The sequence below is a fragment of the Gekko japonicus genome, unplaced genomic scaffold (assembly GCF_001447785.1).
Source record: "Gekko japonicus isolate JY-2015 unplaced genomic scaffold, Gekko_japonicus_V1.1 scaffold264, whole genome shotgun sequence".
NCBI classification, from domain to species: Eukaryota; Metazoa; Chordata; class Lepidosauria; order Squamata; family Gekkonidae; genus Gekko; species Gekko japonicus.
The window spans coordinates 88,509-152,357 of NW_015162484.1; the positions used below are offsets into that span (position 1 = coordinate 88,509).

General features: G+C 40.7%; 2 protein-coding genes across 2 annotated transcripts in view; one reads left to right on the plus strand and one right to left on the minus strand.

Moving 5' to 3' along the window:
- Nucleotides 1–2,313, plus strand: part of FABP2 (fatty acid binding protein 2, intestinal) — a 5,849-nt gene extending 3,536 nt beyond the window's left edge. The window contains exon 4 of the mRNA XM_015405922.1: nucleotides 2,174–2,313. Within this exon, the coding sequence (XP_015261408.1) occupies nucleotides 2,174–2,224 (51 nt within the window). The 3' untranslated portion in view covers nucleotides 2,225–2,313. The remainder of the gene's footprint in view (nucleotides 1–2,173) is intronic.
- A 21,404-nt stretch (nucleotides 2,314–23,717) lies between these two features.
- On the minus strand, nucleotides 23,718–53,031 carry USP53 (ubiquitin specific peptidase 53). The gene is made up of 15 exons (XM_015405918.1): nucleotides 52,851–53,031; nucleotides 48,004–48,096; nucleotides 46,804–46,938; nucleotides 46,101–46,214; nucleotides 45,929–46,011; nucleotides 41,922–42,027; nucleotides 39,898–40,044; nucleotides 39,070–39,219; nucleotides 38,581–38,746; nucleotides 37,652–37,801; nucleotides 35,842–35,988; nucleotides 32,417–33,143; nucleotides 31,028–31,104; nucleotides 26,456–26,552; nucleotides 23,718–24,807 (listed from the first exon to the last, which is right to left on the minus strand). The coding sequence occupies exons 1-15, from the start codon at nucleotides 52,992–52,994 to the stop codon at nucleotides 23,820–23,822; spliced, it is 3,324 nt and encodes a 1,107-aa protein (XP_015261404.1). The 5' UTR covers nucleotides 52,995–53,031; the 3' UTR covers nucleotides 23,718–23,819.
- Between the last annotated feature and the right edge of the window lie 10,818 nt (nucleotides 53,032–63,849).

Below are 63,849 nucleotides of genomic sequence, written 5' to 3' on the forward strand. Positions count from 1 at the left end.
TCTGAACTGGTGGTAACTAATCAGGAGAAAGATCTTGGAGTCATGGTAGATAACTTACTCAAAATGTCGACTCAGTGTGCGACTGCAATAAAAAAGGCAAATGCTATGCTATGGATTATTAGGAAGGGAATTTAAAACAAATCAGCCTGCATAAATCTATGGTGCAACCTCATTTGGAATTCTGTGTAAAGTTCTGGTCACTGCACCATAAAAATGGTATTATAGTATTGGAAAAAGTGCAAAAAAGGGCAACTAAAATGATTAAGGGGACGGAACACTTTCCCTATGATGAAAGGTTAAAGAGATTAGGGCTCTTTAGCTTGGAGAAACGACAACTGTGGGATGACATGACAGAGGTTTACAAAATTATGCATGGGATAGAGAAGGTAGAAAAACAAGTTGGCTTTAGCAAAGTGGTATGTAAATTCAGCCTACAGTACTGTAAAAGCACCATTAACATTTCAACTAGCCCTGCGGCTGAATAAGCTTCTTTACACCTCAACTAGGGTTTCTTAAACTGTATCACAGAAGATACTCTAAAGCTGCAATTCTACACATGCTAGCTTGGGAGTAAGCCCTCCTGACTGAAGTAAATATTCTTAGGATCACACTGTACACAGTTGTGGCATGGGAGCTATTTCTGCAGTGTCACAGTAATACCTTAAAGAACCACCACATAAATTGGGTGAACCATGGGACCTGGATCAGGTTGAAGATCTCACACTGCAACAAAATGAATGAAGCCTTAGTTACGTATATGTGGGGAACATTATATTTTGTACAAAACAGAATATAAGGAAGGGAAACCATACTAGGATATTTTAGTCCATGAATTCATGAGGCCAAGAGTGCCCTTTAGTTTTTGTATTTGTCCTGCTCCACACACACATTCAACATATCTGTTATGATAGACTTAAAAGTAGTCATATGGTCTGTTTATTCTCTCCCCTCCACATGCAAATACATGCAAACTAGACAGCTTTTTAATCTCTTGTATAACATAAACCTGCCTTATACTGAGTCAGGACATTTGTCTATTGAAGTCAGTATTATCTACTTGGTTTGGCAGCAGCTCTTCACAGTCTCATGCACAGATGTTTTACATCACCTACTATCTTGTCACTTTAACTGGAGATGTCAGGGTTTGAAGCAGAGACCTTCTGCAGTCAAAGCTTGTGATCTGCCTCTGAGGCACACTGTCCCACCAAAAATACTTTACTGAGGTCCTACACATCTCTTCAGAAATAAATCCCTTCAAATCAGTGTTCCTTGCCCCTTGGCATTTAGTCACGCCGGCCACATAACCTCGGACAAGTCTTTGGACAGCACTGGCTCTTCGGCTTGGAAACGGAGATGAGCACCGCCCCCTAGAGTCAGATTCGACTGGCTTTCGAGCAAGGGAAACATATAGTGAGCTTACGTCCAATAGGTGCATTTTGGATTGCAGTTCTCATGGACCACCACAGCTGTACTGTTGGATTAAGTAACTTTTTAAATTTGCAAACACAACCTATTTCTGGTCAAAATGCATCTGATGTTAAATTGGGTTCAGTGCCTATAAATATTTGTGCTGTAATAAAGTAGTTGGCCTAAGGTGCTAGAATACACTTTATGCATTTAACTCTAAATAAGATCACACTTCAAGTATTTTGGACAGCTCGGCTGAAAGTGTTCCCTCATGGCACCTATATTGGAAAGCAAGTACATTAGAATGCCACATACGAAATCAAAGGCAGCAACTTCAAGGATGCTTAAAACTTACTAGCTTTCAGTTCTCTTAAATAGCATTCTTAATACTATTTAATTGTAGTGTGGATAGCCAAGTATTTATGAAAACTGGGATGTAGCAAGTCCTGAAGATCAACTGAGATGTGTACACCATTGTGTGAAAAGACAGATACTCATGTGATCAGTTTGTTTCCTTAGAAAGATTCTTCCTTCTCTGACAAACACAGGAAGATAAGTAGTCCATGTTTGTGTGTGTTTTAATGGCTTGTAGTTTTACATGTGGTTTTTAATTGTAAACTGCCTCAAGCAGGACTCTGAACTGAACAGGTGATGTAGAAATATTCTAAAAAATAATCCCAGGGAAGAGAAACCTCCTTAACTGAAACATATTAGAGCTCAGTGACGTTCTGACATGCCTTTTTTTTTTTGGTGCTTCACTTTTTAGACTTACATCTATGAAGGTGTCTCAGCTAAGAGAATCTTCAAGAAAGCTTGAACAGGATTGAAATATGATGTGGACGAATTACTGTACATATGGCAACTGCAAACACATATTAACTGTACAACTAAGACCTATTTATCTTCTGTCCCATGTCTATTTAGATAATAGTGTTACTAAGAGCTATAAAGAATAGTAGCCTTCATAATGAAAATAAACAAACATGGTTTCTACACTGCTTTTCAGAAGGCTTATTTGTTTTTATTGCTATTGTGCCTTATGTATGCAGTAGATACTGAATTGTGAATTGAATGCCCCACCTTTTAAATAATTTTGCCACTTTCATACAATACTGTTTCACATCTGTTCTCTCACCTTGATTTGTGGAAAGTTCCAGAAGCAACATTACTCACACAAGCTTGTCCAAACAAATTAACAAGGTCATACAGATTTATATTTTAGGTAGCATTATCCCAACATCTTGACAAGGCATCAGCTACTATGTTATTCATTCCAGAGATATGAAAGTTTTCAAATTCAAAATCTTGTAAGCTCAAAACCCACCTTAAAATTCTTGCATTGGTCTTCTTCACCCTATACAAGAAGACCAATGGGTTGTGGTCTGTTTGAAGCTGAAAACAAGACCACACAAGTAAGACTTCAATTTTATGGGGATGGTCACAAACCGCTTGACAAGCCAAAGTTTGGGTCCAATTTTGCCCAGTGCGAGGCTCGCAAGCCATGACTTGGGGATCACGTGTTCTTTGGAAAAAACTACGAGCTTTTGGGTGTGGCTTGGAAACCAGAAAACTCTGAGAAAGTTTGTAGCAAAAATGCTAGGTAATGGTGGAAGTGGTGACATTTTCCAGCCTTGGAAACAAGGATTAGGGACCCTGAAATCTTGGCAGGCCAGTAACAGAGTTCCCTTATCATTGCTCGCAACAGGAGGGGGCAATTAGGGGTGTGTGCTCAGTATAGTATCCAAAAGGTGCCCCCAGGCACCCCCTCTAACATCCAGAGGTCCACTTCCCGACACCCCCCTTTGCTGCTGCCATGAACAAGCCCCCCCTTTCACCTTCAGCCCTCTGCAAAAGCACCTTCCCATTATCTGCCTGAACAGCTTAGTATAGTCAGGTGGATGAAGGACAGGGACATTAAATAGCTTCTCCTTTAGAATTTCAAAGGCCTGCTGACAGTCTCGACCATTTAACACGTACAGGCAACTTCTTTCTACACAGATCACTTAAAGGCGTAGCTATCTGGCTAAAATTTTGTATAAACCCACTATAGTAATAGCAGCCCCCTAAAAAAGACTATACCTGTCTTTTAGTCACAAGGACAGGCCATTCTTTAATGGCTACTATCTTCACCTGATGAGGCTTGATAGCTCCACTACCTATCTGATGTCCCAGATAAACAACCATAGGATTTGCAAACTGACGTTTCTATGCCATGATGGTTAAGCCAGCATTCCTTAACTTTTGCAGCACCGTAACTAGATGTCACAGGTATTCTTCCCAAGTATTGCTACAAATTATGACATCATCTTGGTAACTACTTGAGAATTCCAGGCCCCTTAGGACCTCATCCATTAGTCTCTGAAAAGTGGGGCTGGCAGAACTTATTCCAAAATGCAAGATCTTAAACCTACCTAAACTGTCCTAAGTGGTACATAAACAATGTCTTTTGTGATGCACTCTGCTAATATATGTTGTTCCTCCCAATCTGTCAATCAATTCATCTATGTGTGGTGAAGGATAAGCATCTTGGATCGCATACTTATTCAATTTTCTAAAATCCACACACAATCAGTACTAAGGGGGATTATCATCACAAACTCTTTTCTTTTGAACAAACACCAGGTTACTGCTCCACTCAGAAGAGTGAGCGGTTATCACTCCCATTTTCAACACCTTTTGCATTTCATCCTCCACTACCTTTCTCAATGGCTAACTGAATACAAAAGGGATCTCACTGGGGCTGCTGTCCCCATGTCAATATTTTTTATTTATATTTATTTATTCGATTTGTTATCCCGCTCTAACCCCTAAGGGTCTCTGGTCGGCTTACAGGGAGTGCTAATCACATTACCGAATCTAACCTAGGGCCACAGATATACAGGGGTAGTGACAACCCTACCAGGAACCCTTGTTGCGGTGGATCCCGGTTGTTGTCTTGTTCCTGTGGTGGTAGTCAGTGGCTTCCTTTCCTGGTGCTGGTCTTCGCAGTTTCCTTATTCCAGCTGTAGCGATTCATTTCCGGCCAGGACCAATTGCACTTCCGCGCATGCTCCGCTTGCAGCCTCTGTCCTGATGGGGCTCCGGCCTGCCGCGCTGCTCCGCCTCTGTGCCAGTTGGTCCGGCCCCTTCACTCGCTCGCTCCTTGCCTTGCAACGCTGCTGACGACGATTGCCCCTTCACCTCGCCGCTCGCTCGCCGCTGCATCACAGGGACGGGTGCCCCCCCGCTCTAGTAACAGGTACCCATTAGTCTAATCCCCCTTTAATGGGCTTTCGAGCCACTGGGTGGGCGGGAGCTGGGACATAGGGCCGGGTACTCCCCCCGGCTGCAGTGGGGCTCGAACAGCCGAAGCTGTTCGGCCAGATGTACGTGCAGGCATCTCTTACCGCCTGCGCCACCGCTCCCCCTTATGAGTTATCAATGGAGTTCTGCCTGTTGTTGAGGGATTAAGGTAGAACTAACTTGTTGTTGAGGGATTAAGGTAGAACTAACTTGGGCCTCACCAATTTGCCTCAGTCAACCCTTCAATTAAATGAGGCATAGAACATTCCTCTTCCACCTAATTAATGAGCAGGAAACATGCCAGGCTCCCTTTGAACAAATTTCTTTAAACAATCAGTGAGCACAACAGGATTTCCCCCATCTTCTACATCTTTGATGGCATTAATTGTCATTACCACACCTTTCCACAACAACATAGGCTCCCTGCCAAGCTATTTCCAGTTGTCCCTACATGTTCTGATTCTAACCACAACACTTGATCTCCTAGTTACAACTCCCAGGACTTGGCATTAGGATCATAATATACCTTCTACCTCTCCCTTGCTGTGATCAAAGCACAGCTCAAACCTGTTCCATTGTCTCCTGCAGCTTGGCAAAATATTCAGCCACAGTCTGTGGACAACACTGGGCCCACATGCCTTCCCAGCTGGCACACAGCAACACAAGCAGCCCTTTAATTTGGTATCCAAACAATTCATTAGGAGGCAACCCTCCCAAGGAGGGAGGCACTGCATCATGATATGCTGCTAACAAAAAGGGCAAACCTTCATCCCGGCTCTTATCATTTTGGAGAAAATAGGCTTAAATAATTCTTGTCAAGGAAACCCCCCCAATCTTTTCTACTTGATCACATGACGGAGGATGATAGGCTATACTCAAAGCCTGTGTAATTCCAGCAGTCTCATATAACTTTTGTGTTAGCCAGCTGGTAAAACTTTCCCCCCAATCAGAAAGGATTGTGTCTGGCCAGCCATAGATGGAACACACCTCCAACAAAGCCCTAGTCACATATGTTGCTGTTATTGACCTTAAAGCCATTGCCACTGAATAACACATGGCTCTATCTATCATCACCAATACAAACTTTCTACCAAGGGCTTGAAATGACACTTGAATATCATCTATTAACTTAGAAAAAGGCTTGGCTGTAAGTGGCATCAATCTCAGAGCAGCCCTGTCACCAGAAAATCGTCTGGGGGGGGGGCAAAGACTGGGAGCAGCAGGCTTAATTGTTGTTCTTGTTGTTCAGTTGCACAGTTGAGCCGGACTCTTCGTGACCCCATGGACCACATCACACCAGGCCCTCCTGTCTTCTGCCATCCTCCAGAGTTTGCTTAATTTCATGTTCGTTGTATCGATAACACTGTCTAACCATCTCATCCTTTGCCGTCCCCTTCTTCTTTTACCTTCAGTCTTTCCCGGCATCAGGGTCTTCTCCAGTAAGTGCTTAATTAGATAAGTACTTAACTAGATAACCACTAAATAGACTTGGGGGCTCCTTCTGCGTTTCCCCTTCGTGGCTGAGGTCCTTTCTGCTGCAGTCCTGCTTGCTTGCTCACTCCTCCTCTAGCCTTGGGAGGAGGATCAAGAGATGAGGGGGCAGGGCAAATTCAGGAGGGAGCACTGCCCCAAGGACCCTCCATGGCCACAGGTCCACCTCAGGGCACTTTACAATAACCTCCCACATAGCCAACCTTCCAATAGATTTCACAACTCAGCACATGTTTCTAGACATCCTCAAGAACATCACTCCAATAAAAGTTTACGGATTTTAGCTAAAGTCCTCTTAAAGCCTAAATGTCCAGACAAGCTGATAAACTCATGGAAAAGGAGTTCCCCTTTCCAAAAGCACTGAGCCAGACTGCTCTGTCTGAGCCTTACCTGCCTTAGCTCAACACTTAGAGTATCACGATTCCTTTGAGCCACTTTGAACTCACTGGTAATCAAAGCACTAACATTAGCCCTGACCTGGATAGCCCAGGCAAGCCCAATCTTGCCAGATCTTGGAAGCTAAGCAGAGTCGACTCTGGCAAGTACTTGGATGGGAGACTGCCTTAAAATACCAGGGGGGGGGAGGGGGCAGGCTTTATTCAGTTACCTCTCTGAATATCCTGCAGGCCCCCAGTTACCAGAGGTCAGTTACCAGAGGTCACCATGACTGCCAGGTGCACACAGTCACATGCACACACACACAATACAACCCCCAAAAGCATTAACATTGTCCAGAGATGCAAACATTGAGATTGTAAAACTGTCAGCCTGCAGTGAATTTTCCTCTTCCCTTGTTGCCTTCCCAAAATTTGTTTCAACAACTTTTTTTTTTTGACCCACCAAAGGGGAATTTTTAAATTGCATTTTCTAAAAACTACAAAGAAACATAGGAAGGTAACTACAAACTACAGGAGAAAGAAAAGAGAACCACTAAAAACCCAAGAGATGGAGGTCATATATTGTTTATACATAAATGTTAGCTTAACAATAAAAAGTTATTTTTCTTTAACATTGTGAGTAGTCAATCATCATCACTTAAGTAAACAGACCAACAAATCTGACCAAATAAAGAGCTGTCCAGGAGAATAAATGGATAACATATAAGCAAACTTCAGAAAACAAGGGCATCTCATTTTAAATAAAATTTGTTTCCTCCCCCCTTATTAGCACATTAACACTGAATCTCCCTCAGAAGGTGTATCAAAGTCTCATTTCCTCTTCCATTGCTGTTTCTTCTTTCTTCTTATAGTCTTTCCCTGTGGAACTGTCTTGCTATAACAGAAACTGACCATCTTAAAACAAAATCCCTTCTCCTTTTTCCAGGGCTTTTATCCGCTTAAATTCTTGCCTACAATCATAGGGATCAATCCATTTATAGCTTGAGAAGAGTCTCACCATCTTATTGCCCAGCAGACTTACTCAGGGTATGGCCATGAAACACACCCATTTGCTTTAAGCATCACTTTATTATCTCCCTACAGGCCCCATCACTTTAAAATGCTCTTTAGACTTTCCTCTTCAATCCTGGAAGTCCCCATGATCATAGGTTAGACGCTTCTCCGTTGTTAACACAGTCCCTTTAAAAGTAGCAGCCGTCATGTAGCACAGTTATTTTGAATACCTTGTTTGAATCAACAAGGGGCAAAAGCTCAGCAAGCAATTTGGAAGAGTCTATGGTTATTCCTGGTCACATGTTTTAACCCACTGCTCTTCCACTTCCTGGAGAAGGCTTAGATGTTGCTTGTTGCTTCTTCTACACTTTCCATCGCCATTTTGAAGCATGTTTACTTTTTACTTAGTTTGCCAAAGTCCTGAATACTTGCTTAAATGCTTAGTTGACTTCTGGAATCTCTCCATTGTAGTCTCTAGCCGCTTTTAACTCCATCCCCCCCACAAATATGTTTCTTGTACTCGCTTATTTGTTCAGGAGTAGAGTTCCCCCCTGTGCTTTTTATGTGAGGGGGCTTCACGCCAAGTCTCTGGTGTTTTCGCTTTAACAGACTCACTCATCAATGTCGATCACTCGGATCTCGCCAGGTAATGAAAAATCACTAAACCTCCAAGCCCTTGTCCCGATGTGCATAGCTTAGTCCCATTCAGGAACGCAGCAGAGAGACCGTCGGAGCATAGGGACACCTCAATCCACTGGCTGAGTGCCGGGGGAGATGCAACCCATGAAGCCCCATGATTAGGGATCGATCGCAAGGGTCCCAGGGGTGTGTGGACATTCACACCCCCTCTCTAACTGTTGGTATGCAGATCGCGCCCCTGGGGACACAGCCTCCATCAGCCCGCCGAAAACCGGAACGTTTCCACAACTCTTGATTGCCTACTCTATGAAACTTATGCTTTAAACTCTATTTCAGAGTCAGCTTGAGACACGGTTTCTAAGATCTAGTTTGAGCAGAATTAAGGTGTTGTGCAAACTGCACTGGCTGCCTATTGAGTACCAGATCTATCCAGTCTTTTAGTTTGTCTCTCCTGACAAACTTAACCTTACTTGAAAGAACGCAATCAAAATTTTTAAGAGCTATTTTTCAAGTTCCAACAAGCGTTTCAAATGCTGCAATCCGTTTAGAGGCTGGCCTGGTTATGGACAAGGCAAGATTGTGGATTGCTGCCTTTTATTATTGGTTAAAATTGATTTTTTTACCCATTGGCCTTTCCCATACTATGATGCAAGATAACTTTGTTCCTTTATGGTGGAAAAAGATAGAAGATAAACTGGTCTGTTATGGTTTTTCAAAACGGTTTATACTGTCTTTGGGACATGATCAGGCTAGATCAGTTCTAAAACAAAGAATATTAAACGTTGAACGACAGATGGACGTGAGTAGGATTAGGAGCCCTGTATTTGATGTAAGTACACTTAACAAGATAGTTGTGAGATCTTACATCAAATATTTAGATATCAGCAATCATAGAAGAATTTTTACCCTATTAAGATACAACGCCTTACCTGTCGTAATAGAAGGACACTTTTGTCAATTATGCTGGCAGGAGATAATCAAAAGCTGACTAGGATGGTTGCCAAATTTGGTTGGTTGGCATACCAAACTAGGAAAGAGATAAAGTTCACAGATACCTAACCTTTGATCATAATTTTTATTCTATTATATCTGTATTTTAAAGTTTTTAGATCCTTTTTTATAATTTTAGATGCCATTGTATTTTATAATTTTACTGCTCCCTTAACTGTATTTACTTGTCTTCTATTATACTGGTCTATGACTGTAATAAACTTGATTGAGTACCAGATCTGTTTCAAGGTACTGAAGTTTACCTTTAAAGCCTTTTATGGCCAAGGGCCTGCATATCTGCGAGACTGCCTCTCCCTCTATGAACCCTGAAGGGCTTTACAATCTTCCAACCGACATCTTTCGGTGGTCCCTGACTCCAGGGACGTCTGTCTCACCTCACCTGGTGGAATAAGCTCCCATATGAGATCAGGGCCCTGTGGGACCTTTTACAGTTCCACAGGGCATTGCAAGATGGAGGTCTTCCGCCAGGCTTTTAGTTAGAGCAGTGGGTGTCCCCCCTCTTTACTGGGCCTCCCCTCAGTGGGTCGGATCTGCATTACCATCTAAGAACCCAAACCTGAAATAGATTGCATCTATGAGGCTTTAACTATGATTTGTACTAGAGGAATGTTGTTGTATTTTATTAGGGGTTTAACTGTTCTTAATTCTTTGTATTTTGGTTATTATGTTTGATGGCACCTGCCCTGAGTCTGCTATGTGGGGAGGGCAGAGTATAAATCCAATAAAAAAAATAAACAGGCCTCCAGTGGGAAGGAAAGTTTTCAGGACCTCTCTCCTCACCATCTGAGAGAAGAAAACAGCTTCAGTTCAAAGTCAGATGGTCTGGGGGCTAACCTCCTCCAGAAGAAGTGATTTACATAGAGATATCACCGCTGCCACCATGTAAGGACTTGCCGCACCCTGTCCCAGGATCAGGACAGTTCAGTCCCACAGGGAGACCTCTCAATCCTGAACCATGGGCATGAGCGCTCCCTAAATGTTAAACAGACATGCCACTCTGAGGTCAATTAGTCTCACGGGTAGTGAGCAGCTGTTAGACATACATAACACAAGCTTTAAAAATATAATTGATATTTATTAAAACTAAATTAAAAAAATCAAACTTCAGTTAGGATACAGGCTCTTTACATAAAAATAAATAAACTCTAACTAATATTTTAAAGTTATCTTCTCTAGTCTAGTAATATGTAACTCTTATACATAGACAAATTACAGTTCCTTAATTACCATCACCACACATTCATCTTTCTGACATTCTAACAGGCAAAGATCAAAAGAAAGGTGGTGGTCCTGTTGGCTAATGACTTCTTAAAGTTAAAGGCCCCATCACCCAACCATAACCAATCAGAATGTTCCTTTAATTAACATTCGTTTCTATAAATATAAAAATCTCCTGCATAAATCCACCTTCTCACTTCTCCTTGAAATTGAGCTGACTCTTAACACTTACTGACCATGAAGAAGCGGGCTGGGAACAATGCTCCCACTAAACTGTGGAGTCTTGTGAGCACAAATTCTACTTTGTGAGCCAGAGGCTAAAAAACTGTGAGCTAGCTCACACTAACTCAGCTTAGAGGGAACACTGGCTGGGAATTGTTTTTCACAACTACAAATGCTTTTTAAAAATGGTGTTAGCAGCCACAGGATGGACCTGTGGCTTCTGTCACTTGTATTTGGTCCAGGACAAATATGCTAACCCCCATTAGTTCCTAAAGATAGAGAAAAAGAACATCGGCAGAGGTTTTGCCTTATTACAGGTGCGTTCAGACGGGCAGCTAATCCCGTCATTATGCCATCTTGAATTTTATCCTGATCTTTTTAATCCATCGTAGCATGAGCAGACATCCCCCTGGTGAATTGCCTTACCGTGTGCTGCCTCCGTTGTGGATTGTCTAGATGGCGTCCACTGAAGGAGGCATGCGTGGTGGGGGGTTTCCAAAAAAACTTTTTGCACATGCGCATAGGTGTCACAGCGTGTCTTTGTTGAAGGAGGTGCGGTGGGTTTTTTAAAAAATCTTTCTGCACATGTGCATAGACGTGACAGCACGTCCTTGTTGACCTGCGTATGTGTAGAGATTTTTTAAAATGGCACCCACTTGGGATGGTCTGACGTCAGACCACCCCATGGGAGGATTGCACGTTGGTGGAACGATCAGACGGGTGAAAGTCCGCAGTTGTCCCGCAGGTAACCGAAAACCCCAGATTTAAAGTGCTATCTTTTAAGTAAAGCTCCGAAGAGCGGCAAAACAGGATGCCCACGGAAGAGGGACATTTCCCAGATGTTTGTGTCTGGACATTAACTTTAGATCCGTGAGGCAATCGTGCCTCACGCGGATCTAAGGAGTCGTCAGATTGGACTCTACAGTTCACAGTCTATTCCATATGTTCCAAATACAAAGTGCAACACCTATACACATACCTCCCTTCTCCCTTTAGCTGGAGTTAACATGTTTTCTGAGTTCTGAACAGGTCAGTTAGCTGGAAACTCTGACAACTAGAAAATGTTGAGAACGTTTATAGCTATGAAATCTTCAGATGATAAGAAAATAACCTCACAACAATGCCAGTCTTCTTGAAGTGGATAAAATGTATGGGCTCATGCTCCCTGCTCTTGATAGGGTGACTTATTTTTTTCCTCTGGCAGTTTCCATCAAAAACCTGAGAACAGATTAGCACTAGATTTAAAATGCTATTTCCCCCCAGAGACTAAAGCAAAGGAAATTATCTCTCCTTGGGTTCAGCCTTTCCAACTATACCTTGAAGTACAGTTGTGATTTCACACTATGCAAGGCTGTTTTTGAAGACAACTTGGAATTTATGCCTTACACATACTGTGCATCCTAGTCTTGGGGATGAACTGAATATCCTCACTACAGGTAATCATAAATCGAAGAATCTGGCATTTTTTCCTGAAACCAACCATCTCCATTAATTTCTTGCATGTATTAACTTTTGTGTGTGTATCCTGCTTTCTTGTGGCTCAAAGGGGCTTGAAACAAGTCTGTTTAGCTCCAAGTATTTAAATTTACCAGTACTTAAAATAAGAGATTTTGCACTGTTACCTTTTATTGGATTAAAACAACAGGCCCTGTTAAGCAACTGCTACTCTCTTGGACAGCTGAACATAAGATTTCCTTTAATGTAAGAATTTCCTATTATACAACAAACGTTACGTCTGGGCCCCTGAGTTGGCACAGGATCCATACGTTCGCGATCATTATTGCAAGTCTCGTTCTAGCGAAAGTGTCTCTTGATTTAAAGCGTGGTGCGTGTACATGCACACTTGCGTGGACTGGAATATGGCTTCCTCCAGAATATATTTTGGAGCCACGGTGTAGATGGATGGGCAAGGAGTGGCTATTTTGGAGCTGCAAAAGCTGCGCATCTTCTTCCTCGCTGTTTCTTGAGAAATCTCCCTTCTCTTGATGAATATCTTCACTTTTATTCAAGTTGCGATCCTCTGCACCTATCCCCCCGCGTTAGAGAGAGGCTCACTCCTGACTAAGGATTGGGCTGTCAGCTTCTGGGGTCTGGGCAACTGTTAACGGCACAAAGAACACGGAAGACTTTTGAAAAAGCCACAGCCCTCCTTCGCTCAGAATCCGCGTGGGTAGACATACAAAAAAAAAGAGACTAAAGCAAAGCTGCCGTCGGCCGCAGGCTTTTCAGTCGCCGCAGAGATCCGTCCGCGTAGGCGTGCGAAAACCGGCATTCAAGATCAGACCTGAAGTGCCTGTAAGAACAGCGGTGTCGCGTGACTCTATACGGAGCAAGTGCAGAGCTACACACAGGGGTGGGCGGGGAAGGAGACTATCGCTCCCTTTGCAGTTTTGGCGCTTCCGGTTTCAAAATGAAACGATGTTTCCGGTCTAATTCCCCACCCACAGAGACGTCAAGCGACAGAGTGGCGTTCGCGCCGCTCCTCCACCGGAAGAGGCGATTATCGTGGGCATTTCATTGGAAGTCCGGTATCCCTCTGGGCCCACCCTCCGTGTGTCACCTGGGTCCTAGAACGCGCCGGGTGTGGGAAATCGCTTCCGTGTTGCCTGCCTCGTACTGTGAGCCAGACGATGGAGGCGGCGGAAGGCGCAGGGGTGCGAGAGCGCGGGGTTTTGGCGCGGGGCTCCGCCACGGGCGCATTGACGGCGCCGGCGGGGAACGGAGGCCGCGGGCCCGCCCTCTCCGGGCAGTCGTACTGGGTGGACGTTTGGTTCATGCTCCTCATTGACTTCGTGCTCTTCGTCTTCGTCTATCTCCTGCCCTGACGGCGGCGCCAGCCCCGATGGGTGAGTGTGGGCAGGGGGTTCCGGGCGCAAGTTTCGATTAGCTCTTCGCCGCTAAATGAGACCAGAATGGAGCGGTACCTTAGAGTCCAGAAGCACCTTAAAGACTAACAACATTTGTGGCAGGGTATGAGCTTTCGTGAGTCACGGCTCGCTTCTTCATGCCCTGCCACAAATTTTGTTAGTCTTTAAAGATGCTGCTGGACTCTTGCTTTTTTCTAATGCTGCAGGCAGACGAACAGGGCTACCCATCTTGCAAAATACTGTTCCACCGCAACCTCCCGTGAATTAGATGCATCTGGTGGAGTGAGCTCGGAGTCAGGAAAACTTAAAGGTAAAGGTTCCCTTGCTCGAAAGCCAGTCGAATCCGACTCTAGGGTTGCGGTGCTCATCTCCGTTTCAAAGCCGAAGAGCCAGCGCTGTCCGAAGACGTTTCCGTGTTCATGTGGCCGCATAAATTTTCATGGCTTTCAAGGTGCCTCTAGATTCTTATTTTATTGCTAGCGTAATAATAAAAACCCAATAATTAATAAATCGTTGATGCTTATTTAAAGCCTCTACATGTCTGGGCATAAACCTTTTAGACTGGTATTGGCACCCCATGTGGCTTACAGAGCTTTCAGAATAGCTTTTTAAAACAATTGTAATGAAGACTAAATAGAATAAAATAGACTGGAAAACTGAGGCTGTGACCATCCCAAACTGCTCATATTTGTTGAGGTTCTGCCGGAAGACTGAGGAGGAGCAGGAGCTGGTGGAAGCCCTTTCCTCAGGTATGTTGGATGCCCCGTTGGGTATTGAGAGTGCTTCAGGTGCCTCATTTTGTTCACTTGTGGTATGACATGCAGGTACATGCGAGAGAGTGATTTTTGTCAGCATTTAAAAGTTCTGATATGTGTGGCTTGTGTCTGCTAAGAGAGACTCCTTGTTTGACAGGCTGAAGGCACACTAGCTACTGTGCATGTGGTGGGGCGTGTACTGTCCTCTGCTTTTTGGCAACCAGGAGGAAGGGAAGCAAAGGTGTTTTACGGGTTATTTATGGTCCATCTTTCTCAAGGACTATATTTATTTATAGTCCATGTTTTTACAATTTATTCATCGTCCATGAGACTCAAGGCAGATTACACAGTGCAAATCAATGCAATCAATTGGATGCGACAAGTAATAACCAATACAATGAGACTAGGATTACATTTTAACACAAAGCATAGCATATGTCAAACAGCGAAGAAAACAGTATTACAAAACAGGAAAAATACACTAAGAGCAGGATATGGTATACATACCATATACAGTGGTGTATGGTCCTGTTCCTCTTACAAAAACACCTTTCTTAGCCATTCCATTATGATGTAGCTCTGTTACCTTTGTTCCACATAGTTTGTGGAATGAGGGAAGTGTGGGAGCTTTCCTAACCTCAGGCAACCCTTTCCACAAGAGGGGGGCCACAGCTGAGAATGCACACGTACAGTCAGTTTGCAGTTGTTTCTTTTCCCACCCTACCAATAACTGACCATCGCGATACCTTCTGCACTTAATTACTTCACACTCTGTTTAGGGACTGCTCTGGTTAGCCAGAATATCAACTCTTCTGAAGCTTGGAGGTGTGGATTTGTCAGGAATCTGGCTGTAGTTTATAGGTCACTTGAAGGAGGCGGCAGCCAGCTCTGATAGTTTCAAGTCTGCACGGTGACCATCCCACTGCTATCCCAACCAGTTGTTCGAAGCTCTTGTTCAGTGCCTGTGTCTATTCAGATGTGTGGCAGCTTTCAAAAGAGAGAAACTTGAAATAATATACACAGCTGATACAAGATGCTGATGTTTCCACCCATTGCTGAATTTTATATTTGTACTAGCAGTAAAGCCCGCTGTGAAAGCAATACAACAGGATCTAGAAAGAGGCTCTGGGGGAGTGCTCTGGCTTTGGGCAAACAGTGTCAATTTGCTGTGGTGACCTCAGCAGGGTATAATAACAGAGTCCACTGTTTTCTCCAGAGGAACTGATCTCTGCTACCTGAAGAGCAGTTGTAATTGTGAGTGATCTGTAGCCCTCACCTGGAGATTGGCAGCAATTGTTACCCAGGACAAAATGGCTGGTTTGGAGGGTGTTTGAGGTGTGGAATGCAGTGAAGTCCAATCAGCTTCCATATGCAAAAGACCTTGAAGGTTCCATATGCAACTGACATTCCAACTGCCTTGCGGGGAGGGGGGTGAGTTTGAGGTGTGGAATGCAGTGAAGTCCAATCAGCTTCCATATGCAAAAGACCTTGAAGGTTCCATATGCAACTGACATTCCAACTGCCTTGCGGGGAGGGGGGTGAGTTTGAGGTGTGGAATGCAGTGAAGTCCAATCAGCTTCCATATGCAAAAGACCTTGAAGGTTCCATATGCAACTGACATTCCAACTGCCTTGCGGGGAGGGGGGTGAGTTTGAGGTGTGGAATGCAGTGAAGTCCAATCAGCTTCCATATGCAAAAGACCTTGAAGGTTCCATATGCAACTGACATTCCAACTGCCTTGCGGGGAGGGGGGTGAGTTTGAGGTGTGGAATGCAGTGAAGTCCAATCAGCTTCCATATGCAAAAGACCTTGAAGGTTCCATATGCAACTGACATTCCAACTGCCTTGCGGGGAGGGGGGTGAGTTTGAGGTGTGGAATGCAGTGAAGTCCAATCAGCTTCCATATGCAAAAGACCTTGAAGGTTCCATATGCAACTGACATTCCAACTGCCTTGCGGGGAGGGGGGTGAGTTTGAGGTGTGGAATGCAGTGAAGTCCAATCAGCTTCCATATGCAAAAGACCTTGAAGGTTCCATATGCAACTGACATTCCAACTGCCTTGCGGGGAGGGGGGTGAGTTTGAGGTGTGGAATGCAGTGAAGTCCAATCAGCTTCCATATGCAAAAGACCTTGAAGGTTCCATATGCAACTGACATTCCAACTGCCTTGCGGGGAGGGGGGTGAGTTTGAGGTGTGGAATGCAGTGAAGTCCAATCAGCTTCCATATGCAAAAGACCTTGAAACACTGGGCGGGACTGCACAAAGCAGCCAGTCAACCCAGCCAGCGTCTTCTGACTGACAGTTCAAGCGTCCATACACTAAAGGAGTGCATTTTAGAACTTTGGCACCCACTATTCAATTATATATAAGGAGAGATAAGGAGAGATGGTGCTTGCCCAGTATATGCTTTGATTATAGGAATGTATGGGAATGATTTGGTTGTTTGCCTGCAGTAAGCAAATACCCACTTTGTCTAAACACAGCTAGAGAAAAAGCATTATACAAATATTTTTAGAAGTTTAAAATTCAAATTCCATTTTGTGGGTTTCTTGTAGTGGCATCAGTTCTGTAGATAAGCTATAAGCCTGAATTTGCTTTGGAGAAACAAGTAAATTCAGTGAGACTGAAAGGGCTTCAGAATGGTTGCTTTATTCATGTAATGAAGCTTCGGCAGTATTTGGAGTTCATCCAGTCCTGTGAGCATCAGGGTAGATGAATGTAATTTAGCTTATGTACACATGCAGACTGGATGAAGTACTGTCACAATCTTTAGAGTGAAAAAGATGGGAAAACAAAGGCTCAATTCAAAATAAATGTTTTATTTAACTTTAGAGATTTATTGAAAACTTCGCAATTATATAACCTTAGTACTATATACCTTCATAGCCGAATCCAGTACAGTCAAAGCAGGCTAATGTCAATAATCTGGCTCATTTAAAATCTCAACAGGAAATTGGTGTCAATATTAGCAGCTCTCTCATGGTTAAGGCAATTGGGTGCTGTCTTTAAGTTCAGTTGATGATTTCCTCTATGGCACAGAATAGCTTGACAAAGACTTTCCCTATACTTCTTGACAAAGTACTGGAGACAGTTATCACTGTTCAAATTACACTGGTTTTATCTGATTTAATGACATTGTAATTTTGTCTTCTAGGACAGACTGAGTCTGCTGCAGAAAATGGGTCACTGCCTTCAGCAACTACCTTCCACTCATAACAGAACTGATGAACACTAGAACTTTTATGTGCAGATGGACCAAGAAGTGTTGTCTTCTACAACTGTATCTGAATTGTTGGTTCATGTGTTAAATTTCTTGGATGTAGTTTCATGAATGGACTTGGAAGAGATGCGGCTTCATCTTTTAGTCTTCAAGCTAAAACAGTGGCAGTTGTGCCTTACATCATATGTTATGCTGTTATATAGATTAAACATTTTCAGCTACTTTGAAGTGGTTCAGTAATTATGTACTTCAATGTTTTATAAAGCAGTACTGACTGGATCTGATTTTCAGTACAATAAAATTGAGTTCTTATTGTGAAAATGCCAAGTCAAGTATCTCAGGTTGTAGCAGAGATAACCAGTCTGAAAAGTAGTCCCTGAAACAAAGGAAGGTTCATGCCATCTTGCCTGCATATGTAGTTTGTTGTAGATACACATACAGTCCTACATGTGAATGAGGAAGACATGAGAGTCTTAGTACAATATCTCTGCAGCTTCTAAAGAACACTGAGCATTGTTATAAAATTATTGAACATCAGGAAATACCCATTCTTCTTTATAGGCTATTTAGCCTTGAAAGAGGAAAGATCTATACTGATATGGTAGCTCTAAAATACTGCCAAATGTCAGTTATAAATGTATGTTTTTTCCTCTGTGCCAGTATACAGGAAGGAAGGCTTCTACAGATTTTCCCTCAGTACCGCTTTATTGATCAAAATTAAAATCCAGACCACAGATCTATATGCACAGTTAAGCCTTGGATCTTCGGAAAATATTGACAGCCACCCCATGCCTTGAGTTTCTACTTGTAGAAAAATGAAGTCTAGTTTTGTAACCTTTGCAGGAATGTAGCAGAATTTTAAGTATCTGCTCTGCAAAAGACTGGAATTTTAAGAGTCTCATATTGGCTCCATGTAGAATGTGAACCATACTGAACAGCTGCCTCAACAGACAGCAAAAACTGAAAGACTGGGTTACAACTTTCCCAGCCTTCCCAGGAAGGAGGTGGCTTAGACATATCAAAAGTATAGGGAAAGTTAACTCTCCCTTGTTCCTCTTAATTAATGCAATCCAAAACTAAAAACCCCACAAGAGTCCAAATAATAGGTAAACAGTCCTCAGGAAAGAAAGTCTAGTTGTTGCTTTATTTGGGACTTTTCCTGCCTGTTCCAACTATGGAAGTGTAGCCAGTGAATCAGTGTTACACTAAAATTCTTTTTAAAACAATTGTAACTTTTCAAACTGCAGCATCTCATACTGCATGGTACCTGCTCTTAGAAAGTTAAGCAAGTTTTGAACTGAACTGGCTATGGAGTAGACAGGCTAGAACTGAAACCCACCAGGAGTTCATTATTAATGATGGGCAAGCCAGGGATCTGCAAGAAGTCATAGGCTGCAGTCACACACACTAAATAATCCATTTTCAAACTGGATTTTTACTGTGTGAACTGGCAAAATCCAGCTGGAAAGTGCATTTGAAAGTGGATTATTTAGTGTGTGTGACTGCAGCCACAGGGTCCTTGTTACCCCCCCCCCCGGGCCAAACTGGCCCCATCCCCATGCTGTCTTTGCTTCCCTTACATTTACGTCTCTTTTGTCCCCCTTTCTGCCCTTGCTATTTTTAGCTTCCCCCAGTAACACAAAATGATTAAAAGTGCCAAGATCTTGTAAGACTCTCTCATACTACCTTTACTACCATTTTGAGTTGCCTAGGCAACCTATAATGGCAATCAAGATATTTTAAAAGGTTTTACCACACACCTCATTAGTTTTTTCTTGCAAATGGTGGGGGATTATCCTGGCAGACATTGTGTGGATTTTTAACCTCCATGTTTTATGTTTGACACCCCTGGATTAAACCTAGGAACACCTGTTTGCAAAGTGGACATTCTACCACTGAGCTATGGCTCTTCCGTGAAAATGATTGACTTTGCATTTCCAGAAATGGAAAGGGATGTACATTTGCCTTGAAAGTTTTAGTCTGATGTAAGCATGGAATCAAAGAATTAAACATTTGGGCTTAGTTCTGGTTCAGATACTCATTTTGAAAAGTTGTTTGGATCAACTTAAATACATTTCATGAAAAATAATACAGCACTGTTTACTTGTAATGTGCTCTGTAAAATGGGTCAGAACAGTTTACTGTAAAATAGGTTAAAACTGCTAATCACACAACTAGGCCTCTATCTCCACAAAGGAGCAAGTCCCCCCTCCCCTTGGAACACTTTTAATCTCTCCTTTTCCTCCCTTCCTTCATTAGAGGAATGAAAATATTTTCAGCTACAGCAAAACAAGTTTGAAAGGCACCATGATAAGGTACAAATCCACTCAATCAAGTTCAGGTTTGCTTCACAAAAATTCAGCAACTTACATAGACCCATATTAATTCAAAGGTTTGTTACTATTCTGCTGCATAGCATTTTTCAGCATTGTTGGTTGCTAAAGAATTCATCAGCTGCTTTTGTCGTGAATTAGAGCCAGTCAATTTGTCTAGTGAAAAAGGACCTTCTCACACACTTTGGCCTTCAAAAAAAGTTATACTGGGGCTAGGACCTGCATACACAACAGAAAGAGGCTGTAATGGGGAGGAAAACTGGGTAAGACAGTAAAATTCACTGGATCCAATCCTGTGTTTCTTGCTGTTCAAGGACTCACAATTGCTATACTGAACAGTGACCAGGAATACCCTGCTTTCTTGAAAAACAGCAGGAATTAAGCAAATCTTACTAGGATAATATGGAAATTGTACTGTACAGGTTAACTCTTTTCATCCAATACCTTGAAGAAGCAGAAAAATGCAACTCTGGATTCAAATTTGCTAAAGACAATGAAAATATCCTTTATACAACATGTATGCATTTAACATTACAAAAGTTATACAAATCTATAATTTTTATGGAACAATTATAAAAAGTAGGCACCCAGGAGAAGTCAAAAAATCAGTTTCTGCACAGTTGCTAACAAATATTAATCTACATAGAACATTAGGTCAGATATAAAATTTAACTTTCAGTAATATGACTAAATATTGACTTGAAGCCACAATTCTGTACAAAAGATTGCCTATCAAGACTTAAGTAAAGATGAATGCCTAAGCCCCTTTAAACAACATTAACATTTCAGAATGCATGATGCTACTGAACTACTAGTAAGTAGAGTAAGTTTACTATTGTGCTTGTTAGCACTGTATATACAAATTTACGAGTTAAACATTGCTTTGCACATTTTTAAAATGTAGTAATGCTCTTACATTAAGTCATTCACATTTGTTAGTTTTTAAATACTGCAAATTCAAACACGCAATTTCAGTAAGAGCTTTAAACTGTACAATATCAGTTCTATTATTTACTAGTTCATCTTTACCTACAAAGGCTTTATATTATTTATTATACATGTGTAAAAGGAAAAAGATAAAAAAGTTGAAATAAAAACAAGCATTAGAAACTGGCAATAACTTTATACAGCTGCTTTTAGGTAAAGTTCCTTCTGTCCTAGATTGAAGGTGATAGGATCAGTTTCACTTGCATTCATATAAATGTTTTATATGTACATGTTTCAATAAAGCAATACTACTTGCAAAAGCAATCCTAAACACTACCGCTAGGGAGGGGGGCAGGCAACAAGATCTAAAATAACTGCTTGAGATATTTAATCTGCTGCGTATTACGTAACATCTTAGGTAATGTTTATGGTTAAGACACTGTCAATGTAAACATAACAGGCCTATTCAGACATTACTGAGTTTCTACAAGTACACTGGGTAATTGTGGGAAAGGTTAGTAAGATCACATTCAAATAAATGTGGATCCTCCAATGTCTACATTGCTTTATCCCCAGGGTGAGGGGAGTTGGGGGAGGCCACACCCAAGTCCAAGTCCTGTCTCAATTTCAAGTCAAGCAGAATCATGGGGGCAAAGTAATAAGTCCAAAGTCTCTAACTAAACTTGGGCTATTACGCTATGATTGTCAGCATTTGGTTAAAAGCACAAACTTGCATTCTGCATTTATCAAGCTACAATGCAAGCATTTGATAATGTTTTAAATATCAGAGCTATCAATATGTTTAAAAATTTTAAAGGCATTTACAGTATAGTCAACTCTCTTCTGCAAAATAGCCATCTTTGTAGGTCTTTCTTTTAGCTAAAATGTTTATCAAAAGTATTTCAAAGACTAAGCTGCTGTAGAATTAATTTTTATCCAACAGAATCTAGAGGAGAAAGCTGAATTTAAAGTTTCTTCAAAGGAATACAAGACTGGCTGGCTTATCCCATGACCGGAGTTCCTGAGGAATACATCCTGTGCTCCACTAATACATTTTAAATAAGACATTAGGACAACATAATATTTTCCTTTCATGCAGAAAATTATAAACACTATTTTCCATAGCAAGTTTTAATACAAAAATATATCATTTATACACTTTGATATGAAAATCTTTCATGTAGAGCAAGGATAGCCTCTACTGCATGTAATTGCTATGCACCTTGCAATATTTAAACTATGTTGTATGAAACACCTATTGCTATTAGAAATTCTAGCTACCATTTCATACACCAAAGTAAAATCTAAGCCACTCATTAAGGCATCATTTCAGAAGCTTAAAAAACCCCAAAACTGCTGGATAGATGCATTAAAGATTTCCAGGAATGATGGAAAGGACTAACTCACAGAATTTAGGTGAATAAATTATGGTGATTTATGAGTACTAGGAAGCATGTTTCCATAATATGGACCATTCTGTGCATAGTTCCAATTATCAATGTATGCCTCCAGCATTTTTCCAAGTTAGATTTATATAGAAATCTCAATAGCAAAAATACTCTCCATCTTTTACCAGTGCAACAAGGCAAAACAATATTTTTAGTACTAAGTCTTTTAGAACTACTATAACTTTTTACTAAAAGTACCTGAATTCAAGTGCAAGTCAATATTCCTATTAAATGCACTTTCACCTTTACCACAATCTTATAGGAAGCTCTAGGTAAGATTCCTGCGCACCTTCAGTGACACTTTAGAGTGCTTTCTGCTCTCACATCCTCAGCAAAAGCCCACTTCATGAACTCAGAACTGTTTTTTTTTTAAAAGAGTGTCCTTTGCAGGGCCCCCAAGCCCCATGGAAATGAGCAGCGGACAGACAAACAGCTACACAATGCCATCATAGTACTGTGTTGGGCAGGAGAAAAACCTTGCAAAATCAAGTGTAGCATGATGCCAGTTCACTGCTACAGGCAGATTCCTGTACACTTGACTGAGGTAATATTGTCTATTGGAAACTACCTCCTAAATCTTCAGGGATCATGCTCCCATGCAAAAAATAATCTCATATAAAACACATAATTAAGAAAATGAGTTCTATTATAATAAGTCTATACAATGGGCAAAATTATAGGGGCAAAAATTCTACGCTGTAATCTGGGGTAGTACAATCCCTGCGGGGCTATACCAACAATTGTTACATGCTTCCTTTGTCTCTATGTTTAAAAGTATCCACAAAATCAACACAGAATAAATAATGCTTACAACAATTAGCCATGGATTTTGTCCTACTATTCCAAAACAGGAAGGTAGGTCCACGTTAGAGATACTAAAAACACTTGAGATCATTTTGCAAATAACTCTCTTGACTATAAATGAAAATGAGAGTTGAAGATTAAAGGAAGCATGATGCCTGGAAGGTTAAAGAAAGTGCTCTAGTAGATCAGAAGTTAATTCATTAATACAAGTGACAACAGAATCTAAAATTGGTATTGCAAATCAGTGACTTGGATCCAGACTAGACATAACCATAAATGCAAGGATTTCTGCCCATTTCCTCTCCTGTGGCAGCCCAAAATCCTGTGAAGGAGAGGAGACCCCCCCCTCGAACAGGATTTGGGGAGCCATTTGGGCTGCTCCATGACAGGAAAGCCTTGCACCTGTGGATACCTTAATAGATCCAAGACAACCTGTAATCTTGAGAACATGTTCTAAATTAAACTGAATTAAAGGAGCAGCTTTAATTACTTGGCAAAAGCAGACTATTCCCAGTTATTAAATAAATATCTATTTAAATTGGATTGCTTTGAAATTCAAATTTCAAAGTGTAACAGGCTAAACAACTCCCTATTTGCTAATAACAGGTGCAAATCTTATTAAAGCAGCAGCAACAATCTCATGAACATAGGACCAGAAGTCTTTGCATCTTTCTTGATCATACATGCATGTGCAAACACACCTAAGAAATAGCATTAACTTCATAAAGTACAGGTGAGGTAAGGATAGCCGAAACATTGCATCGTGTTAAGAGTGCCAAGGATTATACTCATTTATGAGAGCATCTACCTATTGCAATGCACATTTTCAATGCTAGGTTTGTATCTCTGCTCAGCTGTGGGATACTCTGAATCAGCAGTGTTATGGTATGAAGTGTTCAGTAGCATTCCAGTTGGTGGCAAAGGTGTTTCTTTGTTCAATACACCAGTATCTGCAAAATACAGTTTGGGTCTTTGGTGATATTTCATCCTGTATGTGTCAGTCATACAATTATCAACCGAAAAATAAGTAGTAAGTGATATAATGTCATTTGCATTTGCATCCAGGGAGCCAGCACTTAGTCCTTTGTGGGACACACCCTTATTTGTAGGATCACTGGATACAGTCCACAAATCATTTACTGATAAGCTTGATGGAACATTGGCCCTGGAGGACTCACTCCCTTGAAATGTTGCTTTAATTCTTTCTCCATCTGTAAATAGACCTGCTTCAGATGTAGCTTTTGAAGAAATACTCACAGCATGCCTTTCAACACCTGAAGGATTAGTATACAGTATTTCTGCTGGTATTAATTCAACAGTGGATTCATGTTCTAATCCATGGAAACTGGTCAGAGCATATTTCTTTGGAGGTAAAGGTGGAGGAAGATTTTGGTAAACTGCTTCTGGCATATCATCAGCTTTGCCACCATACAAATGTATTTTATGTTCGGCAGGTGGAACTGATTCAGTATAGGAAGGTTTCGATATATTCTGTTGCAAGCAAAATGCAAGTGCTGGTCTGGATCTACCTGTCTTTGAAGGAGGCAAGTGGGAAGACAGACTAATGCTCTGAATCTTTTCGGATATAGCAAAGTTATCATCATTATAACAGCAAGCTGAACTGTCAGCTGCTATGTGAACATTAGTTTCTTCAAGCATATCTTGATTAGGCCACTGTGAGCTTTGCTCACTTAATCCACAGTTCTTCTTCTCTCTCTCAGTGTAGTCTTTTGAAGTGGTCTGTAGTGTTAATGAGGGGGGAAACTTCTTATTACAATCAGGTACATCAATCCTAGGAGACAATATACCAACACAGTCCATTAGTCTAGAAAAACACAGGTTTGTGATAAAGTAGTTCATATATTTCAGTAGTTCTGGTTGAGCTGTGTATCAATGAGGTAAATCAACTCCCCCCAATATTTCACATTCTTTGCATGTCCAAAGACATAAACTCCAAGATAGGCTATGCAGAGGAAAAGGCAGTATCACTCAGATGCAAATATGATTGAATCTAAATGAATGGGAGCACCAACAACAATGAAGCAAGTTTAGGTCCCCCACTAGTGAACCACCTTTTCCCATATAAGTAAGTAGCTATGGGGAAAATAAGAATGGCAACTGACTACTAGAACAAAGTTTGAGTCCAGTGGCACCTTTAAGACCAACAAGTTTAATTCTGGGAATGAGCTTTTGTGTGCTTATACCCAGAATTAAACTTTGTTGGCCTTAAAAGTGCCACTGTTGCTTCAGGACCAACATGGCTACCTGCCTGAATCTAACTGAATACTAGGTTGGATCCTACCATTTTGTTCCATCAGGACCAGCACTTTTTTACAGGACAAGGACCTTCCCGGTCACAAGATGTGTTGAATTTATGCAAGATTGTCTTGTGCTAGAAGAATGTGCAAGTGGTAATCAAACTAAAAGGCAGGATGCAGCACATTGTTAAGGTGAAGGCACAACCTGACACTAGATTATCTCTAAGAGGGATCCAAAGGGAATGCCACACAAAAGGGAACTTGCACCCTTCCAGTATGCTTGTAACAAGGATGCCCTCCATCCATAAAGACAACCATCATAAATAATTTTGCTAGATTAATACATCTTTATTTCCTTATCTCATCTGACTGAAATGCTCTATTGCATCTGGGGATGGGGGGGTGGGAATGGGGGTGGGAATGAAGGTTAGTACTTTAAAATACATTTTATCTTGCCTTTCTACCCAAATACTTGTCTGAATAACACTGATTTTTCCTTGCATTGGGAAGAAAAGAGGATGTCTTATGAAGCCAAGAAAACTCTACTATTGGTTGTCTACCAACTAATTTCTGATGGTCAGAACACCTGGAGCAAGGCTTCTGTATATCTGTCGCATACACACAGGTTGCAATGAGAGAAGGCTGCTGATGACAGACCATTTGTATAGGTCAACACCAACTCTGAAGTGCACCCAGAAAGATTGGAAGCCAGTGCAGATCTTTAAAAATTGGAGAAACAGGCTCAAGGTAGTCATCCCAACCCCAGTTAATAACCTAGGCATTGTATTCTGAACCAACTGCAGTTTCAAGATGCATTCAAAACCAGCTTCATGCAAATTACATGTAATGTAATCTGGAAAATACTACAGCCTGAAATATGGTGCATATTTCTAGATTCTCTTTAAATCTCATAGTTTAAACAAAGCAGTTTCAGGGGCAACATTCATTGTTTAGTTTTAAACCACCATGCCTGTCATTGCCTCCCAGAGCTGCACAGCCACCAGATGAATCTCTGGGATTTCGCTTGCTCCAAGCATGTTTGACTCTTGTCTCTCAGCCCTTTCATTTTGTTTGCAGGCATGCCAACATCCTCACCTGTAGACACTGCATTTTTTTGGAACCAGCATCATAAAGGTTGCCTACCCCGTAGACGCTTGTCACTGCATAGTGCAAAAGTGTTACCTTTTCAGTAGTGGACACTGCATCTGCAAATGGGATGTTGACTGGGGATTATGAGTTCTGTAGTTAAACTGGGTATTAATCTGGTCTTTCTTCAAGGCTGCAAAACAGTGTTTATATGCAATTTAACTATTACAACATTTCTTCACACCATCACAGACCAACATTACATATTTACATAAGCACAAACTTGTTATTTTCTGCTCAAGGCTATGGTTGTATGAGTAGAGAGAGAGAGACAGACAGACCAGATCAGAACTTGTTGTATAACATTAATCTTTTTAGATGCAAGGGAAAGTGTCAGCAATACCAGCACTCATTTTTTAAAACAGGCATGTTCTTCCTTGTAGTTTGTTTAATATAGTTAAAAATATCCTTCCAACATCCTGTGATTAAACATAAATAAGATACAAAATGTTTTTAGGATTTTTTGGACACCAACAGCATGATCCAGCCAAAGCAAAGCACGAATTAAGGGAGAAATTTGAGCATGTGTATTTAATGTGGCCCATTTTCCCACTGCTTTAAAATTGTCATCTTATATAGCAAAATATCATATGAATTTAAAACACAAGGCATAAAGCTAGTATCAGAAGACAGGTAGCAGTTAGCAGTAAGCCATAGTGTTATACTGGCACTAAAGGTAGATAATACATGGGCAAATATCTAGGATGAGGATAATTAACACAATGAAGTTAGCCTGCAAGAAATGTTTTTGAACCTTTTAGATTTGTGAAAAAACATTCAATTAAAAAAACATACAAATGGAAGATGTGTTCTTCATACAAAACATGCTAAGGTTTCAGAGTCAGGTTACTTTACTAGATTTCTGTATATTGTCAAACATTTACATGCACTGAACAGGAGGAGGCAGCAAAAGTTTATGAGACACAATTTCTACATGGTTATCACTATGGCAAGCATTGAATTAAAGCTGCGCACCGACACCCGGAGGCTTGCACATTCAGAATTCCAGCTAACTTAAAAATAGATGTGTTATTTTTCTCTTCTGCTGACATGAAAATCCATGCATGGTTAAACCCAGAGGCTGTCCAGTAGAAATTTTGGCTCTAGGTTCTAGTCAAAACTAAGTATGGCAAATATTAGCCTTACACTACAAAGGTTTAAGCATTACCAAACAGAATTCAACTTTTTAACAGTTAAACAATGTATTGTGTTTTCTGTTATATTTAGAATTCATTAGAAGATTTATACAATACTACAGAAACTCTCAGATTTTCCTGGACTGGCCAAAATGATTGCTTTGCTATCCAAAGTAGTGACCCTTTTTAAAAAGAAGACACAGGTTTCTAATATAGACATGTAAGCATTCATGATAAAAATATTATATTCTTTCTGTTAAAAATGAGTATCATTTTGCTATCCCTGGCTGCACAAGAATGAAAAATAATCCCTATCCACACTCATTCCCATCACGTTAATACTACTATAGTCAATTCATAATCTACTTGGGTATAACAAATAAAACACATGCTGTATTATTTCTGCTCTCCTCCAATCTTAGTTACTGCAGCTTTATATTCTATTGTGCATAGCATCCTATAGCTATTTTAGGCTATTTTTTGTAGTGAAGACCATGTCGTTTTCACAGTAATTCACCAATGTTAGTTGCATCTTCTTTCTGCATATATAAACTTCAAACTTAAGCAGCATTTTGTGCTGCCTATCTATTTGGTGGGGAGGGTGGGGTATAAATCAAACAAATAAATTGAGAGTTACTTTTCCAAAACATGAGTCCAAGCTGCTCTGCCAGATTACTGCTTCTTCCTACTCTACAAATTCCTTTATGCCAGTGATCTAACATGTTATCCACTTGCTGGCCTCCTTCCTGCACTCCTTTCCAGCTTTCTCTTTGTTCTTCTTCATCTTGTTAACACTCCCTGGTTCCCATTCCTCCGTTCTGCTCTGTCCTTTACCACTACCCTATGCAGCGTGTCTCCAGCCAAGTTTGTGGTACACTAAAGGCAACTGGCTAGCCAGATCTCATCAGATCTTGGAAGCTAAGCAAGGTCAGCCTGGGTTAGTTTAGTACTTGGATTGGAGATAGGGGCGTGCAAAAAATAAAAATTGGCCCATTCAGATTCGGCCAAATTGGGCAGAATCAATTTCGGCCTGCAGTAAGACTCCCGCATGTCAGTTTCGTCAGTAGGAGCTGATTGGGGAGTCTTTCCGCCAGGCGAATGTCAGTTTCAGCCCCATTATATCCTATGGGCCATTGAAGTCAATGGCGAAAACATAGGGTATGTTCTGGAGGCAGGAGGGGAGGGGGCTTGAGGCAGAGACTCCAAACTTGCAGGGTAGCCCAATGTTCTTCAAACTTGGTTGGTATCTTGGGGAGAGGCGCCAGCAGCTACCCTGCGAGTTTGGAGCCTCTCCCTCAAACCCCCTCCCTTCCAGCCCCCAGAATATACCCTACGTTTTCACCATTGACTTCAGTGGCCCATAGGATATAATGGGACCAAATTGCCTCAGCTGCAAGCCAATTCAGATCTGAGAATCTGAATCAGCCTGCAGCAGCTCGAAAGGGGTCCGAAGGGGCCATTTTCGGGGGTGCATTTGGTTCGGACGAACTGAATTCACATCCCTAATTGGAGACCACCAAGGACGTCCAGTGTGGCTACAGAGAGGCAGGCAATGGCAAACCTCTGTTTATCTTTTCTCTTGAAAATCCTATGGGTTGCCAGGAGTTGGCTGTAACTTGACAGCACTTCTCCACAGCACTTCTCCACCAGCAACGGCCACTGGAGGGTAGGAGACTGCAGTGGTAGCAATGGGACTGGCTTAGGGTGGGTGAAGAAAGAAAGTCAAGCTCCAGCTTCCTTGTTTGGTGTTCATGCAGTAGCTGCAGCATTCAGTAACAGATGTCTATGCCTACACTTTAGCTATGTTTGTCTTCATTATAACCATTCACTGGCACTGGCTTGAAACTACTTTGTCATAACAGCAGCTCCACTAACTGTAGAAGGGAATGAAGGGAGAGGGACCCTTGGTACAGAAGTGAAAGTAAATCTAATAACAAAACAAAAGGATTTTAAAAATGAAAGATTTATGCTCTTCCTGTTTCAGGGCTGAATTCTGTGATCTATCAGTGAAAGGTTCTGACAGTCATGGATGTTTTGCTCATCCCCCTTCTCAGCAGTCCTCTTCAAACCCAGAAAAATTTATTCCCATGGTTGCAAGATGCACATGGAAAATAGCCACATGAAGCTATGAAACGGCAAAGAAGGGAAGGGGATAAAATCACTCTGCCTCTTCAGGCAGCAGAACCAGTGATGGAAGAGGAAGAACAGAATGATTCTGAACCCTTCTCCTTGCGGACTACAGTCCATGTAAGTCCTGCAACCCTGCAAATAATCATGCCTAGGATCCAAAAGGATTGTGGGTGGTGGTGGTGGTGGTGTGTGTGTGTGTGTGTGTGTGTGAAAAAGATCTCTTAAGAAAACATTTTTTCTCCATGTTCACTTGTGGACATGTGAATGCCTCAGGAAAAGAAACTGAAAAATATTTTCTCACTCAAGATGTATATCACGAATTGATATACATGGATTTTTAAAACTGTTCCAAGGAACAAACTGAGAAGTTTTGAAGACCACTGGCAAAAAGACCCCTATGAAATATTCTCTTTTGAAATGAGTAAAACGCTTTTTAAGACTAGGTTTTACTCAAAATAGTGACTATGAAAATTTAAGTAAGAGTCTACAGTATTAGAAAATAATACCACCTCTATATACTATAGACATTCACAACATATTTTCAAGGGTTTTTTTGTGTTTCAACATAGATAATTTTGGCAACGACAAATTATGTGTTTGATAATACATAATTGAAGAGTTCACGGTTTCCATTTTAAAGCTTTTATCCAAATATGGTGAAATAAGTCCTACCTATTGTGACTGTGTGAGTGGCTCTGCCAAACACACTTCCTTGTACTTAATACAAAATATGCTTCCTACCGCCAAATTATTTTTCTTCTGCCTCTCAGATGGAAAAAGTTAAGATACGCATGCTAAGGCAGCATACGGTGCAGCATTTTGCAACTCTTTTCTCCAGTATGGGTATATTTGCAATTTTAAGTTTGATTTTTGCTGGAAAAGTCCATACATTTCTATTTTCCCCGTAATTCCATTTTTCCTCCATGGCTTCAATATTTCTGGGAATTTTACATATATTCTCAACTATCACACTTTCAGTCAGTGATAGTCTGCAAACACACTAAAAGCAAACTGGCTCCCCTGCTTTCATCGCATACAAAATTGTGACAGTCACTTTTTGAATTCAGGAAAACACGTTCTAATTATTTATGCTAACTGGTGTCCTAAAGAAAGAATTCAAGAATGTCATTACAAAAATTAAGATATGTTAGAGATGTAGTGTTAGGTGCAGCAATAGATGTCTCAAGAGATCACTTAGAACTCTGAGGGGGGGGGGAATGCTATGACAACAATCCAGAATGAAAAAGTATTACAAGCTTAAAGCCCTAGCAACTGAAAAATATTTTATTTAGTCCATTTTAATTATTTTAGTGTATAGTTCAGATAAAGATGAAATTCTTACCATCCAAAGAGTCTTTATTCTGCTGGGAGGTAGACTGCAAGACATATCCAGGATATCTGGCACATAGATTCTGGTCACTGTGAAACAAGAAGTTGTAGTAAAAGATTTGGATGGGGGGAATCTAATACTATCAATTAGTAGGTACAGAACTGAGTATGCTTTCACTGAAAGATTTACTTGTTTCGGCCATGTGAAAAAGCTTCATTATTTAAAACCATTGTACTGCAAATATAGGAACTTTTAAGCCCTGTACCACCCCTACCCACACAGTCCTTTCAAAGCATATTTTGTTATTAGTCATCAGTCACACAGTTTCATTTACCTTTAATGACAAAGCAACTAATGGATTGAACAGGTAACCAAAAAAAGATTTTGAAATCAGAATCTTTCCCATCTTCTCACAATCTCATCTTCCTTAGTCTGTCTGAGCCTCAGTGGATCTTATTTTGCTTTGAGAGTTCTCAAGCAATGGTAAGCATTTCACAGCCAAATTTCTTTAGAAGGTACTTTACCTAGTTTCCATTAAGATTCTTGCTGTAGCTATTACAACAAGCTATGCAGATTAAGTTCTCTGGTGGATTAAGCCAGTAGAGCAATCACAGGACAATATGAAATTCTTTTTGGTTATCTTTTCCGAGACTTTAAGCACTTTCCCCCCCCAAAGTTCTTAAAACTCCAGCAGGTCTTTGAAGCTGTTAGTTTGACTGTTCTTACTGGTATAAGATAACATCTGTACATCAATTGCAGAGAATTTTCTGTCATGCTTACATTTACTGAAAGTTTTGCACTGTTCCTATACATTTTCAACCATGTCTCATCTGGTATTTTGATTAATAAATCTTGTTCCCATCTGTTTTTGTGTACATAAACTTTTCTTTCTGTATCAGCTAAAGTAGCATACAGTCTAGCAACTTTCTGATTCTCAGGTCTAACTAAGACACATTTTATTTTAGTAAACTGGCAATGCTGATTAGACTGAATAATTTTTGTGAGCCTACTAGTATGACAAGATGGCGTTATCTTTAGTTTTTGTCTGATTTCTGGAAAGGGAATTATTTGCATACCCTCTTACAAAGCTGACAGACTAATATGGAAAGTTTAAAATTATGGAAGGTTTAAAATTATTCTTTTTCATTGCTTTCTCAGATTCTAAATTCTGGATTATGGGCAAACATGGGGATGAATGGAACTCTCTACATTTGTCCAGTACTTGAGTTAAAGCTGTTTCAGTGATATTCCTTCCTGGATCTTGATGCTGCTATTTTCCAGACCCACTTGAAAAGTGGTCTATGCTCCATCTCACAGGCAACTTATGACGCATCATTCCTGTACCAATGAGTCATCATATTCAGTTTTTACATGAAGTCTACTTACATTTACTACAATTACCTGTAAGGAACCGTTTCTTTCATAGTTGTGGTGTCTACGGGGCTGATTCCTTCAATGACTGGTGAATCCAGATTAGCAGATGCATTGCTGATATGATCACTGCTTTCGTAACCAGACTCAGTCCTTTGTATCTGCCAACCGTCAGTGTGAATTTTTCTCTCGGTAAAGCCTTTGCCTTTTTCTGCATTTCCTTTGCCTTCGGAATCCAAGGAGTTCCGGCTGCCCATCTGTTTTGTTTCATCTTCATAAATTGTCATTAGGCCTTTTTGATTTGCATTTTCTTTTGGCCAGTTGTTTGAACTCTGCTCCTTCTCATGTTTAGATTTGCTGCTTGCATTTAGTTTGGGCTTTGAACTATGCTCCTTTTTCTCAGTATCATTAAAGATACTGTCTACATTGAGTGTTTCCCGCATGGGCTTCCAACCCCTACTTCGACTTTTACTGCTATTGACACTTCCTTTGTCCTTAGAGTCTTGGCTACTATCTGTGTCATAACCAGCAGTACTGTCAGCCTTCCCACGGCTCACCTTCTCCCCATCAGGAAAGCCATTGGTTTTATTTGACCCCAGTGCCTGAATACCAGACTTTATTTGGTTGTGCATCTTGTCATGTTTGTAAGGTCCCCTTCCCTGGCTATTATATATGCGTTCATTAGAGTGTGACCTAAATCCGTTTCCAGAAGGTGGTGATCCTGGTTTAAAATTACTGCGGGTTTCTCCAGACAGCTCTAAAAACATAAACAAAGACAATCCTGGTGAGACCTGAATTAAAGCTCTCCCAAGTTAGGTACTCAACAATAATGGGTTCATCAGCAGATTTGTACATTATCATGATTTCAGAAGCAAAACAAACAGTAAGGAAATAGGTTCATCTCATGGATGACAGGATAATCCTCACCCCAATCTTCCCTTCTGTATTGACCTGACCAAAAGTAAAGGATGGCAAGAATGATTCTGAAATTCACGTGGTTAGATAAGCACTTGGGGATTACAGAACAGAGTGGTCAAGCCCTCACCCCATGAAGGAAAATTTATGGATTTCAAATCGTTCCTCAAATAAATCTTAACTCCAGATATGTCTTTTTATATATAAGAGATCTGAATGCTGAACTCCAACCAGGCAATCTGGACAGATGGATAAAGTCTAAACACCAATAAGACTGATGGAACTTCTGGTTTCATGATCATCAATCCTTATTAGAAACAGAAAATGGACACAGGATATCAGTACTCTTATAGTTTCCCAGTAGACATTTTGCAGTCTAACCAGAAAGTCAGAGTGTGTTTTTGAATTTTGTACGACAAGTTCTGATGAAATCAAAACATATAATGTTAACCCTGAGGAACAGTTAAATGGAAGAACATATCAAGGCTTACAGTACAATCCTAAACAGAGTTACACCCTTCTAAGCCTACTGGATTGAATGGACTTAGAAGGATATAACTCTGCACAGGACTGCACTGTGTTATTTCTAGTTTCAGAAAACCATGTACAGCAAAATACTTGAAAAATCAATACCAAGTACTTGGATAGCAGGATTTAGGAGTAATGGGAAAAACACTAGACTAAAACCAGAATTAAAGCTGACTGTTCTCTACGAAAATGACATTATTTTTAAATGGTTTTTTGGAGAATTTGTCAACACAGCTGTGACTGACAGAGGATTGTTTCTGTTGTAATAATGCAGTAAATTTAACACCGAAATATTTGTTTATTTATTATTTTGACTTTTACCCCGCCCTCCCCACCAAAGCAGGTTCAGGGCGGCTCGCATAAAACCAGTAAAACGATATATATATTCAATACAAAAATCTAAAGCACTGCATAATACAATTTAAAACCATTATTATCGATGACGGTTCTCTGAGTAAAGTGCGTTCACATGCTGTCAACTGTACTACCGCTCTGGAAAGCGTCAACTCTAGGTCGGCCCAGAGGTTATTGGAAGGCCTGCCGGAAAAGCTCCGTTTTCACGGCCCTGTGGAACTGTGAGAGGCCCCACAGGGCCCTGATCTCTCCAGGGAGCTCGTTCCAGTAAGCCGGCGCTACTAAAGAAAATGCCCTGGTCCTAGTCGATGTCAATCTGACTTCCTTTGGACCAGGGAGGGCCAGGTGGTTTTGAAGTCCTGATCGAAGTGCTCTCTGGGGAACATGCGGGGAAAGGCGGTCCCTCAGACAGACAGGTCCCTGACCATAAAGGGCTTTAAAGGTCAAAACCAGCACCTTGAAACGAATCCAGAATGCTATTGGCATCCAGTGCAATGCCTTTAGCACAGGGTGGATGTGTTCCCACATAGTAAGACCCAACAACAGCCTGGCCGCCGCAACTTCCGGAGATGCACCAAGGGCAGCTCCATGTAGAGAGCGTTGCAGTAGTCCAATCTTGAGGTGACCATTGCATGGATCACCGACGCCAGATCATTGCGTTCGAGGAAGGGAACCAACTGCCTGATCAGCCGGAGATTATAAAAGGCTGCCTTGGCAGTGGCTGCTACCTGGGCCTCCATTGTTAAGGAAGCATCCAGGAGCACTCCCAGACTCTGGACCCTCGGTGCTGGCACCAACGGCGCCCCATCAAAGGCTGGTAATGGGATCCCTACCCCCGTACCGCTCTGATTCAGGCACAGGACCTCCGTCCTCGTCAGATTCAATTTCAATCGGCTCAGTCTAAGCCATCCTGCCACGTCCTGTAGCTTCCGAACCAGGTCTTCCGGGTTGGAGTCGGACTGCCCGCCCAACAGCAGATAGAGCTGGGTGTCATCCACATATTGGTGGCACCCTAGCCCGTACCTCCGGGCAATCTGGGCAAAGGGGCGCATATAGATGTTAAATAAGTAAAACATTTTAGAGTAATTATTCAACAAAATTGTTGAACTCTATACTTTTTGTTCCCTACAGTGTTAAATAATTCCTGTTTAAACCTGAACTGTTGTTAGGCTTGCCAGGTCCACTCTGGCCAACAACAAGGGGGGGGGGGGCTGTCAGCTCCAGGTTTGAAAACTACTGGAGATTTGGGGGTGGAACCTGGGGAGAACGGGGACCTCAGTGGGGTACAATTCCATAGAGCCCACCCTCAAAAGCATGCATTTTCTCCAGGGGAACTGATCTCTGTAGTCTGGAGATGAGCTATAATTATGGGGGATACCCAGGTCCCACCCAGAGGCTGGCAGCCCTAACTGTCATGCAACTCAATCCAATGGAAGTTTATTCGGAAGTAACTTCTACAAAGTTCAGTGGGACTTGCTCACTCGTGTTTAGGCCTGCAGCTTTAAGTATTCTTATTACATCAAAACAATCATCCTTATTACATCAAAATATCAAAGCAAACACTATTTTTTCAGTGTTTTAAAGCACAAATTTCTAAAAGGTAAAGGAGATTAGTCATCTGCTGCTTTGCTTTCTCAAACTAATAAATTCCAAATTACCTCTCTGTTTCCCAGCCTCTCTTTTTGATCCTCTGTCTGCATCTTTTCTTAGGGAGCAAGAGAAATTTTTCATCTCAGCTACCTTTTGAGCACACTCTCTGGAGATGTCCTTTGCTTTTTCCTTGTGCTCATTATGCCCCAACTTGCCTGCAAACACAGAGGTCAATATTCATTATAGCCTCAACTACAAATGTCACCAGTTTTTAAAAGTTTAATTCATTATGAGGCAGGACCACCCACCCTAGAACTTCCCCCCCCTTCGACCAATGTGATGATGACTGTAGCATGTCACTAGCAGAAAGCAGACACACTGGAGTTTGCTTGCTATGTGTCTAGCACATGAGTTACAAAAATACTACATGGAAGGCCCAGCTCCCCTCCGTACCCTGGACTTTGCAGGGAAACTTCAAGTATCAAATAAATGTAGATAAACTAAGATGATTTGACACACAATTTACTGTAGATCAAGGGTGTCGAACTCATTTATTACAAGGGCTGGATCTGACATAAATGGAACTTTGTGGGGCCAGGCCATGCATGTTATAAAATGTAATGCCAGGTAGCAGAGATATAAGCTTTATAAAAGAAAAACACACACAATTAAAGATATTTTTTTTTACTTAAAATACAAATATGCTTAAAACTCTTGTGATATTTTATTTAACAGTCTTTGATACCTAACACCTCCCAAACCTCCTCCCCCCCAAAACGATGCCTGCCTAAAATTGAAAGGTTGGGGAATAGTGGGGTTTGGCAATTTGAGTTTTAAAATAAAACATCAAGAAAAAGCACAAGGATCACAGCAGAAACTAAAAATATAAAATGTTCTGAGCCTAGGAACATAAAATGGCTGGGCATTGCAAGCTTCTCACCTCCCCCCCCCAGGTCTACTCAGAGTGGCAGTGGCTCTCCAGTGTAATTGTCCCCCTTTGGCTGTGGGTTCCCAGGTTAAAGTACTCACTCGGGCACCCGTTCTCAAGTCCATTCAGTAGAGACAAGCTGGCTCAGCAAGCAACAGCTTCAGCTATACAAATACTGGAAAGTGAAACTTCTTAAGCTCCACTCCATTGAAATACATTGCAGCACAGACAAAACTGCAAAGAAAATCAAAATGGATTTCCCATTAATGTCTCTGGACCCAGACAAACTACTCTGGGACTGGAATGACAGCCACTAGAGTGAAATGACAGTCCCTGAGGGTAACAGAAGTGTTCTGGGGTTGAAATGAGGCCCCCCAGAATGGAATTCCATTCCCAGAATGCTGCTGCTACTCCCATGGGCTGTCATTCCACTCTGTGCTCTATCATTCCAGTCCCAGAACACAGATTCTATTGCTAGGGACTGTCATTCTACTCCGGGGGCTGTCATTCCAGTCCCAGAGCACTGTTTCTATTGCTGGAAACAATCCCAGAGTAGTCTGTCTGGGTGCAGGGACCTTAATGGAAAAATCCATTCCGTATTTTCTTTGTAACTTTTCAAGCCCAGAAGAGCTTCCTGCCAAAGCAGGCAAACACAAGATGGAGGGAGCTGGGAACTTCGGCAGCCTCAAGCTTCAAAGGGTGAGGACAGGAGGGGGAAGAGGAGGGAAGAAGAGAACTGCAGGCCTGATTAAAGCCATGGGCAGGCTACTTCTGGTCTGCGGGCCATAAAATTGACACTTCAGCTGTAAATGCTAATCAGCTAGAACCTTCAATAATGAAAATACCAGGTGTTACACAAATGATACAATCATTTGCAGCACTGTTCCTGATAAGTCTTGAAAGTAACAATTTAAAAATTTGCTACATATTATGCACACATATACATATACCTGGTCTACTGACAGTACTTGATTGAATATGGTTCCTACTGAATGGTGGGTTTTCTGGTTGATATCTTTTATTGCTCTTCTGAGTAACAGATTCTCCAAACCCATTCTCTTTTATGTCATCTGACATAGGAAAAGCTGATTTTTCAAATCCTACAAAAAGGGATGTCAAACATATTACAGACAAAACAGCTTACTCATTTCTAGAGTTAAAATTACCTTATGCTAACCAGTGTATTCAAAGTAAGTTTAAAACACTGTGAAGTAATAACGCATAAACATGCTGATCAGGAAGTCATACAACTTATAGATATACGTTAGATATAGAAAGCTAAAAATTAAAACTGTAGCAGATAGCTATTTCCAATATAACCAGAAAATCAGACATACAACCATTCTAATCACACAAGACCCTCTTTACAGCCCACCTTCCTCCAACAAGAAATTTGATGCTAACCTTAATCCATCCTCCTCTCTTTTTAATACCTGACCACTTCTACTATATTATCCACGTGAAACATTATCCCACCTGAATCATTAGCCTCCAGACAGTTTTCTACAACCCGCCTCCAGTTTTCCTCATCCTCTTCTCTTTAACATGCTAATAGGTGGGATATGTTTCTTTCATTACAGGACTGCTGATTCTATGATGAGTTAACCACTTCCTAGCTTTAACAGTAAGCAGAATGCACCATTAGACCTGGGCCAACATGAAGCAAGTTTTCCAACTTGTGACTGCCTGTGAAGTGAATCAGGGCTGGGGATACTTCATTACATTAAGGCCAGTCCATACTATTAGTGGGAGGGAACAATCTGAAGGACTACTGGTTCCCAGTTCCTAGCACTGATCTAGTGAAACACTAGTAGACTATGTACAGATTGAAAACAATTCATTTTACTAAATTATTAGTCCATAAACATTTCTTTATTACCAAGTTCTTCTCCATTTCCTGCTTTGTAGTGTGACCAGTGAATTATCTGCCTGGGTGCATCTTCTGTTGATACAGGTGTACCATCTGGGTTTGCATAAAATAGCAGCAATGGTTGAAAATGACACCGAATACATTTGGACACCACATCTTTCCATTTTGTTCCAACCTAAAGTTTATTTCACCAAGCAGATGTTAATTGCAAAAAAGTACATTATAAACTTAATCTATATGAATCTGAACATGCTAGTAAAGTGTATATAATATATTCAAATATGAGGAGTAAAGACCAGTTATACAATGTATTTGTACTTTGTTTTTGCAGTTAAAAGTGAGGTTGCAAATTTCCCCAGCATTTTATAAAAGTAGCAGACACTCTTTTCATCTAACAGCAACCTTGTAAGAAAGTATCTGCATTTTATACAGCTTCAGGTTAATTTGTTTTACCAAAGTCTTAAAGATTAGAAGAAGTCATTAAAAGGACACACTCACCTCTTTCACATTAGCGTCATCAAACAGCACCCATTTGCAACTCTTAGTATGAAAAGCAAAGGCACAGTAATGTTTGCTTGCATAGCAAATCATCCCCACAAGAAAAAGCTCGCTATTTTTGGCATGTTCATCAGTAACTCTATAAAACAACTGGGGGGAGGGAGAAGAAAAGTTAAGTATGGCAGAGAATTAAAAAAAAACACATTCCATATAATTGAACATTTAACACAGTTCCTTTCTGAAGTCAGAAAAATAACCATAACCTATACAACTGCATGGTAAATCTATGATTCATTTACATTAAATGATTTCCTCTTAATTTTACAATCCTGTGCCAGCGTCTCTTCCAGTGTACGTTATGCTAAAGTTCTACTGGGATTTACCAATATATGTAGTTAAAACCTGTTACTGTGCTAAAATTCAGCTTGAGAGCTCTCCATGGAAGCAATCCTAAGCAGGTCTACTCAGAAGTAAGTCTAATTTTATTCAGTAGGGCTTACACCCAGGAAAGTGTTTTTAGGATTGCAGCCATGTATTTTAAGAGTAACTTCAAGCACAATATTTTTATGACAATACCTTAACATTTGAAGTGTCATTGTTTCAATTACCACAAAATGCATAATATTAAGGATCAAGTATTGAAAGAGACAGCAAAAGAATACTACAGCGCTTTATGATGATGGATCACCATCTAGCAGTTCAGAGACTAATCAATAACAACCATTTAGTGGTGCTTTAGCAGGTATACGGAGCTCTCAAACATTTTGGGAATTCTTTTAAAATTGTGAGTGTACAGTTGAATGCTTATATTAAATACTGTTCAAATACCCCTGGAAGATACAGCTGTGTTGCCAGATTACGGATGACATCTTCTGTCAGGTCAGAATGTTCTGAATCCCAGACTAAACCAATTGTGACAATTTCAGGGCAGTTCATTAGAACACGACGTATTTTTATTTTTTGGCCACAGTTACTCTGCAGAAAAAGAAAGACACAAATAGTGCAATATATTTTGAAAATCTTTAAAAATCCATTACATATGTATGTGACAGAGAAAGCTGTAGAACACAAAAGTCTCAGTTCACCCTTTATCTTTTTATCATTAAGGACAGAAATAAACATGGAACTATCAGTAATTATGCCCTAATTCAATGGAGTTTCCTGCTGCTACTCTCTACAATTGATTTCTGGAGAGACAGAAGTAGATTTATTACTGTTATTTAGCCCTCTGATAACTGCTATTTGACAGTCGCTTGGATGCCTCTGCAGCACAGCCAGGCGTTGACAGAATGGGTGGGGACCATTGATGCAAAAGGGTCATAAGAACATAAGAGACGCCAATGTTGGATCAGGCCAAAGGCCCATCCAGTCCAACACTCTGTGTCACACAGTGGCCAGAAATACCAGGTGCCATCAGGAGGGCCACCAGTGGGGCCAGGACATTAGAAGCCCTCCCACTGTTGATCCCCCCCCAAGCACCAAGAATATAGAGCATCACTTGCCCCAGAGCCCCAAGATGGTTACTTTTTATTATCCAAGAAATCCAAGAAAGGTGACCCAAATGAAAGCCTACAAAGATATACACTTGTATTTTGTAAGATTAAATTAGGTTTTATTTAATCAATATACATCATTACCTGGCTTAAACTATTAAGTACCATATTGTCACTTAAGGTAATAAAATTCATCAAAAAGGGACCAATTCTTAATTTGCCTGTTTGCATGTACACAGAAATATATATTCTACACACAAAATCAAACAAGTTACAATGGGAATCCCCACTATGTTGAACCTGCAGGCATTTCTGGGATTTTGACTGAGTGTAGTAGGCACCATCACAAAATGATCACCAACATGTAAGGTCTAATCACACAATGACTACAACAAAGGCAGGAAAAAATAATAAGTTGGAAGTTCCAAGCCAACCAGCTGCTTCTGAATGGGTGCTCACTGCAGATGCTTCCTGAGGTTTTTTTTTAGAAGAGTTTATTTAAAAAATACAAAAGAAATATTACATTCAGCACCGCTGTAAGTATGATCAACATATATACATTAAGTTAGGAAGGAATTCCTGGGTTCTTGTGAAGTATCTCCTGCACTGAAGAGATGGAAGAAAAGCCAGGCTCAGCTCTTTGCTTTGTAAAGGAGATGCTGTGTGGTTTCCATTTCCAAAGAAAGGGGAAAGTTTGTCCCCTGTGTAGCCATAGAAAGACTGCCGAACCCAGAGACATAAATCTGTACTCTTGTTGGTCTCTAAGGTGCTACTGGACTCAAATCTAACTGTTTTACTGCAGACAAACACAGCTACCCTCTGAAAAAGTCTATGCCTGTGACCAGGGAGAGGACACACAGCTCTGGAACACCAGCACCAGGCTCAGATAAGTACTTTACTGAACAGTCAACTGGTCAGGATGGAGCAATTCAAAACTACCTAGGCTGTTGGTTTTTTATGCTCCATTCATGACTCTTTGGATTTTATCTTCAAGATTCAAGCAGGAAGAATGCACCAGGAAGCACATTAAGCAGGTACTGTGGGTCTACTTGGGACCCATTTTGGGAATCCACAAGTTATACTGAAGACACTGAGCTACAGACACTGAGAGATGCGGGAGAGAAAACAAGTGTTGCTCATCCACTCGCCTAAGTGGCAAGCCCAACTCTCCCTAAAGGTCCTGTCCTGCCTCCACACCCTGAGTGCACTAATTTAAGGCAGCTATACAATCTAAAGATTTAAAAATAGATTGTAATAAGTTATACAGATCTGTATCTGTAAAAAATGTTGCGTCATCAGTATCACAGAAAATTTCAAACTTTGTCCAAACAAAAAGAGTCTTTTTCCCCGTTTACTCACAGGACAGTTTCTGAAGTCATCAGTAGTATTTGCAGCCTGAAGCAATTCTGCAAACATTTCAGGCTTGAGTCGCTCATGTCTTTCCAACATCCTATCAACTTCATTGCTGTAAAGAAGAATCAGTAAAAAATTCAACTCAGCAGACATTACTACTGCAATAAATAGTGCTTAACTCTATTTTTACCATGTGCTTTCCATTAAGTCTTACAACTGTAAATAAAACAATAAACACTAAACCAATATTTAGACATAACTGAATTTGTCTGGTGAATTAATAGTTATTTCTACAGCCCTGTTACATTAAAATGTTATGTTAATGATTAACTGAATGCTTTTATCATACTTTTAATCCACTTTGGATCCCAAAAAGAAAGACAGACTATAAATGAAAACAATAAATAATTAATAACTAATACAACTGCTGACAGTTTCTAGATCCAAGATGCAGTTGGGTTGAGACAGTAGAACAGGAGAAAGAAAAGGAAAACAAGAACACATGCAAACGTCTGTTTAAGACAACAATCAGTGTAGGAAAGACTTTATCACTGATAAAAGTCACCTCCTGACCTATGTCCTAGTGGTTTTTATGTGTGTTTCATCCTGACTGGCTTAAGGTGGATTTGCACTTAGCTCAACAGCAGTGTCACTTTCCCTGTGAAGGGAGACTGACCTGGTTTCTTCCTGTATTTACTTTCATGGTGGGATTGTCTATATATGTTAGCACATGATGACTGGTAATCTAATCCTAGAAGATCAAGAGGCAGAGAAATACTGTTCAAAGCTCAAACCACCTGATATTCTTCTTAGATTTTAATAGGCTACATATCCCTTAAATAGTCACCTTTTCACAATGGGCTGCCCAGCTTGAGATATCAATATTTGCAGTCAAGATTTTCTTGGTTCTTCTGTCAGCATGCCCAGACTCAATCACCAAACTAGTGAGTCATGTACCTGGAGAGGTACCAGCAAGCTGATCTTCAGCATGATTTTGAAGTTGGAGCCTTACAACAATCTAGAACAGGGGTGGCCAAACTGTGTCTTGGGAGCCACATGCGGCTCTTTCACACATATTGTGCGGCTCCTGCTACAGTAGCTGGGGAAGCAAAGGGGAGGCATGCCTCCCCCGATTGGTCTTCCCTTCCCTAGCCAGTGCAGAGAAAGAAAGCAACTTGAACTTTAAATGCATTCTCGAAGCTCTCTCCGCCCACCAGCTGTCTTGGAGAAGGCATTTGTCTCTTTAAATCCTTTCTCCAAGCCAAGCTAGCCAGCGTGGGGGTGGGGTGGGGGACTTGGAGGACACATTTAACGTTAAAGTTGCTTTCTTTCCAGCTCTCCCTTCCTCCCCATCTATTTGCTTTCTTTCCACTTTCTTTCTTTCCACCTTTCTTTCTCTCTCTTTCTCCCCTCCCCATCTAAAGATATCAATTTAATATTAATAAAAGCAAATTTGCATATTTTTCAATAAAAACATGTGTAATATTTGTTCATGTCTTGCGGCTCTCAAACATCTGACATTTATTCTATGTGGCTCTTACGTTAAACAAGTTTGGCCACCCCTGATCTAGAACACAGTCTTTCCTATAGCACCACTTCCACATCATGCATGAGATCACTGTGTCCACTGGTTTTGTCAGCTCCTGCGAATGCAAGAGGTACCATGACCAGCAGGCATGCAAGTGATCCACAGGTGGTATTCTTTGTGGGGCTAATGCGTTATAAATGCTCAGTTTCATATGAATGACCTAGACATCCCTCAGGCCTGACTCCAGGAATGAGCTCTCAGACAATTACCTAGATACAGGTAAATGTGTACCAATTTGGGCCTACCATGGATCTTGGCAGACAGTATCCTAAAATCTTAGCCCCCAAGCTTCACGCAGAATGCATGAAGTCATTTTAAAAAGTTTATTATAAGGAGAGCCCTACCACATCAGAATGAAGTTCCAGATGCAATCCCATCCTGTTCGCACAGTGGCACACTAGATCCATTTGGAGGCTCACAAGGGAAAATGCATCTTTGATGTTGTCTTCAAGAACTGGCATTCAGTGGCAGAGTGACTCTGAATATGGAGACTGCAACTGGCTATCAATATTTTTATAAGCCAGAAGCCTCCTATGCCAAAGTTCTTGTCTTTTAAATTTTTTATTTTCTAATCTACAAATCCTAGTTATTACACTGAATGTTAAGGCCTTTACCTAGATTGCACCCAAGAAAAAAGCCACAATAAAAGACGGCTATTCATGCCAATTTGCACAGCTCGTCCAGCAAAGCTTGATCTGGGATCAAGTTGGTTAGCCTACACAGAGGCAACTCAGGCAAAGATATGAGGTGACCACAAAAATATGTAATGCTGTTACACCAGCCTTAACATTTCTCTAAGAGCTCCTTTCTGCCTATCACTGGGACTCGTTAGTTATACACCTGACTGACTATAAGAACAATACTGCAGCATAAAATTTAGGAAGACATACACAAGGCTTTGAGGTGCTTAGGAAAATGATAGCATTGGTACATTAATTTAGTTTTATGGGATAAATTATTCTGTGTCACAAGTTGTTTGAATGCAAAGAAGAAAATTTCTGAAAAGGGAAGGACTGCAGTAGAAAGGACAGCAACCCTTTCCAACAAAGACAGGGACTTCCTCATTTGTTACCCAGGAAGAATTTGTTACCCAGAAGTGCCTAACTAATTTCTCAAAAGCTTGAAGGGGGGGGGGGGGTGACACAGCTGCTGTTTAGCCTTCTTTTGCTCAGATTAAGAAAATTCTCTGACCTCCTTGGCCTGGAAGTCTCACCTTCAGCCATTTCCATCCTTTCCCCCAGACTACAACACCAAAAGGGAAACGGGTGTGAAAGAAAAGCTCAGTTTCAGATCTCTGGCCAGTAACTTGAAGAATAGTTGGCTGGCTAGCTGCTAGAAGTGCCTAGTCCCATAAGAAGAGTACAGAATAAAAACACAGGTCTGGAAAAGTGTCTACTTATGTTCCCTATCCCAGTGATGCAGGGCCCGGCTACAGGACCCCAAAGAGAAGGGGCAGAAGTCTCAGCTGCCCCATGTCATGTCTTTTGCCCCAGTCAGAAGCCTTGTGCTTATGACGGCAACAGCAGAAATGACCTGTCTGAAGAGGATTGTAAGCAGGAGCTCCTCTGATAATCTCAGGCCCATAGAAAAAATGGGATATGGGGATATGAAGGGAAACCTGTAGCCCAGGTATCTTCGGCCCTTCTTTGGACAGGGTAGAAGATATCTGGAGAACTCAATGCACAGGATACTCAAATGGCCACTAGCTCAGTTGTCTGAACATAAAGTGAAATCAATGACAGAAACTGGCAGCCTGACCTTCTGGAGAAGCATACTGCTTTGCAATCACAACATCCTTCGGGGAGGGCGGGAAACAAATCCAAATAAATAAAAAATAAATAAATAAATAACGAAAAGTTTCCTAACTTTTTTCCTCTTTGAGGCCAGCTCAAAAGTGATGGTAGTTGCCCAAAGCACTCTCCTTCCCTATGCTATCTACATCAGCTAGGAATGGAATAGAGTGAGATAAAGGTAAAACTAGGTGAAATTGGACCACTCACTATCTTTCTGCCTAACCAGCTATTGTGATGACAAAGGAAAGGGATAAAAACAGCATTGCTAGTATGCAATAAACTTATACTGGAGATAATCTTTTCCCTCTGTCTTGAATGTATGTAACTGTCAGCTATGACATAATTCCACATCTTTCTCCATCTCTAACACTTTCCTTGAATTCTTAATCTACCAGAGACCTTGTAACTTCGTAGCAGTGCACAATATAACATAAGAGCATAATAATATGAATGAATATTTAAGCTCACACAGTTTATTATTTATCATCTGGTACTCCAAGAATGCTAATTTCAGTACACAGGAGATCCTTACAAAACAACAATATTGACAAGAGCCTCCTGGTCACATTACTTTAGTATTCCTCAGTTTTGAGTTTTCAGCAGCAAGACAAAAACATATATGAGTCTCTTACCACAAGGCTGTTGTTGAAATATAACGCACAAGTTCTGTGAAAGGCAAAGGATCCGAAGATGCCCCACAACTGCGACACACACACTATACAAAAGCCAAAAAATGAAAGTTTTAACTTTTAGTTTTAGAAACTTGGAAATAAAGGTAATATAGAGGTTTTTTAAGAGCCTAACCTGTTCATATAGTGTCATAGCAAACTTCTGATGAGTAATGCAGGATTTAGAAGTGCACATATCTGTTTCACTGCTTGGCACTATGTGATAGTGAATCCTCTCAAGTATATTTTCCTAAACAAAACAGTGATAACACACATTGTTTGCCATGTAGATCACACTCTAGTACAGGTAAGAATCAGTAAATATTTCAGTTCACACAATGATGGGTTTACATACTATACTGGCAGAAAAAAAATCCCCTGAGTAGCCATGCTTGTCCATATATTTAAAAATCCTAAATAAAAAAGTATTACATGGTTTTTGTTTTTGAGTATTTTATAAGTGTCCTTTAACATGCTATTTTTTTAAAAAGCACAGAATTTTTTAACGTTCAGAAGATGACTTTACTATATTTTTGATCTATCCTTATCATAACAGTCCTGTGCAGTGGATATGGTATCTGAAGAAGTGAGCAGTGACTCACAAAAGCTCATAACCTGCCATACATTTTGTTAGTCCAAGTTGCTACTGGACTCTTGCTCTTTTCTACTGCTACAAATAGACTAACACGGCTACCCATCTAGCCCTAGGCAATAGGTTAAAATATATAACTGACAGGAGATTTGAACATGACTAGTATTTCCAGCACAAACACTGTAGTGAACACAGAATAAAGCCAAACTTCTTAAATAAATGCCCTACTAGGAATAAGTGTACTTACAAAACATTCTGCTGCATCATCCATGAGCCCAAGCTGAAAACGCTGTTCATCTTTAAAGCTTTCAGCCAATGCATGCCTCATATTATTTGATGGCAGTGCTTTTTCTCGACTGTGTTGGAACTGTGCAAATATTGCCTGAAAATAAATAGCACTGTTACTGAATATTTTTATATGTCCACTGTTCAGTAAGAGGGAGTGAAAAGAATGCAGAATTGCCCACAAAGCCTAGTGCAGCAATGTAGCAAAGACATGAAATCAGCTCTACCCACTCCTATAGTATTCACTTTAGCTAGCAAAAAGCTAAAGTAGTAGAAAGCAAAAGATGTTCCAGGTAAGGCAAAGCATGATGTCTGTTGCACTACAATCCATAAAAGTTTTGACAGCATCAAACTGATGCTATACTTAAGTAGATTTATATCTTAAGAAAATGCAGGTGATTTTGAATTTTCACTCTGCCAGTTTGCTCAGCTTTGTTATGCAGCATGAAATGAGTTTTAAAAATAGGATAAGTTGTAGCTTAAACACAACTTGCACAAATGCATATATACTCTTTGCCTATCTCCATCAAAGAAAGAAGAGGAAGCATGCAGTCATAATAGCACCTGCACTCTGAATTGTCCAAAAAAGTGCTACACTACTATATCCATAAAAAGGAACTATATTCTACCAAGGCACTGGAAGGAGCAACAAATGGAATCTGATTTATTTCCAAGACTACATGCAAGTTTTGATTCCCAAACTATTGGGAATGTGTCTGAAGTTGCAATCTCAGCCCAAATACACCTAAAACCTAACCAAGAATAATTAAATGATTTCTTCACTGACAATCTAGATTATAATGGTCCCTTATAATTGTTATAGCCATTCAGTACAAAAAAACTTCTAACAAATGTTATTTTATAAACCAAAGCTTTACATTGAGTCCAAGCTCCATATGTATAAGGTTTCTGTAAATTCAAACTTCTCATAAAATTATTACTGTTTTCTTTTGTTAGTTATAAAAGGTTCTTCATAAAACCAAAGGCATCTTCATCTATCAGCAACATAAAATCAGGATAGCCACTTCATATCAGGCATGATTACCAGCCAGCTGGCCTTTTAGACCTACAAACTTAATTCTAATATTACATCTAATAGATTAATACAGCTGAATTATATTATCTATTTGATGTAGTTTTAACAGAAATACTGTATGGCTACCTTTAAAGCACAAAATATGCAGGCATTTCCCTGACAAACATGTCCAGTGAGACCTCTCAAGCTTCGTCGGAATATGTCAAGTTGCCACAAAACCTACAAGAAAGATAAAAGAAGGATGCTTCAGCTTGTTTACCAATACATTTTTCCATCTTAAAAACCTGAAACCCCACAATAATCTAGTAACTGGCATACAGTGAAAACACTAATTACTGGAGGATTTTCAAGTCTGGAAATGGTTTACAGAAATGATTAAATGTTAAACATTTAAAGATAAGTGAAATTTGCAAAGTTTTATAAGCAAGTCATCATCAATTTGATGGATCCTAACCATGATTTCCACTGATGGAAGATACTTCTATCAGAAAAAAGGGGTGGGTAGTTTTGCTGATTCCCCCTTCCTTTCCAGATCCTCTCTTTACTTCCATGAGAAGGAGTTTAGAAGATATAGCAGGCTGCATTAGAAGGAGGGAGGTGGGAAAGTTTGCTTATGTAAGCAAAGCTCTGATTGCACTTGATAGGATCCCAGTCAGTCTTTATTATTATATCTCTTCTACATTCCCTCTCAAACCATTATCACAGAAATCAACATGCAAGTGTTTAAAAAGTGGTGGTGACCAGTGTTTCCTCTAAGCTGAGTTAGTGTGAGTTGACTCATAGTTTTTTAGCCTCCAGCTTTTTGTTTCAGTTCAGGAAGGAAGGTTCCAGAGCAAACTAATCTATGCAGTAGCCAAATTGCTTCCTCAAAACTTTAATGCCAGTAGCTCACAATGTAGAATTTTTGCTCATGAGACTCCACAGCTTAGAGGGAGCATTGGTGGTGACTGATGGTTTACTTAATAGTTGTTTTAGGTTTTTCTTGGTATTTAATAAGGAGTAAAATCACTTAAGGTGCCACGGTGGCTTAGAGGTTAAGATGCTGAGCTGCAGACCAGAAGGTCTGTAGTTCGGCAGTTTGAGACCCTAGTACTGCCTGATGGAGTGAGCTCCCATCTCTGGCCCCAGCTCCTGCCAACCTAGCAGTTCGAAAGCAAGAAAGTGCAAGTAGATAAATAGGTACCACTTCGGTGGGAAGGAAACAGTGTTCCATGCACCTTGGCATTTAGTAACGCTGGCCACATAACCACGAAAACGTCTTTGGACAGCACTGGCTCTTTGGCTTGGAAATGGAGATGAGCACCGCCCCCCTAGAGTCAGATTCAACTAGCTTTTGAGCTTTTGACCTTTACCTTTACAAGTTCACTTATCTATAATATGAAGTACGTATGTTGTGTTCACATATTTAAATCATGCATTAGAGAATTCACAGGCAATTATTGTTACAGGGGGGAAACAATGGGATATGATTCATGCATTTTAGTAGCTTGAAGAACGACCATTATGATTTAAAAGATCAGAATTTCATTGAAATACTGTAGATACCTTGTCCAATGAAAAATTGTGAAATTTGTATAAAAAGGGGGAAATGGATGTGTATGGGGGTAAGACTCAGGAGAATCCAAATGAATAAACAGCAATAAATAGCTTGAATCTAGTATATAACATTCATCTGCAAGAGAAACATATGTGCTACCACAATCTTGTCTGCTTGTACTGCAGTAGTTTCAAGGCTGAAGAAACAAATTACAGTTCAAGTTAAAAGGTTAGTTTAAGTTCACCTGCTGACCAACAGATGAAGTTCTGCCTACACATGTAGTTTCCCCCTCAGGAACACACACCATTTATCTTTGTACCCAGGAGATTCCTTTTAAATTAATACTGGAATGGTTACAGTGTCACACTGAAAATACGTACCAATTGGGAAGATGAAAAAACTAATACCATTTCAGACCAATTACAATGCATACAAACCAGTGTATATCCACTCTAATGAATACGTGCTATTAACGCATGTTAAAATGAAGTTGAACTTCATGTATACCAAAACTTTCAAGATAACTTTTACTATTGAAGGAAATGCCAAAATCTCTGTTTTATGCTCACATGTACTTCAAACACATCACACTCTGCCATATGATAAATAAATAATAAATCACTGGCTGTGTTCAGTCACATGTATGTGCTTCTCCTCCTCCCCTCCAAAGACCCAAAACTGAAGGCTTCCCAATCTGAATGAACCAGCAGTTTGCTGCAATACTTAGCTGGAAATAGTTACATCTGTTAAAGCATCTGCAGTTTCTTTCAAATTGGGAAGTTATCAGTCTTGGCTCTGCATGCAGGGAGAGGAGGAGGAGCATAAAAACCTGAGGACTTCCTGGTTTATCAAAATATACTGGAACCTGCACTTGACAACTCAATGCTGACACTGATTGTGCAGCCCTTAATAAATTACTTATTTATTAATATGTTATGCCGCCTCTCCAGGGAACCTGCCTGAGGTGGCTTATAGAACATAATTAAAACCATTTATTTTATTTTATTGGATTCATATACCACCCTCCCCGAACAGGCTCAGAGTGGTGTACAATAAGTCATTTAAATTGTTAAGCCCCAGCAAGAGTACAAAAACATAAATGAGTTAGTACACCACACATGTTAAAGGAGATTCAAAGAGGAGAATTTTGTGCATCTTGTATTACGAAATGCCCTAAGCACCAGATAAAACATTCATAAGTTTAACACAGGGGGGTCAAACATAAGGCCCAGGGGCCAGACGTGGCCCGCACAGGGCTCTTATGCAGCCCGCAAGCAACTAGCGCGAGGGATGGAACAGGAGACTGTTCGAGGCGGAATGGGCAGAGCCACTCTGATTGTGGCTTCAGCATGGTGGAACAACCTCATCTGCAGCACAGTCAAGCAGCGTGGGAGTGTCTGCCCAGTGCTGCACTGCTGGCTCTCTAGTCTGCCCATATGGTTTTCCTCTGCACCCCCCTCTCAGTCCATGACGCCTTGCAGCGAGGATACACCAGCTCAGAGCTTACCAGCTGCTGTCCTTTATACAGTTTATGTCCCCAGTACCTGGCATTACATTTTATGGCACACATGGCCTGGCCCGACAAAGTGACATTTATGTCAGATCCGGCCCTCGTGACAAATGAGTTTGACACCTCTGGTTTAACATGTAATTTTAACCCACTGTATGTTACCATTTATACCAAAATACATGAAAACATGTATTTGTATGTATCACTGAAACTAGCCACCCATCTCAACAAGGGCGTTAATTACAACTGAATTGTCTGCAAAATATTTTTAAAGCACAGAAAGTCAAACATATCCACATAGACCTAGACCTCAACCTTTTTAATGGCTGGGAGACTGGCAGAGATGGGGAAAATCTGTCAGTATGTAAGTAGTCCACAGAGAGAGAGGGAGGGAGGGAGGGAGGGACAAGAGAAAAAAAGTTATCTATTTTGGTAAGTTAGCCCAATATGAGATTTCACATTAATGTCAAAATTAATACATAATAGAAAAATCAAAATTGATTTCTGTAAGGATAAATGTATTGACAAGCAGGTACTACTTGTAATGCACTGGAATAATGAATTCAAAGATAAAATACGTCCATGTTTAGAAGCTTTGATTGAGCAGATATGGATTAAGGACTGTAGATTACAATACTGAAATTGATTTTGCTATGATCTTATTACAAAGTTTACTGTATTTGTGAATATATATTTCTTTGATCATTGGTCTTGGACCATAAACAAACATTGGTTGATTGATACTACTGTATTTGTACTCGTCTCACCCTCTTTTAATTTATAAGTGAATATTGTTTTTTTCTGGGAGTAGACCCAGCACCCCCACATGGACCAGAGGTGGAAAGGGCCAGTTGGAGCACCCCACCTGACAACAGCTCACATATATTAAAATTTGCCCCTGCCAGTTGATGAGCCTTAGTGTGCTGGCATCAGCTGGCTGGAGGGAGGCAAGGTAGCCCTTGGGGAGGGGGGGTGGAGGGTGAGGCTTGAGTCCAGTCCAGCCTAGTAACATCTAGCTGGCAATAGCTCCCCTTCATCAATCTGGGAGGATGGGACAAACCTCAGAGAGGCAGGGAGAATAAGGAGTGAATTTTCCTCATACAGGCCAGGGGCTCAGCCCTGGGAGGACATGCTAGTTCTCCTGTCAGCTAACCACCTACAAGGGAGGGCTGCAGACAGACAGGAAAAAGACTTAGGGTGGCATTAAACTCCCTTGCCACTCAGGATTGTCAAGGAGGAGGGGGCTCTGGAGAGCCTGTTGGCCCCTGATGGTACAGCAGACACTCACATGTTATTTGAGAAATAGGAGTTATGGGAGGGAGAGCCAGTTCTCTGGGGTTTTGAGAACTTAAATCTGTTTTGTTATTTTCTTCTTTTCCACTGAGAATAGTCTATTGAGTGTTTTATGTTTTATACAGATTTTCAGTTATTTATAGGTTAAACCTTTTTTGCCCTCTTGCTTTTAGTTTTTGTATGGATATTGTACTACCAATGTATTTGAAGTTTTTTATTGATTTATGTAATAAATACTAAAATAAAAATAATGTTTAGCACTATTTCACTGGGTCTGACAAGTGAATTCATCTAAAAGTAGATAAATTTGATAAAACAACTGTTAGGTCTTCCAATATGGTTTCAATGGTATTTTACCTTATTTTATGGGAAAAGCAAAATATGTGCTGCAGCATTGCCCACATATATTCTCAAGCAGGTCTTGCATGTAAAGTTTTAAAACTATCTATATACAAGATTGGGGTCTTCACTGACATTACAAAAAACTATAAAGACACTTGATAGAAAACCCTGGCCCATTAAAAGATAGGCCACATTAATGCTGGTGTTATAGTATTAAACTGGATTTCAACATGTTACTTACATATTTTTTGCATTATAAATAAAATATGAAAAATATAATCACTTTCTTACCTGAACAGCACTGTTAAGAAAGCAACTATTTTGTCCTGGCTCATTCAACAAGCCTTTAGTAGGGGCCAAAGACATCACACTTCCAGGCTGATATCCTTTCCCAAGATTCCCTCCAGGTTTTCTCAAGAACTTTACCCACGCCATTATTTAAGAAACAAATATATGGTTATAAAGATTAAGTATTCTGAGCAAAGCAAGGCAAATAAAAACTTCTGACAATTGTCTTAAACCAGGTCATTCAGATAGTGCTGCAGGTCTTCAGATCTCACAGTTCTAGTGAATTATTAAAATTAAAATATATTTCAGGAACCAGAATTCTTGTTGACAGTCTTTAAAACATTTCACTTTTCCTTCTAGTTAGTGCAAATCATTCTTTAGAAAAGTATTTTTAAATAAGATAGCTGATACATTGCAAAAATAGACTTGGCAAATATTACAGTCACTCTTTCATGCCAATGTTCTTCTTATCAGTTTTGAAAATAAATCACATTTCTTTGTGCAGTTTGCAAAAGTAATTCCACCATGTAAACGTCTTTTGGAGTCTGTAAAAAAAAAGTGAAAAACTTAATGAGAATTCCAAAGTGATACTTGTGTTAACTACACAGCTACCGCCTTAACTGCTTGCAATGCCGTCTGAATATTCTAATTAGATTGGTGAAGATCAAGAAATTTTTAACATTTTAATTTGCTAAGACCATCTTATGATTTGACCATTTGGAATAACTGATCCTAGGATTCAGAAGTGCCCCACTTGACAATATACCTGTTACCAACATTTGTTCTCTGAACCCCAATAAACTAACATTCACCAACAGAACATTAAGAAACAAACTTGACTTCTCAAAGAACTAGTTGTAGGCCCATACACTGCAAACAATGGCCTTCAGCAGCAGATTTTGCGGCTTGCAGGAATCCATAATGGTCACTGAAACGATCATTACCAAGCAACTGACAGAACCAGGCCAATCCTACTCCCAGTTGCTCAGGAACATTAAAAGGGAGAACCCAAGTTCAGCCAAAAAGAAAGAAATATCCATTTAAGCTGTGTCACACCCTACAAGAAACATACTTCTATCCAGTGTTTCCTCTAAGCTGAGTTAGTGTGAGCTAGCTCACAGTTTTTTAGTCTCCAGCTCACACATTTTTGTCTTAGCTCAGGAAGGATGGCTCCAGAGCAAACTAATTTATGCAGTAGCCAAATTGTTCGCTCACAACTTTAATGCTGGTAGCACACAAAGTAGAATTTTTGCTCACAAGACCCCACATCTTAGAGGGTACATTGCTTCTATCTGCCACCTTACTGTGAAGGAACATATAGAAAAATCCCTATAGGGAACAGGCTTTATGATTAAAATCCTTTTGCTCAGATTCAAAAGTCATCAGACATCTGAAATCGATATTTGCAATCTGCCCCCACCTTTTTTCACCCACTTGACTAAGAGCCAACAACAGGAACCTTGCAACATTCTGCCAGGGTCTGTGGTTTTGGTTAAGACATTTATTCCTGTAAGCTATAGTAACTGTTTTTCAGTAAAAGTTTGAGAAAGCAGGTGCATGCATTAGATGGTGCAATCTAACTGGAACGATTGCTGAAAGAGACCAGCCCTACAGAAAGTGTGTGAAATAAGGAAAATGTGCAAGACAGTTCTCTTTTGCTCTGTAAATTTTTAGTTAGGAAAACTATTGCCTATGTTTAAATTGCTTAAAATGTTTATGACATGTACTCTAGCATGTATAAAAACTCCTCGAAGTCCTTTTTCAGGTGTGCAGCTAGTTTTAGAGCTCTTGGGCTCGGCGCACCTTGACGTCAATAAAAAATCTCTCCTCTTGCTTTGCCTGGTAGTCTGGAGATTATTGGGCTCAAGCTTTTGTTTTACTCTGTCCTGCTTCAAATGCCCTATATGTAACAGCAATTTCAATTATAAGCAGGAAATGCCTTCCCATACCTGCTGATGAGGGCAAGCATTATGGAATGGAATAGATCATAAGATGTGTTCCCCCTTCTCTGCTCTTGGTAGGAAAGAGAAATCTTTCTAACTTTCTAAAGAGTCTGGTTTCTTCTGCATTTTATGGACTGGGGGAGATGAAATTCATCATCTGATTATGAGCTGCGGGCTGATGAGCAGGTTCAAGTTCAATTTATTACAAGTAATGGTTTTAAAGTTATGAACAAATTTCTAGTGATATCCTTACAGTTGCTCATTTAGCTATACTTACAATTCTCATGTTTAACCAAAATGGTACAAAGGCAATAAGGCCAGGAGACAAAACGGAAACCTAATAGTGGAAGGCCGCCAAACAAAAAATACTTTCTTTGCTATTAATTTATTTATAGTCTGTCTTTCTCATTGAGATTTGAGGTGGATTACACAGTGTAAATCAGTGCAATCAATCAGATAAGGTATAATATAACTAAGATTACAGCAATCTGAAGGAAAGCATAGCATATTAGATACCTGAATGCAGAAAACAGTGTTACAAAGTGGTATACACAGTCCTGTTCTTTTTATAAAAGCACCTTCCTGTACCATTTCCTACAACTTGATTACATCACATACATATTACACAATACATATTATACATTAAGTTTGCCCAGTTCCCTTGCTATGCATTCTGAACAACTGCACATTTTTGTACTTCTGGAATCAGATTAAGACAAAAAACTATTGATTTACCCTTTGTGTAGTTGTTATAATCCCAGAAACACCTTATTTCATTTGAACAAAGATTCGAGAAACTAAATGTGGAAGTATTCATTTTACTGTTTGTAGACAGTGTTGCATGGGTGGTCTAGAAATAAAAATCTTGCACATACTTAGTGAACCAATAATTACAGAACTGTCAACAAGTATGTGCAAGTTTAATGTCTTACAAAACCTTAACAGTTTTACTGCTTGAGCTCTGACATCCTTTCTCCCAGTGTCACCCTCTGCAGTTTTACTGCTTGAGCTCTGACGATAAAATAACAGTACTTAGAAGCTCATACTAATATTTGAAACATTTGGGACAGACAGACCCAGCAAGTGATGTAGTAAGAAATACAACCATCCAACATCAACAGGAACTAAACACCCAAAACATAACCAGAAAACCAAATCAACAATTTGGGAATACTAAACTATAACAGAGCTAGATTTGAATCCAGTAGTACACCTTAGAGACCAGCAAGATTTTCAGGGAATACGCTTCCAAAGGTCAAGGTTCCCTTTGTAGGCATGGAGGTCCCTGAGCCCTTATATCCCAGTCAGAAGGAGGGAAGGGTGTTGCAAAGAAGGGCATCAGGATGCAAACATACAATGTAAAATGTTATCAGTTTGATTAGAGCAGGGGAGAAGCTTAAGGGCAGAGAATTAGCATCCGTAGTTAAATAAGAATCCTATGTTCCTCAAGGGCAGCAATTTCACATTATAATCTCCCCTTGAAGTTTCTGTGTTTGATGAGAAGCTACAAGGGGCGATTACAACTGATGCTCCCTCTAAGCTGTAGAGTCTTGTGAGCAAAAGTTCTACTTTGTGAGCTACTAGCATTAAAGTTGGGAGCGAGTGATTTGGCTGGAGGCTAAAAAACTGAGCTAGCTCACACTAACTCAGCTTAGAGGGAACACTGATTACAACACAAGATCGCTGGATCTGAGTTAATTCACAAATTCAGAACAATGGATCCCCTGGGGTCAAACAGAGGCATAGGATTCTTATTTCACCACAGAATGTTTTGATATACGACATTAAAATACAGGCACATGAAATCCTTCTCACTGCCTGTTTACATGTAAACTTAAATTTTACACCATTATGGATTAATTCATTCCTTAACCAGTTGCTTTCTACATTATCTACAATGCAGAACTTTCTAAAGCAATAAGGGAATTCTGAGAAACTGAAAAATTAGACTACAGTTAGAGGTTCACTGTTTGTTGTGGAGATGACAACCAGGTTACCACCATATTCTCAACAAGGATTTTCATGATTTAGGACACAGATACCCACAGGATAGTTTCTTTCTACATGCTCTGCTAGGGCTACTTTGATTATGTTACTAAACTTCATGAAGATGCCACCCTGCGATTAGGTAAGATTGGCAACAGCCCATTTCTGAGCATTCTCCGTTGTGGCTCTCATGTAGAGGATCTGCCTCTCGTGCAGTGAAGCTGCCTATCTGATGAGGTCAGGAAAGTTCCCACAATGTTATTTTTCCAGATTTTTATAACAGGAAATAAGATTGTTCCTTGAGTATATTAACACTGCTTATTACATTATTCAGTTTTGAAATTCAGCTCTGTTACATTATTTGTATGCATTACACTGCTTTTACGGCAGTATTTTCTACTTTTAACCCAGTTTTATTCAATCTTGGTTGTGTTTAAATGTAAGAATTTACAATTTTTCCTGGCTCCACCATGAAAAGATGTATTAAGCAATCATGAATACACACTCACATAGTAAAGATTCAAAAACACCACCAAAAACAAGTTTACTGTTCTCAATTATTGATATATAATATTGTTCCAACTTGGCTTCATTCATTGTCCACCCAACCCTTTACCCTTGCGGCCCTTATGGTCTGTCCCTTCTCCTCTATTTCCAACTTCCATTTCCTCAACCCACTTCATTTGCCACATTGTGCAGTTCTGATCCATATGGTGAGGCCACCACTGAGGAACCCACAAGGTCTTGTGGAAGTCACTTCATTTCCCCCTCTCTCCCCTTCTACACACTTTCCCCTTCCTCTCATCTAGGCAGCCATCTTATCTTCTCCCCTTTCCCTGTGTCCTTCTCCCCTTCCCACTCACCAACCAACCTTGCTTCAATCTGTCCCCTGTTCTATTTATTATTTACTTCTTTAATACTGTACCTTTCCCCACAATGCGGACTCCAAAGCAGTTTACATGGTTCTTCTCTCCTCCATTTTATCCTCACAACAATCCTGTGGGGGAGATTAGCTGAGAGAGAATAACAGGCCCAGGGTCACACAGCCAGCTTCCATGGCATGGTGGAAAGCTGAACTAGCTCTTCCAGATCCTAGTTTGACACTTTAACCACTACACAAAACTGGCTAACAGTTTTCTCTCATTTCCTCCCCCTAGCACCCTCTTCCTGGGGAAAAGTCAGACCAAGTTACAAAAATCATACAGGTGAGTTGTGGAGTGTCCCCTGCCAAAATCAGCAAAGTCATGCGGATGTGGCAGCTGGGCCCAGGCAAGTTGTGTGGCATCAAGTCATCCAGTAGTCCTCACTGCACCTGAATAAGCTGTGCAAATTTCATGGTGCAAGTTGCCCAGTGGTTGCTGTACGAATCTTCCCTCCAGGGCAACACAGAGGGTGACGGGGTGGATTGGCAGGCCAAAATAACCATGGAAGGGGCCCTCTCCTTGAGTTTACTGACAGAAATCAAGGTCTGGATGTTTGCTGTTGCCTAGCAGCCTGCAGAATGGCCACTGAGATCCTCTTTCTGGAAAAGTACAGGCACTGCTTCTATTTTGGGGGATGTTAATCCCCCAATGTATAATTTTATATTTCATTTTTTCCTGCAAACCTGGAGCCTTTCTCAGGGTTGCTGATAAATCTGTATTGTCTGTTCCTGGCTTCAGTCTCTGGAATTAAGTATCCACAGACAAGAGAACCATGTTGAGAATTAACTATATTGACAAGTGGAGAACCTGCAAGGACTTCCAGGGGGCATCTCATTTTCCCCTCCTTAACTATTCTCTCTTTCCAAATCCCTGAAGGCCACTATAGCTTCTTTCTCCTCTCCTTATCAGCTTTATCTTCTCCCATCTTTATCTTCATATCTTTCTCTGCCCCTGGCAGCATCTCCCTGGGAAAACTCCACACAGTGTTGGCCACCAGGCTGGGCTGGGCCCAGCTGTGCAGTAGGGAACTCTCAAGGACTTGTGGGAGGGAACCTCACTTTCCTTTGTATCTCCCTCCCCACATTATTGCCTTTCCCCCCTCCTCCTGGCATCCCCATATCCTCACCTTTCCCTGCTTCCTTTTCTCCTTTCCACTTATCCAAGTACCTTTTATCCTCCCCACCCCATCTTTATCAGTATTCATTTATGTTCTGCCTTTCTCTACAATGGGGACCCAAAGCATTCTGTTCTCCATTTTATCCTCAAAATTCTAAGGACCCCCTCCCTCCTCCAGCCAAAACCCCAAGATTCCCTCCTTTTCTTTTGTACTTAGTTGTTTTGATAGGCACCCCCTTTTGGAGCCTAAGTGCCTGGAAATCTGAAACTTGGGGTGTCTCAAAAAAAGGTACATGGGTTCAGCCATGACACTGGAGACTCTCAGGGTCAAGGAAGCGTGTTGCTGGAATTAAAACTGATTGAGTGCAAACTCCTCCAGCTCCATGGATATCTTTCTCAAGAACAAAAAGCTTTTCAACGTGAGGACACCACCCAATGTCTTCCCTCTCCCGGAGGTGTCTGCCTAGCCCAAAGTCTGCAACTTAATCAAGGAAGGCACTCATTCAAGGCAGGTCTGTAACTCAATCAAGGAATGCATTAAGTTGCCCTCCACCCTTAATCTCATTAGTCAGTTTTGCCTCTCCTGGGTCTTTGTGCCCATGAATGCCAGAGAACCAGTGTGTTGTAGTCTGTAACAGTGGCGGACTCTAACTTGGAGAACCAGGTTCGATTTCGCATTCCTCCACATGAAACCAGCTGAGTGACCTTGGGTCGGTCAGTCAGTCACAGCTCTCTCAGAGCTCTCAGCCCACCAAAAATATCTAGCTCACCACCTAGTGTTGCATAATGCAAAAAGAGCTAGAACTTAAGGCTGCCAGACAACCTTAGGCTCTCCTAGCTATACCACACACAATGCCATATAATTAATTATTATTGTGCCTGTGCAGATTTTGCTCACAATAGCCTTGCCAAGGTACTATCCCCAATTTTTCCCACTGAACTATGGCAGCAGTTACCTTTCACCCTGCCAGTAAGATTCAAACTTCTTATCTCAACCCAATTCAAAGCTGGGACAGTCAAACACCCACTGGGACCTTCTGTCCATAAAAGAAGGAGCCTAAGCCACAGCAAACTGTTCCTCAGATCTCTGGTCCAGATCTCTGTTGGTCAGAACTCTGGCTCCCCTCTGAGAACCTCTGCTGCACTCCAAAGGTTTCTCTCCCTGCCTTGCCAGCTCTTCATTCTACTCATCAGACTTCCACTGCTTCAACCTCTGCGCTTCTTCAGATCTCAAGGCCAGTCTGGTGTAGTGGTTAAGTGGGTGGACTCTAATCTGTGAGAATTGAGTTTGATTCCCCACTCCTCCACTTGCACCTGGCTGGATGATCTTGGGCAAGCCATAGTTCTGGCACAGCTGTTCCTGAAAAAGAGCAGTTTCTGTCAGAGCTCTCTCAGCCCCACCTACCTCACAGGGTGTCTGTTGTGGGGAGGGGGAGGGAAAGGAGATTGTAAGCCACTCTGAGACTCCCTTGGGTAGTGAAGGGCAGGGTATAAATCCAATCTCCTCCTCTTCTTCTTAATATTAAGGTTGTATGCACCTTCCTGAATCTTCCCAATTTCCACCTTTCTTCCCCTAATACTGTGTGCTCCTGTTATGGAACATGTGTGTGTGCTTGAGGAATCAGTGCTCAAGTGCTTCGTGTAGATTCTCTACATTTGTGTTTGTTTGTTTTTATCAATACATTAACGTTATTTGTATCTGTGTCTGCTTTTTGTATATGTTTACAATCACTTTCTCTTTCCTCCTAATGGGATCTATCCTGGTGTACAAAGATGACAAGATCTTGCATAATTTCTTCCTGGAACCCCTTCAATAGCTAATTCTCCCCCCGGTCCAGTTCGGGTAACACAACAACCCTGCAAAGTAAGTTAGGCTGAGAGTATGTGATTGGCCCAAGGTCACCCAGGGAGCACCACTGCAAAGTGAGGATTCAAACCAGATCCTAGTCTTAGAAGAAGATATTGGATTTATACCCCGCCCTTCACTTGGGAGTCTCAGAGCGGCTTACAAACGCCTTTCCCTTTCCCTCCCCACAAACAGACAACCGTGAGGTGGGTGGGGCTGAGAGTGCTCTGACAGAAACTGCTCTTTCAAGGACAGCTCTGACAGAACTATGGCTTGCCCAAGGTCATCCAGCAGCTGCAAGTGGAGGAGTGGGGAATCAAACCTGGTTCTCCCAGATTAGAGTCCGCACACTTAACCACTACACCACACTGATTTTCAGAGAGTAGCTGCTATTGAACAGTAGCAAGCAGTCAGATATAGGTAAGTCATGCAAGTTAGAAGGCAACAAGTAGCCTGGTCCTGATAAGACTTCTCCAAAGGCCAAAACAGCCCTGAAAAGGGCCTGGGACCTGTCCCCTTCCCTAGCCTTTTGCTGAAAGAAAGCAAGTTTTAAGACTGGTAATACTGTTGTGGTTGCTTAGTAAGTGCCACTGCAGCCACTGAGAGGGCATTTATTTCTTAAAGCTACAGGCACTGCTTTATTATTTGGAGGAGTTTTAACTCCTTGTCAATTTTTTATTTTTTTATTTTAGATTTTTCTGCCTGGGTATTTTCACAAGTTTGTGGAAACATCTGCCTTGTTTGTTTAGGACTCTGATCACTGGATTTAAGCACCCACTGATGGACTCATGTTGAGAACTGAGATATACTTTGATGATATGGGAGAAGTATGGATACAAGTATGTGTACATATAACAAAAAGGGAAATGTCCACAATGTATATTTTCCACACAGAGTTTTTACATATTTCTAACACCTATTTTGAATGGGTACTCAGTTCTGCAGAAATGCAGAAAAACCTGGAACTACCCTACAAAGCAATAAATTAAATTATTTGACCACCATCATATAAACCAGATTGATCATTTAAAAGAAATCCTCAATGTTCTACTTTTATGATTCTTTCACGGTGCTTTGATCATGAGAACTGAACTTTTTTATAGATGGCACTAGGGTCTCCATTCTAACTGGGCATCTGACCAGCCAAAAAAAATATGGCAATTGACAGGTTAAATATTGGTCTTATATAGGTAAATAATGGTGAAGTATTTTAATGCACTAACAACAGTTATCCAAAGTTACACAATATCAACTGTTCTGACACAAACAAATCACATGGTTCTTACTGCTGCTGATTGCTCATGTTCCTAGCAGGTAGCTAATAGGAAAAGCTTTGCTATGCAGTGAGGTTTATCCCTAAGTCTACACGGCTGAAAGGGAAGTAGTCCTCACTTTTCCACTTGCTAAGAAACATTACTATTATAAAATAGTAAACCAGCTCCCACCTATAGTGACTTCATGGATTACTTGAACAATGTCAGCTAAAATACTTTCTATTGACAATACTTCAACAGTCAATTGACCTAAATGTCAATACTAATTTAAAAATACAGTTTCAAGAAAACATAGAACAATTTTAATGAAGCTGGTTGTCAGTAGTTATACAATGTAAACTGGTAGAAAGGTTTGTCAGGGAAATAACCCTAATACATTGCCATTAAGCCTCCATATTTTTGACCTCTCTCCTTCTCCATCTTAACATCACGTCCAGTTCATCTGTCATTTACATGGAACCCAGGACATGACCTTTTGGTCCATTTGTGGCAGGCAGCAAAGAGGGGGCAAGATCAGACATACACCCATCCTGATCTCACTGTAACTCACTGGAAAATGAATCCCATCACCTGGGCAGCTAAAACACTGATGAGGGCTCCTTCATAATGAATCTAGTTACCTTTGGGCACAATGTGCTTCTACAGCATTAACTTAAAAACAATTAGATTCGAGTCTAGTAGTACCCTAGAAACCAACGACTTGAATGAAATTGAGTTCATTCACAAGTTCAGAACAACGGACCACCCCATGGCTGAATAGGGACGTAAGATTCTTATCTCACTACAGATGCTAATCTTCCTCTCCCAAGCATCTCTCCTCTGTTCTAATCAAGCTGATTACAATACACATTGTACCACTGCAACCTGAGTTCTTTCTTTATAACATCCCTCTCACCTTCAGCTGGGATATTAGGACTCGGAGATCTCCATTCCTACTTGTACCTGATGAAGGGAGCTTTGATTCTTGAAGGCCTATACCCTGAAAGGCTTGTTGATCTATAACTGTTCTACTGCATTAACATTACAGTTAACAGAAGGACCCAGTTGTATCAGCAATTCTAACTAAGAATATTTTCTCCTCACATGACTTGAGACTGGGCAGTTGCACTCTACTTCTAGCACTCCATATCTGACCAAAACTACCTCCTTACCCCAAGATTCCCACTCATTTCCTTGTCTGATAAAAATTCCAGGGCCTGAGAACTTTCACAATCACACCTTTCATCAACCAGAGAGCTTCCCTCAGAGATCACCTGATTTTCCTTTTCTTCCTAAACTGTGCAAAAAAAAAAAAAAAGGGTTTTGTACCCGTTTCAATTCCAAGCTATGTAATTGAACCCAGAATCTACTTCAAAGTATTCATTTCTGCTCATTCCAGTCCAATATGTACGTAAAGAAGTTCTCCCATTCTAGAAGATGCCACATACATTCGGTCTGCTCTTTCCACACCTTTACATGGAGTCTCTGTCTCAGTGGTGTCAAATATCCTGCTGGCTGGCTCCAAGCTGCCTTGGTTTGTGTAGCTGTGAAGGCTCTCTTTGAATTACTGGCTGCTCAGACACTTGGGATCCCTACCCAAGGAACCTCCACTCAAGGAGTTACAGTGATAGATAACAGAATTTGTGGTCTACTGTCCATTATTGTTCAACCACATTAGCCCCTACTTCTCCATTCGAGTGATACACATTGCACATGTATGTATGTGCATCTGGAACCCTTGTGGGCATTCTAGTACAGCGTTATTATTGATTAAATTATATATTTAAACCGCCCTCCCCTGTCGGACAAGGCTCAGGGCACTGTACATCAATAAAAACATTCACATAATAATTCACAGTTAAAATAATAAAAATCACAATTTACATTAATAAAATACATAAGTTAACCTAGTAACAAGTAAGATGGCGATGAGAC

What these genes read in the sequence shown, in the direction of transcription:
- USP53 (XM_015405918.1), bottom strand. Translation starts at nt 52,994, where the DNA reads ATGGCGTGGGTAAAGTTCTTGAGAAAACCTGGAGGGAATCTTGGGAAA. An exon ending in ATGATGCAGCAGAATGTTTT is followed by an intron (nt 46,215 to 46,803) that starts GTAAGTACACTT and finishes TGTTTTGTTTAG; the next exon opens with GAAAATATACTTGAGAGGAT. An exon ending in AAAGAAACGGTTCCTTACAG is followed by an intron (nt 31,105 to 32,416) that starts GTAATTGTAGTA and finishes CTTGTTTCACAG; the next exon opens with TGACCAGAATCTATGTGCCA.